This window comes from Ipomoea nil, unplaced genomic scaffold (genome assembly GCF_001879475.1).
Source record: "Ipomoea nil cultivar Tokyo-kokei standard unplaced genomic scaffold, Asagao_1.1 scaffold1102, whole genome shotgun sequence".
In the NCBI taxonomy this organism is placed as follows: Eukaryota; Viridiplantae; Streptophyta; class Magnoliopsida; order Solanales; family Convolvulaceae; genus Ipomoea; species Ipomoea nil.
Window position 1 is genome coordinate 192,096 of NW_017617530.1, and position 72,089 is coordinate 264,184.

Below are 72,089 nucleotides of genomic sequence, written 5' to 3' on the forward strand. Positions count from 1 at the left end.
AAGATCACGTCCGTTCATTGGTATGCTCTTGTCCTTTTCCACACATACTCCAATAAAAGAGATCACATGCATCTTTGAATCAGCTTTTATCTGAAATGTTTTGAACCGTTAGATTAGATCGCGAAGATCACATCCGTTCATTGGTATGCTCTTGTCCTTTTCCACACATACTCCAATAAAAGAGATCACATGCATCTTCGAATCAGCTTTTATCTGAAATGTTTTGAACCGTTAGATTAGATCGCGAAGATCACATCCGTTCATTGGTATGCTCTTGTCCGTTTCCACACATACTCCAATAAAAGAGATCACATGCATCTTTGAATCAGCTTTTATCTGAAATGTTTTGAACCGTTAGATTAGATCGTGAAGATCACATCCGTTCATTGGTATGCTCTTGTCCTTTTCCACACATACTCCAATAAAAGAGATCACATGCATCTTTGAATCAGCTTTTATCTGAAATGTTTTGAACCGTTAGATTAGATCGCGAAGATCACATCCGTTCATTGGTATGCTCTTGTCCTTTTCCACACATACTCCATAAAAGAGATCACATGCATCTTTGAATCAGCTTTTATCTGAAATGTTTTGAACCGTTAGATTAGATCGTGAAGATCACATCCGTTCATTGGTATGCTTATATCTCTATAAATACTACAATTTGATTTTAGAAGTAATACCATCTATCTTTTGAATATCAATATCTCTTACATTTCTTTCTAGTTTAACAGTCATTGAAACATGTCAAAACCCTCACGTTCAATCCGAACTTCTTCATACTCAAATGATGAAGATAAACTCCTTTGTACTATATTTATGGATATTGCCCAAGATCCTGAAATGGGCAATGATCGCTCTGCATTAGATTTATGGGAACACATTGCACAAGAATATAAACAAATGCTACCGGCACACATTTGTACGGATCGAACTTCAAGATCGTTGAATAGTCGTTGGGCAAATATATCAACAACGATTAGCAAACTAAGAGGGTGCATTCAACAAATAGAGAACATGAACCCAAGTGGTGCATCAGAAACAGATATTGTGAGTATCTTGTAAATTTGTGTTATTTAGTTTTCTCTTATTTTTGTTATAATTGCGTTGTTTAATTGGAATTATATTTTATTTATAACAGCTTAATAGAGCAAAAGAGTTAGTAAAGCAAGATCCCGAATTCAAAGGCGGATTTAAGTTTGATCATGTATGGCCGATTGTCAAAGACATGCAGAAATTTTGCAGAACTGGAAGCTTGCTAAATGCTGGGGGTCGAAAAAGAACTTCCGAAGGATCACAATCACAATCTTTTGGAACCGAGAAGTCAATAGGCTCTTCCTCATTTGCTGTTGATTTGAATGATGATTTTGAAACTGATGAACATTGTAATGAAATGAACAATGTAGGTGAACGTCCTACGGGAAGGAAGAAGGAAAAGATGAAGCATAAACTCTCGAATGAGCGCAATCAATTTATTTCCGTAATGGAACAACAAACTGCACAATTCAAAGGAATGTTCGAAAACAATCATGAGCTACTCCAAAAACAATATGATCTTGATTTGCTTAAAGCTCAAAATGCAGCGAACAAAATAACATTGGGAAAAGAAAAAATGGCATTGGCAAAATGAAAAGAAGATACCAAAATCTTAAGAATGAATTTAAATTTGATAGAAGATCCAGCTGTGCGTGAGTCGATTAGACGCCAACAACTACAAATTGTTGCAGAGAGAAATCAAGAGCATGGAGGAGGAGTTGAATCAAATCATGAATTTGATAAATACTTTGAAAATTTGGGAGGAAGTGGGAGTGGATTAGGAAATTATTAATTTTAAGAAACTTTTTCAAAATTGTGTTGTATTTTCTAATATTATTATTGTGTCGTATGTATTTTAATTTTTATTATGTTCTAGTCATGTTTGATGTATGTCGTATGTATTTTAATTTTTATTATGCTCTAGTCATGTTTGATGTATGTCGTATGTATTTTATCATTTATTATGTTCTAGTTATGTTTAATGTATTTGAAATTTTAATTAATATATAATTATATATTCAATATTAGTCTTGTTTCGATCGTCTCAATGAGATTTTTCAAATGGTATAATTTATATTTAATAATACCAACTTTAAATATAAGTATTTAACAAAACAAAAAATTACATATAAAACAAATAAAGGATACATATGGAATTATAAAAAAAAGTAAGGGCAAAAGGGTAAAATTATTTCTTATTTCTCAATTGCCGGGGATGAACAGTGCCGCGCCATATAAAGCCAATTAATTTGGCATTATGGCGGAATGGCGACTCACCTTGGAGTGAGAAATTTTAAATTTTTGCCGTTTTGCAGTTGAGTTTTGCAGGGATAGCGCTACCTTGGAGATGCTCTGATAGTTTTATGCAAATAGAGATAGTTTCATACTAATTTAGCCTTTATTCATTGATTTTACACAATTTAGGAGAATTTGTTCATGAGGACACATTTGCAATGCACTCTGGACAAGTTATAATCATTTATGGTGTACTCAATTTTATTTGCAATGTTTTGTAATCACATTTCGTCACGAAATAACTTATTTTAAATTATTACAATAAATTATTATTTTGTAATCACATTTTGTCACGAAATAACTTATAAATATATGTATATAGTACATATTTAATTTAGTAAGTGGAGAATGAATTTCGAAAATAACTACTGGTAAACAAGTTTTCAATTTCAGTTTTCGAAAACAGGGAATGGAAAATAGAGAATTGAAAACAGAGAATAGAAAACAGAGAACGAAAGTAAACAGACCCTTAGCTACTCATAATATAACAATAGATACACAATATTAACGAAGTAATTGAAATCATAAATGGAAATCAAATGAAAGAGATGAATAAGAAGAAGTTCTCTATTGAGATTTGAAATCCAAGATTTGTAATGTTCTTGAGCTTGGAAATGGAAAGGAACAAGAAATCTACACTACTCTAAGCTATTCTAGAGCTAAACCTACATAGGGAATGAAAGAGAAATGAAAGATGTGTTTATGGGTAGAAGAAATCCCCTTAAAAGTTAAAACAAAGCAAAAAGGTCTTAAAAAGTGTTACAGAGGCTGGGCACGGGTACGGGCACGCCCACGGCTGAACCCGTGCCCAAGAAACAAGTGCCTACTGTATTGTAGCCACGGGTAGAGGCACGGGCGTGCCTATACCCGTGTCCACTAGATAGATCAGAGTAGTCATGCTTCCTGCACATATTGTCTGACTTCTCGACTATTTTTCACTATCGAAACCTTTGAATTAGCCTTTATGGTCTGTCTGAAAGTTGTAGAAATTTGAGTTAGCTTTTCAATGGTGCAAGAATAACTTGATTGGGACATTCCTACATTGAGATATGGTAAAAATACTAAGACAGTGCGAATTTGGGCGAGAAATGCCACCTTACTATCTTTTGCTTTGCCTTTGCATTGAATTGCCTATATCATCAAGACCACTAAAGCACAAATATTTGGCACATGAAAGAGTATTGTTCAATCTTCTTCTCTTCATTTTGCCTCATAAAAATATCCGCATACTATGATGACTTGAAATCTTGATCAAATAGCTCAATCTTTGGCTCAAAACATCATTTTCTTGTCAAGTCACCTAAGCACAAATAATCATTCCATAAGTGACCAAATTGACTCCATAATATAATGATTAACATGTAAAAGTACCAAAATGTGAATGGAAAAAGCATGAGTCTAAGACATTCATCAGTATCATTTACTTGTCATACTAACGTTCGTCCAATCTCCTAAAGCAAATAAGGAACCGTTTAGACTCCAAGAAGATAATGAGGATATTTTGGGACCAAACGTCCATTACTTCATTGTCGTTGGAGCATTAATTTAGGACCAGAAGTTCCATAATCGCATCAGGCCTGATATTGCATTTGCGATGAAATTGCTAGCAGCATCTAGTGCTCCTCAGCTCCTACAATCAAATATTCGAACAATGTTTAACATATCTTTCGGTATCTTCGAGGTACAAAGAGTTGACATTTATGTGAGAAAGCAAGATATGGTTTTTAATGAGCTACTTGGGCACTGTTATTTTGTTTGATCCTCATGATGTCAAGTTCCATACTGGTTATGCTCTGAATTACCCCCAATGTTCTAAATGAGAACAATAAAGGTTGTTTAAATTTGCACAAATGAGAAATGTGTATGCAAAGAAATATTTGACAAAGCATATATAGAGTCAATATTCAACACACATGAGCTCTAGAAGATTCACAAGATTATTATACAGAATATTTGCTCTAATGACAATCTAGCAGATTTCACAAAGTCCATTGCTAAACTTATTTTTGGAAAGATGTCTTTATCTGTAGGATTTGAAGATTGTTAATTATCTTCATGAGGAGTGACATTTACATGAATCAATCCAGAAAATTGAGTGGTCTTGAAGACCAACAACTATACTCTTTTTCCTTTGATTGAGTTTTGATATAATTTTTCTTAATTAAAGGTTTTTTTAACAAGACATCTAGTGCAACATATGAATGCGTACTTATAATGTACTATTTTCCTCAATGGATTTTTCCCATTGGGGTTTTCTAGTGACGTTTTTGACAAGGCATGCGTATGATATAGTAATGTCCAAGGAGAATTGTTTTGAATTAATACATGTGGACATTACAAAAGGTATTATACTATGATAATACATCTTCATCATTTATACTATTGTAGTCATACTAGAACTCTTTATATCTTGTATATCTTATACTGAAGATGATTAATAAAAGATTGATGATTCTCTCTGTATTTCTTGACTTCTCCATACTTTACCAGATCTATTACTTTCCTGCAATCTGAATGATATAGCTGTTCACGCGAGGATACATCTAATTTCACAACAATTGTATCTTTTATTTGAATTTGTGTGTAAACAATTTTTTGCGAGACAATATTATTTATCCAAAATAGTGCTTTATTTTCACAAAACGATATTGTTTTTCTCTTAGTGATGCAATGAAAGTTTTACATCATCATCATTATTTTAAAATTTAAGTATAGATTTTATACGTTCACTATTTTGAAATGGAGGATCGATATTTGTGTTCATTTCTCACTGGAGTAACTATTCTCACATGACCATTTTCCTACACACCAAATGCTATAGATTTTAGCTTAGCATTTATTTACTCTAATATTCCAACAACAAATTTTTAATTGATTTGTTCAATGAACGGATTTTCTTTGTAATTTCACAAGTTCATCGTGATAAAGTAATAAATCACAATTATAAAATTTTATCTATCATCTAATATTACATGTAATTATTAACATATTCTATAACTCCAAATAATTACATAAACATATCTATAAATTTTAATCAAAGACAAAACGATCGGCGGCTTCAACCACCAACGTGTGCCAGTGTCGTTAGGCAAAAGGAAGAAGTACACACGTTGCTAAAGGATAAAACAAACGACAAATTTTACTTTTAGTTTCTAATGTTATTTTTAATATTGCCACTTGTAATCTGTATTTTTCAGATGATTTATAACTACGTCAAAAATTATTAATTAGTAATATATTATATGTATTAATTTTCAGATTAAATGCTTATTATTATATTAAAAGTTGCGAATAATAATTATATTTTTCTATACATATGTGTTGTAACTATTATCACTTTTTGATGACGGGATGCTAGATTTGACCCCCCAAGTAGCCTCTGATCCATACACATTTAATCTTTTGTTACAATTTTCATTGAATTAATGTTTTTTTCGAAGCAAAACAACAATTAATTTTATTAAGCACTTTAATTTTAATTAATTAACTTCTTAGTTATTAGCTTTTCAGCTAAGTATGTCAAACAGATCCTAAGTAACAACATTATATTAATCTTTTAAAATTAATAATTGTGGAAAGTTCCAACAAGATTTCAGTATGGTAGACAAGTCAAATTCTTTAACAAGCAAACGACGAAGATGATTGATAATGACCAGAAAGAAATGATGAAATGGGTGGAGCATGACTTTTATACTTAAAGATTTTGAATTTAACTTTAATTTTATCAATATTGTTTCGTTCATAATTTTATTATTATTATTATTATTATTATTATTATTATTATTATTATTATTATTATTATTATTATAGTTTGCCTCTCATATAAGTTTAACATAGCCTAGCTATTACACGAGTATAATGTATTTTAGATATATTTTTTAATAATGACTACAAAATTCCCTTTTCGTTCATTCAAATAGTGACTACAAATTTCCCCTTTCAAACATGTCACAATATGCCCCAAGTGAACCCGTGACGGCAAGAATTCACATTCCGTAATTAATTTGAGTAGATCGGAAAACAACGGAACCAGTTTTCAAATTCGTACAAGAATTATCAAACCGCCCATTGTACCAATTAATAGACTTCCCTTCCCTTCCCTCCCCCACACACCCTTTTTATTTTTCTTTTTTCTTTTTTAAAAATCCAGATTTTCTGATTTATCATATTATATTGGGAATGTTTGTAAATAGATGTTAGTTGATTGAGTTAGTGAGTTTGACTACTTGATAACACTAGCTGATTGTAGAAAGATGTTTGATAAATTAGTTATTGGTTGATAGCTTATTACATGCAAGATGACTTTCTCAAAAAAGATCAATAAAGCTGCTTTGAGCACCCTTTTGAATTTTAGTGTTTTAGAGAAATAAGTTGTTACAAAATGCTATTAATCAAACACTCGTATTGGCTGTTAAACCAAATCAAACACTAAGGGGTTGTTTACTAACTGAAAATTTCTAGAAATTTTCGGAAACTGAAAAATAGAAAACATAAAACATGTTTACTAACACAGTTTTCCATTTTGAAAATTGAAAATAATTTCTGAAAATTTCTGGAAAACTGAAACACACATAAAAGTTGTTTTCAAAATGAAAAACAGAATCATCTATCATCTATTTAGTTATATATCACTATAACCACATTACTATGATTACATTCATTATCATCTTATTTTACATATCACTATCTTCTATCTTTTCTACTTACTTATTTAAACTTAATTTATTTGCTTACACTTTAAAGCTAGATATTATTTACATGATCAAAATTAAGAATTAAACTATATATAATGTTTTAGATTTTGATCGAACTCAATTGATTATTAATTTGAATATTTTTAATTATGTTACATCATAATACAAGTTCAGTCCAGATATCGGATATTGAAATCTCACATATATTAGAATTCAAAGTAATATTTATATATTCATATACATGTCATTCAAATGAATATATCCAAAAAAATATTTTAAATATTAGCTCAAAAAATATTAATATTATCTAAATTAAATTTTAGGTGAAAAATTAGAAAATAAAGAACAATTTTCTAAACAGAAAACAGAGAATAGAAAACAGGGTGAAAACTGAAAAATTAAAAAATAAAAAATAGAGAACAATTTTTTTATTAGTAAACGGACCCTAATAGTTGTTAAACAAGTCAAAATTGACTGATAAACTAATAACTATATATGTTACTAAACAGGGCCAATAATATTATCTCATCAATCCGTCCCTAAGTTCTACACACAAGGAGCCTAATTAATTCAAATCTGAATCTAAACATTCAATGTTCGACCCAAACAGTACTAGTAATCAAACTTCTAACCTGTTAATCAAAGCAAAATTTAAGTGAGAATTTTCATCCACTATACCATCGCTCATGGGTGGGGCATTAATAGACTTTTCTCCAGAGTCTTAACGATTGAGAAGCAAATAAACAGTGCACGAAGCATTAATTAGATTTTTGTTTGGTGATGCAGAGGAAAGAGTAGTACAACACATTCATTTAGGGTTGGAGTGTGAAACAGGCAATTTACAGTGTCTGTACGTTAGCTGCCATTACTACTACATTGACTGAGGTTTCATGTTATGTGTCTCTAAATCTAATGTTCTTATCATCATTATATCTTTTGGCCGGTAAGATCCATTTTCGATCGTGCAGCTATATTAATCTATTTTCTTTCAATTCGCTCGTTTTTTTTTTCTTAGTTATTAATGCAAATTATTTAGTGAGAATTAATGGATAATTAAGATTGATATATGTTCAAAACATTTTGGGGTGTTTCGTAAATAACTGTTAACTTATTGGATTAGTGAGTTTGACTAATTGATAACATTAGCTGGTTGTAGAAAGATGTTTGGTAAATTAGTTGTTAGCTGATAGCTGATTACATGCCAAATGCCTTTCTCAAAAAGTTGATCGAAAAAACTGTTTTGAGCAGATTTTTGAATTTTAACTTTTTGGAACAATAAGCTGTTACAAAAAACTAATTAATCAAACACTCCCTGTTTGGTAAATGGATGTTAGTTGTTAGTTGTTAACTAATTGGGTTAATTACAGGGTATAACTAGTTGATAACATTACTGATTGTAGGAAGGTGTTTGGTGAATTAGCTGTTAGTATTAGGAAGTTAGTATCTGTTGCTAGTTAGTGCTATTCTTTAGGCTCTATTCCTAATAATGTGTAACTCTCTGTGTATATAAACCATCATGTACGCTATTCCAATATCAATGCAAAATCTCTCTTGAAAGTTGATCACTCAATTGTTAGCTGTTAGCTTTTTGGTATAATTTTTTTTCTCAAAAAGCTAATTGAAAAAGCTGCTTTGATCAGCTTTTTGAATTTTAACATTTTGGAGTTGATTTTTTAACCAAGTTAAACAATTGTAGTGGTCAAATAAGCCAAAATTGGCTGATAGGCTAATATTTTACCAAACATGACCATTAACTGTTTAACCAAGTCAAACAACTAATAATGGTCAAACAAACCAAATTGACCGATAAGCTAACTATGTTACCAAACAGGGTCAATTATTGTTTTCTACACTTGTAATATTCTATCATAAAAATAAAATTGATTATTTTTTTCATATATTTATATCTGTTTATTATTGCAACAGCAACTTTATTAAACAGTACTTAGACTTACACATTATTAAGTGATTTTTCACAATTTTTGAAAAAAATAATAATAATAACTGATGATTTGTAAGAGAGGAGAGAGAATTTTTTTTTTTTTTTTTTTGGGGTGGGGTGGGGTGGGGGGGGGGGTGGTGGTGAGGGGGCTAGATACTCAATTTCGCATAGTTTTTCTGAGAAAAAAAAAAAAGACGATCGTGGTGTTTATTAGCCAATGTACGCGCCTAGTGGGCACATCAGGATCCTAACTTTTTTTTTTTTTTTTTTTTTTTTTTTTTTTTTGCTATAACTTGACAAATGCCGGACAAAAAACTCTTAAAAAAACACAAACTTTTGTGGATGCTCTTAGGAGCAATAAAACACCTAACTTTTAACAACAAATAAAAAAAGTACAAGAAGTTAATAAAAAGATTGAGTATATTTAACTAGGTTATATCTATAAATGAGTTTGCCTTATGGATTAGTATATGATTTAACAATTGCAGAAATTTTACTTTATCAATAACCGTATATTGTATTTATGAAATCACAATGTTTGAATGAAAAATACTCAAAATTATCAAGTTTAATTCAACATCCTAGCTAGGAAAATTGAAAGTTAATTAGTTGAACACTAAAGTCCAAAAAAAAGTCTTAAATTAGAACTAAATATCAAGACGAGTTAGTTGCCTCTTGCCATTTTAAAAGCACTTTTCTAAAAAAGTTAAAGCTATTTTGGTCAAAATATTTTTATTGCAACAAAATTTGTACGTATATCTATATGACATACACATATAGATATCATAAGTAAACACATGTACATTTGAAGGTCCACCTAAGCTAGTACTAATTTGCTTGTATTGACTTAGCTAGCTGGTATTAATTGATCGAGATTCATGTAATTTATTTTTATTTTTTAAATTCTTATAGCAAAAAAACAAGGAATAAAAAAATGAAGTTTATATAGTACTATAGTAGTAGTAGTAAATTAGGTTACATTATTGTAGATGGCCGACATGGCCATATATGGGATCCATCGTAATATGCAAATATACTAACGAACCCATACTCTGTCCGTTGTATAACTTGTATTTACTATAAATTTGATTTAACCTAAAGGGTAGCTCAAGTGGCAAAGGAGCTTCTTTGTGGGGAGATCCTAGCTAGGGTTAGTTCGAATTTGATTCCCACAAGTGACAGTTCCTATTGGGCCAGCTCTCATTCCTCCCAGAGCGAACATGGATTAGTAGGGTGGATCCTCGGGAGAAAAACTCATTCCTTATGGAAAGTAATAGGGATACCATCAAAAACAATCTTTTCACACCCCAGATTAATGACAATGCTAAGAAAATAACTGACGAAGAACTTTGACTATTAGTCTATTACAATTTTAGTTCGAAACCAATGTCTATGCAAAAATGTCATTGGAAGAGCTGCTATAAATACAATTCGATTGAAATTCGACTAAATCAGTCTTATTATGATAGATAAATTGAAATTTATTGGTTTTTGGTTGCAATGAAATAAAATCGTTAGCAAACCCTAAAACCCAAGGTAAATATAATATAATATATATATATATATATATATATATATATATATATATATATATATATATATAGCTTTTGAATTGGTTACTGGTGGATAGATATATCTATATAGCTAGCTACTTTAATTTATATATATTTAGAACAAGAGTTGTTGAGTTGTAAAAGAAGAGCTCTCTTCTACCCATTGGTCTGCAAGAATCTTCTCGAGCTCACATGGCCTACAAGGAACCATGACTGCGCCTTGATGGTGGAACCCATACTCCTCCGCAGCTTGTTCCAACAGCTTTAAGAAAGAAGGGTTCGTTAAACAACTGAGCGGTACGATGAATCTCTTGAGCTTGTCGTCATCGTCCACCGCCATTACCGCGAAATGCCCTTCTTTAACGTCATTCGGGACATCATCGGACTCCTCGAAACGATTCGCCGCCGATGATGACCTCTTGCTGCCCATTAGGAAACTGATCTTCTGAAGCTTTTCCACCATTATCTTCAGCCTCGTCGCATTCTTCTTTTGGCCATTTTCCCTAGACGACGACTTTGCCATGGCTTTTGGTTTTGTGATATATGAATTGAAGTGAAGTTGTATATGATGAGGATGCTAAGGTGGGATATGTATATATAGAGTGTTTGTAATAGTGAAGGGGGATGGGGTCAAGTGTAAGATTAGAGTGAAATGGGTGTTAATACAAGAGGAGACCATTGCATGTGGGTGAGGTTTCATTCTATCCTTGAAACGTCCCTTTTGATTATTATTAGCAAATAAACCATTAGAAATTAAAACCTCTTAATGATTGACTAATTAAGTGATAATTTCTCAACAATAATTTTTTTAGGTTATGTTGAAATCTTAAGTAAATACTCAAAAAAAAAAAAAACATTTTATTTAGAGATTTTGTGCGATGGAAAAGTGGATAATTATAAATGTAAAAATCTTTTTAAGCAAGAATGAAACTAAGTATGCAAATAAAGCTAAGTGCAATATGATAAAGTGAGAAAAATTTATAGTGGTTTAAGGATTGTGTAATTTCTCTATTCTGTTGTGAGGATGCCTTACCACTTTTTGAGAAAGTTTTATTGTAAGAAAGATCTCATTTGATAACATAGTTAGCTTATCAGTCAATTTTGACTTGATTGACCACATTAGCTATTTAACTTGGTTAACCGTTAATATAAGTGTTTGGTTAATAAGGTTTTTGTAACATATTATTATTTCAAAATGCTAACTTTTTCAATCAACTTTTTGAGAAAATAAACTATACCGTTAAATTAAAAGATATTTTGCATGTAATCAGGTATCAGTTAACATCTAATTTACCAAATATTTTGCTACAACCAGCTAATACTCTAACCTAGTCAGACCCGCTAACCCAATTCGCTAACAACTATTTTCCATACACCCCCAAAAACTTACTGCTCCTTTTAGACTTGTCTTATGGCCATCACTTGCGAACTGTTAGAGTCTTAATATATTTATGTGGCTATACTTAGTCATGCTTTTAGATAGCCTATAGTGTAGGAGTCATTTAGGTGTTCTCTTGTATTAAGACTCTCAATTGTAACAGTTTCAATCAATCAATCAATTACCGTTACTTCATCTGATATCAGCTTAGCGTTAGGTTCTCTCCGTATCCTACCGTAATCAACCGCCCATGTCGACTCACTCGTCGGAACGTACTGTCACTGCCGCCACCCTCTCCCCACCGACCACCACAAACTCACTCACCTCCGCTCTCTTTCATTGCCTAACATTTACTATTTTTGATCCTTTGTTGTGTATGGACGGTTTGATAATATTTTTACAAAGAAAACTTCGGGTCTTAATTTACTAACTTAAATTACGCATCATCAAAATCTAATTTGAAGTTTAATTTATTCCTAACACATATTCCATCTTTAATTTCTTTCTTTAACTTTTATTGCAAGTATTTGTCCCAAGGCAAACAATGATTGGTTAATTAATTAACTGATTTTTTTCCTCTCATTTTGTTGGGTAGAAGATTGGATAGTCAAGTTCAATATTTTATTATTGAAATGTGATACTATTTACTATGCAAGTATAATAATTATAAAAAAAAAAAAAAATCAACAACGACAATGAGGGTGTAATGAATTGTAATAAATTAATTGATAAATAAAGACAATATTAGATGTCATTGAAATATCATGTCACTCTATATGACATCAATCATTTAATAATACGTCAATTTAGTTTCCAGTCACTTGGTGAGTTGGTGATACTTTAATTAATAAAAAGAATAGAAAAAATAAATGTGATAATTTCAAAAAAAAAAAAAAAAACTACATATTTTCACTTGTGATAGTGGCTTTCATCTATTACAGACACACTACATTACATATATACAAAATGGAGTTAATTCACGAGCACGGGCTTAGCTCAATAGTTTAGTGGATAGTATTTAGAAAAGTGACCAAGGTTTGAATTTTAGTGGTGACAGTATGGGAATTATGTCCAACCCTGTTTGCTTACTCATTGAGTCACTGTGATTTACATGCTCTGTCTGGTTGGGGATTCAACCTTTTTGGGAGAAGAAAATGGAGTTAATTCCACCAAAAGGATCCTTGTTTTTTTTTTTCTTTTTTTTTTTTTTTGTAATAATTTCAAATTTAGTTCCAGACTATCGCTTTTGTCATTTAACATCCTAGACTATTATTTTTTGAACTATTATTTTTTGAACACTTTTAGTTATTCTCATGACTTTTCCTAATTTTAGTAAAGAGTATTTTTGTCTTTTCATATTGATGGTTTTATTGGGACCGGGTCCACCATAAACCGGGTATAGGAACATAGGACGGGGGGTAGGGCGCTAGGCCCAGAACAATGCTTACAAAAGCCCGAGGTACAGGCCCAGAATGGCAGCCCAATTACAAAGAACAAGGCCCACAGGATGGGCTATAGCGAACTATGCTACTGGTAGGAATCGAACCCAGGTGACTGGATTGAGAGTACAAGACCAAAACCACTAGACTGTAGTGCTTACCGTGTCTGAGTTGCCCCTTAGCCAAAGATCCAGGGCCCTTATTTATAGCAAGCCCCCCTCCTCCTCTGGCGTCCGCGTGTCCCACGTTGCTCCTCCCCCACTCCGCTTGTTTATCGCCATGCATGTCACGTCGCCACTATCCCCGCGACTCCCGCATCCTCCACCATGCACGCCGCACCTACCTCCCCACCTCAGTCGTACCTACCTACCCCCTCACGCCGTACCTACCCCCCTCATGCCGTACCTACCTCCCCCCTCACGCCGTACCTACCTCCCCCCTCACGTCGTACCTACCTCCCCCCCTCATATCGTACCTACCTACCCCCTCACGCCATACCTACCCCTCTCATGCCGTACCTACCTCCCCCCTCACGCCGTACCTACCTCCCCCCCCTCACGCCGTACCTACCTCCCCCCTCATATCGTACCTACCTACCCCCTCACGCCGTACCTACCCCCCTCATGCCGTACCTACCTCCCCCCTCACGTCGTACCTACCTCTCCCCCTCACGCCGTACCTACCTCCCCCCCTCATATCGTACTTACCTCCCCCTACCTCCCCCCTCACGTCGTACCTACCTCCCGCACCTACTTCCTCCCGCATTCCGGTCCATGTTCTTCACCCTGGCCCACCATGCGTGCTTGTCTTCCAAGCCCAACAAGACTTGGTCCAACCTCCTTCTTTCACCACCCCCACTTGGGTCAATACTTTCCCAATAAAATGGACCCCTAGGGTCCCATATCCCCATCACAAGTCCCCCACTTCTTTTAGGCATCTTGATGCCTAAAGGAAGTAGAATTCGGTACAACTACCTCCTTTCTTTCCCAAACTCAACCTCTAGTTCCCAAGCTTTCATGATATCCCCATCACAAGTCCCCCACTTCTTTTAGGTATCTTGATGCCTAAAAGAAGTAGAATTCGGTATCACCACCTCCCTTCTTTCCCTTTCTCAACCTCTCGCCGCCACCTTCCATTATCACCATTGTTGTGCGTCACGCCATTACTCCGTACCTCTGCCACACACACCGCATGTTGCCCTGGCCTTCGCTTCATCACCTAGTGTCGAGAGGTCAAGGTGACTCCTCTATTGTCACTTCTTGGATGCTTCTTGCACTATACATCTCTTTTGTTGCATTTATTTAGTATGCTTTGTCAATTTCTCCATGATGCACCTGCATGCTTCTTTTAAATATTCAATGGATGTCTTTGCTCCTTCTCCATGCTACAAATATTCAATGGATGTCTTTGCTCCTTCTCCATGCTACACCTGCATGCAACCTTCCTTTTTTTTTTTTTTTTTTTTTTTTTTTTTTTTTTTTTTCTTTTTTTTTAAGGATGAAGGTAACTGAAGATTGTAGGACGGGGTAGTGTGGGTTGCGATAACCCACACGCCCCCTCCGCCAACGCCATGCGGCTTGCCGGGGGCAAGTCCGCGCATGTGGGTTGCGATAACCCACACGCCCCATCCGCCAACGCCATGCGGCTTGCCGGTGGCAAGTCCGCGCATGTGGGTTGCGATAACCCACACGCCCCATTCGCCAAAAACCATGCGGCTTGCCGAGGGCAAGTCCGCGCATGTGGGTTGCGATAACCCACATGCCCCATCCGCCAAAACCATGCGGCTTGCCGGGGGCAAGTTCGCGCATGTGGGTTGCGATAACCCACACGCCCCATCCGCCAAAAACCATGCGGCTTACCGGGGGCAAGTCCGCGCATGTGGGTTGCGATAACCCACATGCCCCATCCGCCAAAACCATGCGGCTTGCCGGGGGCAAGTCCGCGCATGTGGGTTGCGGTAACCCACATGCCCCATCCGCCAAAACCATGCGGCTTGCCAGGGGCAAGTCCGCGCATGTGGGTTGCGATAACCCACATGCCCCATCCGCCATGGCCGTAGAGCCAGCATGCATAGCACGTAAGAGCACATAGGAGCACATAGTTGAGGTGGCCGTAGGCCAAGCATGCAGAGCACATAGGAGCACATGGTTGAGGTGGCCGTGGGCTAAGCATGCAGAGCGCATAGTTGAGGTGGCCGCGGGCCAAGCATGCAGACACATATGAGCATATAGTTGAGGTGGCCGCGAGCCAAGCATGCAGAACACATATGAGCATATAGTTGAGGTGGCCGTGGCCAAGCATGCAGAGCACATAGGAGCACATAGGGGCACATAGTTCGGGAAAATAAACACAATCTTTACCTAACTAAGTGTTCAAGTGTACTCACCAGAGTAGCGTCTCGATGTGCTAAGTGTGTTACCTTATAGGGTAGCTCCTCTTGCGAATCAACCATTTGGGCGTACCTCGGAACCTTGCTAGGATGGTAGAGACTACAAACACGGGCTAGCGATCCCCACAGACGGTGCCAATGATGGTTTTATTGGGACCGAGTCCACCATAAACCGGGTATAGGAACATAGGACGGGGGGTAGGGCGCTACGCCCAGAACAATGCGTACAAAAGCCCGAGGTACAGGCCCAGAATGGCAGCCCAATTACAAAGAACAAGGCCCACAGGATGGGCTATAGCGAACTATGCTACTGGTAGGAATCGAACCCAGGTGACTAGATTGAGAGTACAAGACCAAAACCACTAGACTGTAGTGCTTATCGTGTCTGAGTTGCCCCTTAGCCAAAGATCCAGGGCCCTTATTTATAGCAAGCCCCCCTCCTCCTCTGGCGTCCGCGTGTCCCACGTTGCTCCTCCCCCACTCCGCTTGTTTGTCGCCATGCATGTCACGTCGCCACTATCCCCGCGACTCCCGCATCCTCCACCATGCACGCCGCACCTACCTCCCCCCCTCAGTCGTACCTACCTACCCCCTCACGCCGTACCTACCCCTCATGCCGTACCTACCTCCCCCCTCACGCCGTACCTACCTCCCCCCTCACGTCGTACCTACCTCCCCCCCCTCATATCGTACCTACCTACCCCCTCACGCCATACCTACCCCCTCATGCCGTACCTACCTCCCCCCTCACGCCGTACCTACCTCCCCCCCCTCACGCCGTACCTACCTCCCCCCTCATATCGTACCTACCTACCCCCTCACGCCGTACCTACCCCCCTCATGCCGTACCTACCTCCCCCCTCACGTCGTACCTACCTCTCCCCCTCACGCCGTACCTACCTCCCCCCCTCATATCATACTGACCTCCCCCTACCTCCCCCCTCACGTCGTACCTACCTCCCGCACCTACTTCCTCCCGCATTCTGGTCCATGTTCTTCACCCTGGCCCACCATGCGTGCTTGTCTTCCTAGCCCAACAAGACTTGGTCCAACCTCCTTCTTTCACCACCCCCACTTGGGTCAATACTTTCCCAATAAAATGGATCCCTAGGGTCCCATATCCCCATCACATATTTTTCTTTTGTTATTTTTTAGTTTCAACCAGTTTAATTGGTTTTGAACTTAGGTAACCTTTGATTTTTAGTAATCGTATTTTTTCAACCGATTTTTAGTAAAGTCCTAAACCAATTAAACTGATTGAAACTGGAAAAAATAACAAAAGAAAAATATGAAGAGACAAAAATTGTTAGTATAGTTATTACTTTCTACATTATTATTGTATATTATATGATTGTATTTATGTGGTGTTAGAATAGTCTTGAGTAGTTATAGTGTGATGCTATTAGTCAGGTGTAGGTTAGAGTTTGATATCTGATATACCTCGGTAATTCCCTATTGTTGAGTGAACGATTGAATCGACTTCTCTAATCTGGTATCAGTCAGGTTTCGATTCTATCTCCACCTCCACCGCACAATCTTTCCCCCTCTCACCGTCCAATCTCTCCGGCCATGTCGATCAACTCATCGGAGCACACCGTGTCTGCCGCTGGGTCTCCCTCGCCGGCCGGTGGAAGCTCACTCGCCGGAGCACACCACTACGTATCAATGAAGCTTACGTCCAGGAACTTTCTCTTCTGGCGTACGCAGTTGATACCTTTCCTACGCGGTCAAGAGCTTCTAGGCGTTGTCGATGGTAGTTTTCTATGCCCACCGGAAACCATCACCGCCACCCCATCCTTCGGGGACTCCTCCAGTGCAGCGGCGGCGACACTCACCCCTAATCCGGCGTATAGCACATGGGTGAAGCAGGATCAGTCGATCCTATCGCTTCTTGTTTCTTCCATGTTGGATGAAGTGCTGCACTTGGCGCTCAACCGGAACACCGCTGTCGAGGTTTGGACCTCCGTTACAAACGCTCTCGGCTCCTCCAGTCAAGCTAGATGCCTGAACCTGTTGGGGCAGATTCAGACGCTCCGCTAAGGGAACTCGACCACCGCCGACTACCTAGGGCGGGCAGGGGTTCTTGTAGAATCACTGGTTCAGGCCGGCCGGCCATTGTCACTCATGGAGCAGAATTTCTACGTTTTTCATGGACTCCGGCCGGAACTCAAGGCGATTGCTACTTCTCTCACTGCCTCAGGGAATCCGGTCACCCTCTCTCATTTATCGAATTTTTTGCAGGCTCACGAGTTCATCCTCGTTGACGACTACCCGGCGGTTGACGAAACTGTGTTGCATACGGCCTTGTACGCTGGTCCCGGTCGTGGACAGAACCATGGTGGCGTCCGACAGTCGCAGTCCAATCCAGGCCGTGGCGGCCAGAACAGGGGTGGCCGTGGCGGCCGAGGGGCACCGCAGTGTCAGATATGCCGGTGTCACGGCCACACCGCGGTTTACTGCTACAAAAGGTACACCACGCAACCACTGGCGCAAGCCCATGTGGCGTTGTCCGGCGAACCTCCGGTAGCGGCAGCAACCCCTCCGACGGACGGCTGGTATCCGGACACCGGTGTTAGTATAGTTATTATTTTCTACATTATTATTGTATATTATATGATTGTATTTATGTGGTGTTAGAATAGTCTTGAGTTGTTATAGTGTGATGCTATTAGTCAGGTGTAGGTTAGAGTTTGATATCTGATATACCTCTGTAATTCCCTATTGTTGAGTGAAGGATTGAATCGACTTCTCTAATCAAAATGTCCTTACTAAAAATAGAAAAAGTCGAGAGAAGGACTAAAAATTTCCAAAAATAATATGTTGTGATGTTAAATGACAAAATGATAGTATGAGACTAAATTTAAAATTGCAACCAAAGACAATGGACCTTTGGTGGAATTAATATTAGGACTCTACTAGTAGTATTAGATTAGATCTCTATTATATTAGTAGTATTAGACTAGATCTCTATTTCGTGTCTTTATATACTTTGTATCCGCTGCTCTTGATTAATACACAGAAAATATATTCTCATCTGGTATCAGCTAGGTTTTCTCTAATGGAAAATGTCGGTGTTAATGACGGCTCTGTTCTTGGTTCTTCTGAACGGACCATTACCGAGATTCCTACGATGCCTACGAGTGGTAGCCTGTCATCGGCTCATCACTTCATTTCTTTAAAGTTGACCTCCCGAAATTATCTATTCTGGCGAACTCAGATGCTTCTGTTTCTTGAAGGCCAAGGGCTTCTAGGGTTTGCTGATGGTACAACACCCTTTCCGACGGTATCGTCGGCCCTAACGTCGACCGCGGACAGCGCCCCGGCGGCGGTTTCCGATCTCCCCGCCCGGCAGCTCGCTTGGCGTCGGCAAGACAAGGTAATCCTCTCCATGCTCATCTCCTTTTTGTCCGAGGAGACTCTTCGTTTCGCCTTCTGCAAGGCCACCTCTCGGCAGCTTTGGCAGGTAATCGAACAAACCCTAGGTTCGTCTACCAGCTCTCGTGCACTCCGACTACTCGGCGAACTTCAGGGGCTCTGTCAAGGTGATTCCTCAATATCTGATTACCTTGGTCGTGCCCAGATGTTGATTGATGAATTGGCCCTCGCCGGTTGTCATGTTGAGTTGGATGATCAGGATTTATATGTGTTTCGCGGTTTACGCCTGGAGTTCCGACCGTTGGTGGAAACCCTAGCTCGTGGTGCGCTTGTTCCCCTCCCGGAGGTTGCGGATTTTCTTGTTTCGCAGGAGTTGATCTGTTCGGACGACGGTGCGGCTCTTGGTGCACCGGCGGCCTTGGCCGTAAGCCTTGGTGGTCACGGGGGTCGCGGTGGCAGTCCGCAAAATTGAGGTGGTGGCGGCCGCAGCAGGGGGCGCGGCGGTCGTGGCCGGGGGCGGTCCAACTCGGGCCCTCGGTGTAAGATTTGCAACAAGCAAGGGCATATAGCTACGACGTGTTGGTGTCGTTTCACTCCTGATCCGGACCCTCAGGCGAATGTTGTCGTTTCTGGTGTTGATGGTTCTATGGACGACTCTCATTAGTGGTTCCCTGACACTGGTGCCACAAATCATGTTATCCCTGATCCCACATTATTGACGTCCTCTACTACTTTTGATGGTCCGGAGACACTTCGGGTTGATAATGGTACAGGTTTGCCTATTGTTACTGTTGGTTCTACTTCGTTAGCCACAAATTCTAGGTCGTTTCGTATGTCTGATGTTTTGCATGTTCCTAGTTTATCTTCTTCGTTATTATCTGTTCAGCATTTTGCTAAAGAAAATAATGTCTTTTTTGAGTTTCACCCTTCGTGTTTCTTTGTGAAGGACATTCAAACCAGGAACACTCTTTTTAAGGGGCATGCATTCGGGGGTTTATATGCCTGGCCTGCCTCACGTTTGGCTCCCGCTGCTTTCATTGCTGCACGGTCCTCTTTCGTTTGGCATATGCGGCTTGGGCATCCACACTCTCAGGCCCTGAGTCAAGTTTTAGCCTCTTCTAGTCTTAGTTCGTTTAGTTCCAGTGATCTGCCCAATATTTGTTCCTCATGTCAATTAGGCAAGTCGTCTCGTTTTCCTTTATCGCGTGTTGAATGTACTAGCTCGAATCCTTTAGAATTAATATATTCAGATATTTGGGGCCCTGCGCCGATACTTTCTGCAAATGACTTTAAATATTTTGTATTATTTGTGGATGATTACACTTGTTACGTGTGGTATTATCCTATGCGAGCTAAGTTTGATTTATATGCGATATATGATAAGTTTCGGTCACTTGTTGAACGTTCTTTCTCTCGTAAAATTCTGTCTTTTCAGTCTGATTTAGGGGGAGAATACAAAAAGCTTGGTTCGACTCTCGCGTCATTGAGTATTCGTCACAGGCAGTCCTGTGCGTATACTCATGAACAAAATGGCAGAGTAGAATGCAAGCATCGCCATGTTGTCGAAATGGGACTGGCGCTAATGGCCCAATCCTCTGTTCCGTCTCGTTTCTGGGATTATGCCTTCGAAACTGCTGTGTATCTTATCAATAAAATTCCCACTCGTGCCTTGTCTGATAAGTCTCCTCACTACCTCTTGCATCGGTCTCCACCCTCTTACTCATACTTACCGGTTTTTGGGTGTCCGTGTTTTCCTAATCTGCGGCCCTATAACGCGACAAACTACAGTTTTGGTCATCTCCTTGTGTCTTTCTAGGATATCCTTCGTCTTTTCGTGGCTATCGTTGTTTAGACACTAACACTAACAAGGTTTTTATCTGTCGCCATGTGCGATTTGATGAGACTATCTTTCCTTTTGTTGCTTCTGTTGATTCACAGGTACCCGCACCTCGCCCGGAGCCATGGGGTGTTGCGCCGGTTGTGCCTCCTGGTGAGCCGAGTGCTGTCTCGGCCTTTGATCCTCCTGCCGTGCCCATAACCAGACCCGAGCCACACCGCTAGCAGCCCGTTTCTGCCGAGCCGTCCGTGACCGAGTCCGAGCGGACAGTCACGGACCAGCCACCTGCTCGGCCGAGGGGTCGACCCCGTGGTCGGTCCCGTCCCACGCCCTCGCCCGTTCGGTCTCATACGATGAATACACGGAGCTCGGGACCGGATGACCATGTTGCTCTATCTACTGACGTCACTACTGAGACTACATGTTTTACTCAAGCGGTCAAATTTCCAGAATGGCGGGATGCAATGGATTTGGAATTTAATGCCTTGGTGCAAAACAATACATGGAGGCTTGTTCCTTTTAAATCAGGTATGAATGTGGTTGGATGTAAGTGTGTGTTTAGAACCAAGAGGAAAGCTGATGGTTCGATTGAGCGTTACAAGGCTCGTTTGGTTGCCAAGGGATTCAATCAGGTTGCTGGTGAGGATTTCTTTGAGACCTTTAGTCCCGTGGTTAAACCGACTACGGTACGTCTTCTTTTATCCTTAGCTATTTCTCGTGGATGGACTATTCGACAGTTGGACATACACAATGCTTTCCTAAATGGCAATCTTGCTGAGACGGTTTATATGCGCCAGCCCCCTGGCTATGAAGACAAAACGATGCCCGGACATGTTTGTCTCCTTCAACGATCTTTATATAGGCTTAAGCAAGCTCCCCGTGCTTAGTTCACTCGTTTGCATGATTTTCTGGTTTCTGTTGGTTTCTCACCTTCCAAGACAGATGTCTCTTTATTTATATATTCACATGGCAATACTCGTCTATATTTTCAAGTTTATGTGGATGATATTTTGGTTATGGGATCTGATCCGGCTCATGTGACTGCTCTTATTGACATGTTGGCTCTTGAGTTTAAAGTTCGTGATATGTGTGTGCCCTCATTTTTTTTTTTGGGTATTCAGACCGTTCCATTGTCTGATGGCATGTTTTTGTCTCAACAACGGTACATGAAGGATATTCTAAAACGAGCAGGTATAGTTGATTGCAAGCCCGTGGCCCTCCGGTGTCAACCACGAAGGCCGAGACTGATGCCGTGGTACCATACGCTGATCCCACTTAGTATCGCAGCTTTGTAGGTGCTCTGCAGTATCTTACGGTAACTTGGCCTGATCTTTCCTATGTAGTCAATCGTTTGTGTCATCACATGCACTCTCCCTCTACTGCGGATTGGGCGGCTCTCAAGAGGGTGTTACTGTATGTAAATGGGACACTACATCTTGGCCTTAAGATTGCTTCTTCTCCTTCTCTGGATATTCATGCATATTCTGATTCGGATTGGGCTGGCAATCCTGATGATCGCAAATCTACTAGTGGTTTTGCTGTGTTTTTGGGGACCAATCTTGTCTCATGGGTTTGTCGAAAACAGCGTACTGTGGCTCGTTCATCAACTGAGGCTGAATACAAAGGACTGGCTGATGTCTCTGCAGAGGTTACTTGGCTCGTCTCTTGATGAAGGAAATCGGGTTTGCGCCACCTTCTGTGCCCAAACTCTGGTGTGACAATCTGGGAGCTACTTATCTGTGTGCTAATCCGGTGTTTCATGCTCGCACCAAGCACATTGAGATCGACTACCACTTTGTTCATGATAAAGTCGCAAAAAAAGAATTACAAGTCAATTTTATTTCTACCAAAGATCAGATAGCCAATATTTTTACTAAGTCTCTTTCGTCCGTGCCTTTTAATTTACTCCATTGCAAACTCAATGTTTTGGCTGACCAACCTTGTGCTTGAGGGGGAGTATTAAGACTCTACTAGTAGTATTAGACTAGATCTCTATTGTATTAGTAGTATTAGACTAGATCTTTATTTCGTATCTTTATATACTTTATATCTGCTGCTCTTGATTAATACACAGAAAATATATTCTCATCATTAACTCTACAAAATGTGTATCAAAAGAATTAAAATGATGGCATGGCCGGGCCGTGGATATTTTATTTTTGTGTTTCATTTATTATAAATAAATAAAAAATTATATATTTACCGTACATGTTGTAATAACATTCGTACTGATGAAGATTCGAGAAGAGTTGATGAACGATGACGAAGGGTTCCCATATACACCACAGAAATAATATCACACACACATAAAGTAGCTAAGGGGAATCTGTATAGGGGTCTGATGGGATGGCATCAGCCTCTAATTTTCAGGATAATAATAAATTCCTTTGAAAATCAAAGTATTGTTAGAGTTATTCAGCGGGGGAACCGCTATCTTTATTTTATTTTATCTGCCGTAGTTAAAAAAAGTATAGAATAGATATTATCTTGTAATAGAGTAAATAATTTTTAGAATTGTTGAAAAATAAGAATTAATGGAACAATGTGTTGGAAGTTTTAACATAAAATGACATTTAACTAAGGGACTATTTTGTGGTACAAATGTATGTGTGTCCACTTTTGATTTGGATCGGGTCAAAGTGGATTATACTTCTTGGTAAATGAGAAATTGATTCTCAAAGTAATTATATTATACGCTCAAAACGTTTAATGTGCAAACGAGAAATTGATTCTCAAAGTAAATCATTTGAGGTGAAAACACTACTAGAAATTATAAAATTTTCGACCACCGGAAAGTGATCTTAAATCAAGTTGAAAGCAAAAAGTGGTCGGAAATAGCAACAAAGGACTTTCCTGATACCAAAAGTGGTCAGAACAACGCTTTCGACTTGATTTAAGATCACTTTCAAGTGGTCAGAAATTCCATAATTTCCAGCAGTGAAAATAGAGGTGGAAAAGATTTGAAAAAGCACAAGTCCCACGTTGGTTTGGGAAGTGGATTTTCACCATTATATATAGAAGACCTCTTTAGAAGGAGTTTGAATTATATAGCTTAGATGTTCTTTCTCAACTCGCACATGGGGGGAGGGGGGCGGGGGGATTTGATTTCGACAGTTATGCCATGGACCCGGGTAAAAATAAACAATTTATATACTGAATGTTCACAATTTATATATAAAAATTTTACAAACTTGAAAGTTTTTAATAAATATAAAATTGGTTTTGTATCTTTTTTGTTAAAATTCTTAACTATTCATGAACTCAAAAGGAAGAATGAGATCATTCTTTACTTTTTACTGTGAGCATTGTTCTAAAATGAGTGTAATCAGAGTTACATTATTTTGATAGCGCGCGCAAGAATAAGATCATTCCTTACTTTTTACTGTGATTGTTGTTCTAAAATGAGTGTAATCAGATTTACATTATTTTGTGCACACACACGCAAATTGGTTCTGTATCTTGTTTGTTAAAATTCTTAACTATTCATGAACTCAAAAGGAAACATGAGATCCTATCATTCCTTACTTTTTACTCTGTGTGTTGTTCTAATGAGTAATCAAATACATTATTTTGATACTGCGCACACACAGAGAGCACCGCGAAAACTTTTTATTTATTTTTTTTATTAAATTGAATTTATCAATATTAAATTTAACTCACTTGACTCATAAAACATCAATGGGTTAGAAGGACCATGCTAACGATTGAAAGGTTAAAAGTGGCTATAGAAAAAATTCAAAGATTTAAAAAGTTATTTTTTCCAAGTTTTATAAGACTTATGTTTTGTTATAATGATTCTATTCAGTTATGAATGAAAAGAGCTACCGATTAGGGATGGTAATTTTATCTACACTTATGGGTTTCCCGCATCTTCACTTTTTCGGGTTTTAAAATACCAATTTGGATAATGGGTGCGAGTATGGGGGAAAATTTGTATACCCGCGCGGGTATGGGGGCGGGTGCGGGAGGAGGTATCCTCGCCCCGCACCCGCACTTATAAAAAATCCATGTGATAATTACAATTGTAGTATAAGATTTTTATTAGATTTAAGTGTAATATTAATAATTAGAGTTGCGGGTTGGGTATTACCCGCACCCGCAAAATTTTCATAGGGACGGATATGAGATAGAATTTTCATTACCCGCGCGGATGCGGAGAGTGGGTAAGAAATGTGGGTGCGGGAGCGGGGGATATATCCCCTGCATCAACCCCGCCCCATTGCCATTCCTACTGCCGATATAATAATTTCTATGTGAATAATTCAAGAACTAAGTCACCATTGTGAAACAATTAAAGGACAAAAACTTATTGTTTCCAAAAATAAATTATAAGAAATTTGAGATAATCCAAGAAGTTACCATAGTATCTACTGATTTGTTTTTACATGCATTTAAGAAAAAAAAAAAAAAAAAGGAGATTACCATAATACATGCATATATGCTGGACGAGCAGCTGACAACATATAGTAAAATTTATCAACTTGAAACGTCAAACTTGTCGTCTATACTCTATACAAAATCTTGTGCAAAATTTTCATAGATTTTATACATACCACACAATTTATCACGAAAATTTTCCAAATCTTTGACATTAAACCCATTTTGATTTATTACTTTTGGCACGTGCTGTACTATATATAAAACCAATTTTCTAAAAAAATGATAATTTTCCATCTGATCCAACGTAACTCGTGTAGTCATCATGCATGTATATATGTACTCTTTTGCATATCACATATTTATATGTTAATGTTAGGATCAAACTCATATATACCATTACGGCAAAATTCAAACTTGTAATTAGTAGTGAAGATGTATGCAATTTTATTTGTTTATACTCGCGTATCAGTTAACGTTACGTTTCGATGATATGATACTAAATTTGCATCTCTAAATAGCCGCATGTCCAATTGTTAGGCGTCGGTCGAGTTCTGTCCTGCTCGATTAGAGACGTGGCGATGTGACTTACCATAGATGGATGCAGTTAAATAGTTAATGCCCACCTACTTTTCACCAATTAGCTTTAAGTAGGATATGACAACCAGATAACTAAAGAATTCTGTGGTTAAGTGTGTGTGACTTATCGCAGTCACGAGATGGGTGACCCCTGAGAAGTAAGCAGAGTGCAACGCTGAGATCCAACAATTGGTATCAGAGTCGAGGTCACGGGTTCGAATCGATGGCGAGGCGAAAGCTAAACCAAGTCTAGTCGCAATAAGGGTAATAGTGGGACACGAAGCCTAATGACCGAGTCATGCATGCTGTGCAACTGGGCTTGGTGTTCAAAGGTTGCAGTAGGTGCTGGGAGGGGAATGTTGGGCATCGGTCGAGTTGGCCGAATTCAGCCCCTGCTCGATTCGAGATGTGGCACTCTGACTTTACAATAGTTACAAGATGAGTGACCCCTAGGAAGTAAGTATAGTGTAGCGCTGAGATCTATCACAAACAATTCATACATGCAATGGCCATGTACACCTCACATGCATGGTGATTGGTGAAGGTTTTGTCCACATGCAGAATCAACAGTCTTCTAACGTAACGTTACATCAATGTACGTAAATATAGTTTCACTTACCCATCCCAAAACATGTAAAAATGGACCAATAAAGGATATAATTTTCTCAAGATCTATATAATTTATAAAATTTGAAAAAGAAAAAGTGATAATGATCAAATGATTGATCAATCTGAAGAGACGTACACATTTTCTGTTGGGATTACGAATATTTTTTAAAGTTAAAATAGAGACTTATCAATATCGTCCTTTTTTGTGTGTTTATATTATGAGTAACATTCAAAAAATATTATGAGTATGATATATATAAGGCATACTAGATATTTTGTGAGCAAACAATATTAAGAAATGTGACCCACCACTGTTTAAGCTCACGAGTGAGGAACACTGAATAGTCTAATCAGTGGGTAGCAGGCTAACATGGTGCAATAATTCACAAATTATATTCAATTGTCATACCCCTATCTAAGCACGAATGTTTTAGACAAATGTTGTCATGTTTAAGAATAATGTTTACTAACATATAAGTATAATAATGCTCCGTACGCTTAAGATTTAAGTTGTACTCTTGTACGTCTAAGTATTACTCCCACCGTCCTATTTGATGTGTCTGGTTCGATTAACGAGACTTGACTGAAGTTATTTTTAAATCTAATTTTTTATAATATTAAGTTTAGTATCAATATACAGAATTTATTTAGAAACTACACTAAATAAAAATACTATCAAACACAAAAAATTAAATTTAAAAATAAGTAAAAAATACTAAAGAAAATAAACAAAGAAGAAAAAGTTGGTTTGACCACTGAATAGTAAGTAGGACAGACAAAATGGGACAGATGGAGTATATATAAAAACCGCCCAAGTTATAGAATAGTCCGTAAGAATATAATGGTAAAATTAGAATCTATAAGATTTTGGGAAGAAAAAATTTCACTTTTGGTCCTAGGACTATTGTACATATATCAAATTTGGTCATTGACTATTAATATATATATATATATATATATATATATATATATATATATATATATATATATATATCTTCAAATTAGCTGCATGACTATGTAAATTGTATCACATTTTATCTTTAATTTTTAATATTTTCAAATTAGGTACATGACTATGTAATTTGTATCACATTTGATCCTCCTCAAATAAGCACATTAGTGAGTGCCTCGGATTAGCCTTAGAATCTAACAGTAAATACTCTAAAAAATTAATATTGTCAAGATCAAACGTTTACCACTAGAGCAAAAGTATGCACGTATAAGTATACAACTTTATATTTTTATACTAGTGTAACAGTCAATAATTTTGATTACAAGACGCTAGCTTGTTTTTTAGCCACCGTCCAACAAATGTAATTGTGTGAGTAAGGTGGATATATATGTATAACGTGTACATTGCAATAATGAGGAGATGAGAGGGCAATCGTTATGCGATGGACCCGTGTCCAGCATGGGGTAACAGTGCCCGGCACTGTTATCTTTTTTTTTTTTTTTTTTTTTTTTTTTTTTTCCAGACCGCTTCGTTATAGGAGTATATGTTCATAATTTTATTACTATATTTTAATAACTGTACATTCATAACTCCATAATTGTACGTTCATAACTCTATAACTGTACATTCATAACTCCATAACTGTACATTCATAACTCCATAATTGTACATTCATAATTTTCGAAGCTCTATGTTCACAATTTTAGAGCTCTATGTTCACAATTTTAGAGCTCTATGTTCATAATTTTATCACTATATGTTCATAATTGTAAGTTCATAATGTCAGAGCTCTTTGTTCATAATTCGATCAATAACTGTACATTCATAATTCCATAACTGTAGATTCATAATCTCATAAGTGTAGATTCATAACTCCATAACTGTAGATTCATAACTCTATAACTGTACATTCATAACTCCATAACTGTACATTCATAATCTTCGAAGCTCTATATTCACAATTTTAAAGCTCCATGGTCATAATTTTATCACTATATGTTCATAATTGTAAGTTTATAATATTAGAGCTCTGTGTTCATAATTTCATAATTGCATAACTGTACATTCATAACGGCATAACTGTACATTCATAATCCAAAAAAAAAAAAATAACTCTGTTAACGCCATTAACGGCAAAACGCGCGCGATATTTTTTTTTTTTTTTTTTTTTTTTACTAAATGACGCGTTTTTTTTAAAAACGACGTCGTTTTGGGCCCGTGTCCACAATTCATTGTGGACACGGGTCCAGGGCATAATTTGCCATGAGAGGGTCTCACCTTATATGGTTTGGTCTTTTCAAGTGTGGAAGGCATGGAGTTATTCAATTCCCAGCTGGATTTTGCCTAGTTATGGCAATACTTTTTATCTGAACATATTTTTATTAGTAATTTGTGTACCTTTTTTGGACATTGCAACCTGGGAAAGATACGAGGCTTTGTGCTGTAAACGTCCGAGATATTTGAGTGCTGTTCGAGCTTTTAATTCGTTGTTTCGGTTGGTTACGTATTATCCCTATCCTGTCTGTCTTCGTTGCAATATATCCATTAAAAGGCAATTTTGGTGGCCCTAATTATGAGCTCTTTTTCATGAAAAAAGTGCAGAGGGAAGAGCCCTACTTACCATATTGGGAAACAATGTTGCAGAAGGAATTATGAGCTAGGTGGTGCTAGTTAGGTGTCCGGAGGTGCTTAGCGACTAGAGTGCCTAGGTGACCTAGTAATCTAAGTATATCGTCTCTACTTTTCCCACTCAGAGCTAGGAATTGCTAGACTGTCATAATTTCCCAAACTAGTCAACGGCATATGTTAGATGGTTAGTTGAGTACATGACCGGAGAAATATAGAAGAGGAGTAGTCGAGTAGGTTAAAAAACCACTTGTGCTCAACTCAGTCGAGTTAGGCACTTACTCGGTCGAGTTAGATGCTCGACTCGGCTGAGTTAGGAGTAGCTCAACTCGCCTGAATCGACGCCTAGGGTGCCTAGTAAGCCGGTTAGTCGGTCAACCGATTAAAAGCCGCCTAGGGCTGAAATTGCATCAACTTAGGGGCGCCTAGGTCCATCTTACAGCATTGGGAAACAAATTAAATATTTCTTGGACGCATTTGGAAAATATCTACATAATCTGATCCATTAAACGAACTATGAAGGTTCATAAAGCCATGGCTGATATGGACTTAATTTGGTGGGCATAACCATGTTGCTTGCATAATTAATTTGCTACAAAGGTCAATTCCACTTTGGAAGCTTATATGAAAGTTGATGAGTTGAACACTGAGTTAAGTAAACTTGCCCTACCTAGTTGCATTTGGATTATACTAATTGTCTAATTAATTGAACCTTATTTTGAAAGTTTCTTAGTTGAAATTCACCGTCATATTATGATCTAACAGTTTGTGGCAACTAGTATTAAAAAAATTTGTCCACTTCAACCTTATTTTGAAAGTTTCTTAGTTAAAATTCACCGTCATATTATGATCTAACGGTTTGTGATAGTTAGTAAGCGAATTGTTAATGCAACAGTAAGATCAAATGTTTAGTCTTGCAACAGTAAAAGAGACAAATTATGTCATGCATCTTGCAAGATGGACTCTGATACAAGTTTATTTTTAGTATATACTGCACATTCATTTTTTTAACGTATTACATATTCATTTTTGATAAATTAATTATATTTTCATACAAATTCATATATTGTGTATTGTATGTCAAAATAAATCTATAGTGTATACTAAAAATCAACTTACAATTTTACTATAAATAAACTTACAATTGTATGTCATTCCATTATTAGAGTTAGCAATATTCACTAATAATAATGCGCGCGCGCGCGCGCGCGCACACACACACACACACATATATATATATATATATATATATATATAGTTGAGTTCAAATGAGGACCACTATATTATAGAAGACTGTGTGGACTAGTGTAGTCGTGTGCCATTAGGTTGTATGTTGTGTGCAAGGCCTAATGTAGTCGTGTGCCACAGTTTGTATGTTGCGTGTCACAGTTTATATGTCGTGTGCATATGTTTGTTAATTAATTGAGCCTGGGTTCGAAACATGATGTTTACATGTATTCTTGTGTGTCATTGTGTATTAAAATTGTGTGCATGATACTAATTTGTTGTGTGCCCGTAATCAGTCTGCACAATCCTCTATATATTGTGGTCCTCATGTGAGTGGATCAGGTGAAAATATATCTTCCCGTGCGGTTAACACAAAAAGATGCACCTTAAGCATTCAAATGATGCACCTTAAGTACACAAACCACGCACCTTAAGCACACAAACAAAGCACCTTAAGAACACAAACCACACACCTAAAGTTTTAAAATTGCGCACCTTAAGTACACGAACCACACACCTTTTTTTTAAAGTAATGTTCAATACAAAGAGGAAAAGAAGATAACCAACATAAAGGACCAGTTTGAGAACGGGTAGCCCTAGCCAAAGCATGGGTGATGTGAGCCTAATTGTGCATATTTCTAGTATTCATTTAATTACATTTGATAGGCTTAAGTTCATAATTTTGGTATTTTAATTGCATAATCCCTTATTTTATTATTTAGTTATGGTTCACACTTATTTTGAATGTCTTACAATGTTTGTTAGTGTTTTTGAACCATTATAGGTCAAAGTTATGAGCAAGGGAAGTTCGAGGACAAACTTGGAGTCAAAATGGACCGAAAAGTGCATACACAGCAAACTCGACGCGTCAAGCCAAGGCTCGACGCATCCAAATTTTCCAGAGAGCTAAACGTGATAGAGATCTTCAGGTCCCGATGCGTCGAGCCTGAACTCGACGCAAACTCGACGCGTCGAGCCTGAACTCGACGCGTCGAGCCAGACGCGGCGGATATAAACGACGCCCGGCTCGACGTGTCGAGCCATGCCTCAACGTGTCGAGGCCGGGCAGTAGCTGCTGAGATAATTGAAGACTTTGGCTTGACGCGTCGAGAGAGGCGCGGCCCAGATGCGTTTCAGCTAGTTTTTCGCGCAGAAAAGCCCTATTTCCTCCAGGGTTGGTCCCAGCTATAAAATCTCACCTTCCTCAACCCTAATATTCATTCAGAGATCTTTGGAGATAAGAAGGAGAGAAATCAAGAGCCACAAGTTATCTTGGGAAACAAGAAGAAGACTAGGGAAATTTGAGAGAATCGTCTGGTTTATTCTTGTACTCTTTTAGATAATTTGTAATTTCTTTATTGCACTTTTCTATATATAATTTAGCCATGTTGGGCTAAATTCTGTTAGAAATTCTTGGGTAAAAGTGTTTATGAACCTATGTTCATGAGCTCTCAGATTCTTTAATATATTATTATTTGGGTTTAATACTTGTGTTGCAATTGTGATTTTATTGTTTGATGCTTGTAATTAGTGGTCATAGTTACTTGCTTCGTTTGCTTTCTTTGTGTCACAACGAGAGTTGAGCATAATTTAGGGCACACATTATTGCACCTAATTGTTGCACCTTGAGAAAGGGTAATTTATTTAGGGAGTTTAATTCTTGATTATTGGACATCGAGAGATGGTAGTAGTTAGGAATTTATGATGCTTGATCTTGTTTTATTGGGTGTTTAAGCCACGAGAGTGGAAATTCACCAGTGTTAGTGACTGCGAGAGTAGCTTTATACCACCTTGCATTCTCACACTCGTATGAACCCAGATTTAATATTACATTAGGTTAGGCACTAGGGGATTAAATACTTGAATCCCAGGAATCTCAATCTCTCTATTTTGTTTTCAAAACCCTGAATCACTGCTTTATTTTATTTATTTAATGCAACCATCCAAGTCTATCGTTTGGATTAACTTCAAAGAATAATTTAGTAGCTAGTGCTTAATACAACCACTTCCCTGTGGATCGATTACCCGATACTCGGGGTATTTATTTGGTTCGAAATAAACTACAATCAAATTGGCGCCGTTGCCGGGGAGGTGGCGTTCAATATTAACATTTGTGAAATCTTTATTCTAGGAGTCTAGTCCATTTTTATTTTATTCTATTTTATTTTATCTAACTGTTAACGAATTGTTCTTGTTGAGTGTGATTTTTACTTAGAAAACAGAGAAGGATGACACATGTACAAGGAAACCAAGCTGCAGAAAGATCAATGTCTGACTACCTTGCTCCAGATGTTGAGGAGCATGGTAGCATCAATATTCAAAATATGGAGGCCAACAACTTTGCGATCAATTCGGCCATACTCAATATGGCTGCGTCGGATCGATTTGGGGGGACACCCACGGAAGATCCCAATGCTCACATCACCAACTTCCTACGACTTTGTGGCACCTTCAAGATGAATGGAGTCACTCAAGATGCTATCAGACTTAGGCTTTTCCCCTTCACACTGAAGGACAGGGCTGATGATTGGTTATCCTCACATCCAGATAACCATTTTGACACTTTTGGAAAAAATTGCATGGAGAATTTTGAAGAAGTTCTATCCTATCTCCAAGACTCAAAGGATGAGAAGGGCAATTCAAAACTTTAAGCAACTGGCAACTAAGCCCCTAACTGAGTCTTGGGAGAGGTTTAAGGAGTTGAAGAGGCAATGTCCACACCATGGGTTTCAAAGTTGGGATTTATTGATGGCTTTTTATGAAGGATTGCTTGATAATTCTAGGATTTGGGTGGATGCTTCTTCGGATGGTTCGTTCACAGTTTTGGAGCCAACACAAGCCGAGGAACTGCCGGAGAAGATTGCTATGAATGGGTCTACTTGGTACACGGAGAGGTCTTCACAAAATCTTGTAGGAGGAATTCATGAGGCGGAGCAATTAATCGCTTTGTCAACAAAGATGGATAATGTGGTTTCCATGGTTCAAAAGCTTGCCCAGATCACCGTCGAAAAACACAATGTGAGTCACGTTTCTACCCCTTCAACTCTTGGTCAAATGTTGATGTGTGTTCTTTGTGGTGGTGGACATAATTCGGGGGATTGTCTCAACGATTTAAATTCTCAAACTCCTATGGAGAAAATTAATATGGTGGGATATAATAGGCCTCATCAACAGTCTTTCCAACCTCAAGGGGCCTATAATCCTCATAATTCATAGAATCACCCCGGTTTTTTATGGAGTAACCCAATGGGGGCAGCCAATCCTCAACACTTTGCCAATAGAGGACTACCGGGCTTTCAATCTCAATCAACTACATTGGAGGCTCCTTCACAATCAAACTTGGAGGTCATGATCAGCTTGTTATTGAAATCCCAAGTTCAAAGTGATGAAAGGATGAAACAAATGTCTGAGAGGTTGGAACAATTGAGTGCCCATAATAAGATGCTTGAAAATCAACTTGCAAATCAAGTTCTACATCTAGCACCAGAGTCACAGAGAAGTTGCCAGCCAGTACTGAAAATCCCAGGGAGATGTGAATGCAATTGTTACAAGGAGTGTCAAGGTACTTGAAGAGCCGTCTCCTCCAATCAAAGCATCAATTCCAAATAGAACTGTGGAAGAGGAGATAGAAAAGAGACTTGAGAATGATGAGGTTGAGCCAACTGTTGTGAAAAGTAATCCACAAGTAATTGATGAAGGAAAGAAGCCCGTAAGAAGGTATGAAAATCCATTGCCTATTCCTCTACAAACTCAGAAGCAAAGTAGATGGAAGAAATTTTTAGAAATAGTTGAGAGTTTGAAAGTTTCAGTTCCCTTACTTGATTTGCTTTCACAAGTCCCCTCCTATGGAAAATTCTTGAAAGATATACTTGCTAAAAAGAGAAAATATGGGGAACATGAGATGATTGCAATGTCACAAGAGTATAGGGCCTTGACACCCGGAGTTGGAAGGAGAGTGACTAAATATAAAGATCCAGGGAAGTTCACAATTCCTTGTATTGTTGGGGGTCGTCTTAAAAAAGGATCCCTTTGTGATCTTGGAGCCAGTGTCAGTGTCATGCCTCTTTCACTTTGTAAGAAGATGAATTTGGGTGATCCGAAACCAATCAAGCTCACATTGTTCATGGCGGATCAGTCTACTTCAACCGTTGTTGGTATACTTGAAGATGTTCCAGTTCGTGCGGACAAATATTTTGTCCCTGTTGATTTCATTGTAATATATGCTCAGGAAAATCCAGACATTCCTCTCATCTTGGGGAGACCTTTCTTGGCCACAACCGAAGCATTAATTGATGCAAGGAAGGGAACGATAATTTTTTACCTTGGAGAAGAAAAAGTGGAATTTAATGCTTTTGAGGAGAAAAGTTCATGCAACATGGTGCATCTAATGAAATGGGATGAGGACAACCTCGCGAAATAACCGGGATGAGTACTCCATAACCAGGTTGAATCGAGCTAGCGACATTAAACTTAGCGCTTAATGGGAGGCACCCCATGTTATCTTTTATTGTTTTCTAGTTTAGTTTTATTGCTTTCTAGTTTCGTATTATTTTAGTTTTGTTGCTTTTTAGTTCGCCTTATTTTTGCTTTTTCTTTTCTCTTGTTCTCCTCTCTTTGGTTTTGCATCAGGGACGATGCAAATTTTAAAATTACTTGTCTCAGCATGCAATTGCAATTACTCTCTCTTGTTGGTTTGTGGTTTGTTTTAGTGGTGCTTGTTGCATCTCAATTTGTGATTGATGATTTGACGTGTAACACATAATTGATCTATTCCTTTGCCAATAGCTTTGTTAACCACTTAATAATTGGATTAATTTTTTATCTTGTGTGTTATACATTGCTAGTGAAGGCTTATGTGAGATTTCGGTCATGGGTGTTTTGCTATAACTTGCCTCATTACTCCCTAAGTGAAGTCTAAGTTTTGCATGTTTTGAAGTGATTTAGGCCATTTTTGTTTAGCCATAGCCTTTAAACCTATCCCTATATATATTTTTATTCTTTGTGTCCCCATTGTGTCTTTCGTTTGTTTAAATAAGTGCTAAGCACGTAGCCCTCATTGTGATTTTTTTTCTTTGATTTACCCTGTGACACCCCAAAAATCCACATTCAATCCATGGATTAATTGAGTAATTAGTCCTATTTCATTTGAGGAATTAATTCCTAAAATCCTGATTTTTAATACTCAAGGACTAGTATTTGACTAGTCAATCTTTAAGTTGTGTTGTACCTTGAGCTTTGAGGGGAGTTCCCTTGTTCCTTACACTTTCTAAAGCTGAGTAAGGGTATTCTTGACTTTTCCCCAAGAGTTAGTATTGTAACCTAACCTAGAAGACTTCTTCATTTCATTCGTTACAATGCTTAGAAATTAGCTCTACCTTCTCTCTAGAAAAGAAGTGTAGCTTATTCTCCAAGCTAAGTTGAGACCCTTGTCAAGATTCCAAGATTTGCTTCCAAGATTCAATCTTTCACCTATTTGGGCATCTAGGAGGGTAAGATCTAAGTCAATCTTGTGTTTTTGGTTCCATCTTAGTTGTCTTTTTCTTAAATGTAGGATCTTTATGATCTTTTGGTTTGATCTTGAAGTGGGTTTGGATAGTAAGCCTTGTAAGGAGCTTGTTGAGGTGTAAAGTGAAGTCTTTTGGTCTACAAGAGGTAACCCATGCTCTACTAAAACCTATTTTGCTTACCTATATGTGATTTCTTGGATTCTACTTGTGCTTTGCTATGAAATGTGAGAGTTTATGCATTTGTCTTGTGATATTGCATATCTAGAGCTTGTGTTTAGGGTTCCTTTGTGCCATTGCTTGGCATTTTCCATGATTCAAGTCATTTTGTTTTGTTGGGTGATATTTGGCATGTTTTGGACTTGAATTTGTGTTTGGAGAAAAAATCCCCGAAGGGATTTGTTGTGGTACAAGAGTGTACCCGCGGGCGGCACGGCGGCGGGGCACCACCCGCCGGCCTACCCGCAGGTACACGGCCTTGTGGGATGATGTTCCCGTGGGCGGAACCACGGGTGGGGCACTACCCGTGAGTCCACCCGCGGGTACATGGTTGGTGTTGTGATGGGATTTGTTCCCCGTGATTCGTTTGACTCGGTATTTGGTCTTTTGACTTCCCGATGTTCTTTTGTGGAACTATTTGAGCATCTTCTTGATGTTTCGTATGTCTCGAACTATATGGTAGGTATCCGTGTAGGACTTTGTTGTCTTGAGTCGTGCTAAGTGTTCAACATTGTGTTTCGTTGAACCGTGAAGTTTCTTGTGTGTTCCTCAGAACTCTCTTGAGTTTCCCCGTTGATAAGCATGCTAGTTTGTTGTCTAAATGCTAGCGTGTGTGTTGTTTGTACCTTCCGTGTGGTTGATGATAACTTGCGTTATTCATCGTTGATATTGTTGGGCTGTGACCCGTTCCTTCATTGAGTATGTTTCATACCTTCGTTGTGATCCGTTGTTTGACTCTTGTTGAGTTGTGGTGCGTGTGTGGTTTTACCTGGATTGCACGATTAGTGGTATGGGACACTAGTCACCAAGGTATTGCAGCGGTCCTCGTGGTGGCCGTGGTGTGATTATGGTGCTGTGGCCTTCGTGTAAGGTTCACGTTTTTGGGGGATAACATGTGTTATCCGGGCATGTGTGCCATGTGCGTGTACGGTACCTCGTGTAATATGAATAAGTGGTTTTTGTTGGAGAACTGTCGTAGGGGGAATAAGGTTGGACTGTATGTACAGGGGTCCTGGAGGTAAAGGTTGGAACTAGATATAAGGTTGGGGGTAGCCATAAGGTTGGAACAGGGCATATGGAAGGCATATCAACTCGTGGCGGGTGATGTCACGTGGGCTTGTGCAGCCGTGATTGTGTATTCTCTCTTGTGACGTGTGTAGTCACAAAGGCATGTGATGCCTAGGCATGTGTTGCCGTTTGTCGTGTCTTTATTCTTATGGTGTCGTTATCCGTTGTGGTCTTGGGATGTGTTCCCGTGGTGTTTATTGATGAGTGTTGAGTCTTGAGTTGGTGTTTACTCTTGGTTTTACACTTATATATATGTATTTCGTTTCGAAATGATTTTTGTATATATATCCTACCTATGTATGATACTTAATAGGTATTGGTGGGTTACCAGCATTATCGCTGACCGGGCGTCGTCCCAATGTTTATCTTTGTATCTTTCAGGTGATATCTAGACGAGCGCGATGTTAGTGGCCGGCAGTCTAGTATCTTTACCTTTGTTTTGTGGCCTGTGTGCCGTTGTACTGTTAGACTGTTACCTTTGGGATAGATGTATGCACTTGCAGATTAATCGCCGTAGCGTTTACCGTGTTTGGTAGACGTGGCATAACACCCCGTTTGGATTTCTTTTATCCAGTTTTCGTTTTATCTTCTTCCGCTGTGCTAGTTTTGTTGTATGATCTGCAGGTGTTAAGGCCTTTTATATAGGTCGTGTTTGGGAGGTGTTACAGTTGGTATCAGAGCCTAGGTTTTGAGCCTAGGAAGAGTTAAGTCTAGACTTTCTAAGTGGTTAAGTGTGTTTTGAGACCTTTAAGCGACCTTAAGAAGCTAAGTGTTAGGCTTCGGACTCTAGGTTGCGCGGTGAGCTGTGTGTTGTTTTCTGTTCCTTGTTTGTTGCTTCTCTTACCGTGTTGTTGTTGTAGACGTGCGATGCCTCCTTGTCCTCGCGCGCGCACCCCAGAGACCCCGACCAACGAGCAGCTTGCTCAGAACCTTCATCAGCTGACTCAGACCATGCAGACGCTCAGTGAAGCTTTGTTGAACAACAATCACGCTGTGCCGCCTCCTCCCCCTGCTGGGCACCATGATGTAGGACGTTTAGTGTCAGGTCATCGGCCGCCAACCTTCGTTGGCGAGGAAGACCCTGTAGTCTTAGAAGAGTGGCTACGGTTGTTTGATATGATCTTCACCGTGGTGGGCTGCCCCGAAGAAAAAAGAGTAGAACTGGCAACGTTCTACTTTTGCCAAGAAGCGGACTTGTGGTGGGTCCACGAAGGCCCGACTCTCCTTGAAGAACCAGAGTTCGACTGGACAGCGCTCAAGGACCGGATGCGTGAAAGGTTCTACCCTGCACATGTGCGCGCGGCCATGTACGAAGAGTTCCTTCACCTGCAGCAAGGGTCCATGTCTGTGGTTGGGTACCACAAGAGGTTCCTGGAGCTGACACGTTTTGCGAGGATGCTTGTGCCTACAGAACTCGCTAAAGTCGAGAAATTTGTGGCCGGTCTGAATTATGAGGCGCGAAAAGCATTGACTGTGAGTAGGCCGAGTTCTCTTAAGGACGCTTACGTGTGGGCCGCTGATCTGTATCGCATGCAACAGCTTCAGAGGGGTTCGTTTGAGCAAGCTAGGAAGAGATCTGAGGGCAGAAGTTCTTCTACCTTCAAGAAGTCAAGACCGAGTTTCCCGGCCAAGTTTGTGCCATCTTCTTCTCGAGGACCTATCAGGACGGAGCCCGGGAACCAAGCTAAGGCATCTCTTTGTCAGCGTTGTGGGAAGATGCATGTGGGTCAAAGTTGCAACGGCTTTGCGTTCAGGTGTTTTCGTTGCGGAGATCGTGGTCACAGAGTCACGGAGTGTCCCCAGCTAGCCGGCCAGAGAGCGTTGCCGCCACCCCTGGGAGCCGGAGGAGCATCAGGAGCTGGTTCGGGCCGTGGAGCAGTTGGAGCAAGGCCACCGGGAAGAGTCTTCGTGATGGCGCGTTCGCAGGCGGAGCCGGAGGGTTTGGTGGAAGAAGAGTTGGCAGGTAACCCTTGTCTTCGAGTCTATCCTTGTTTTCCCGAGAGTGTTGTGTCCTTTGTTGCCTTGAGTGTTATCTTGTGTTTCGTAGTTGTCTTTTGCTTGGTAATTCTTGGCATGCTTTTCTTGCTAGTGATTCTTTGAAGTTTAGTGTAAATTCTCTTCTTGCGAAGTGACTTCTTCATTTGACATCTAAGTCTTGTTGTGAAATAGCCATCTATCTTTGGAATGTCTTGTGCTTAGACCAATTCTACAATCCCTACGCTTGGTTGTTCTTACAACAATTCCTTGTGAACTTCCTAATTTTTCCAAGTATTCTTTGAATTTGGAAATAGCAAAATTCTTGCCAAAATTCTTTCTTGTGCATTCTAAAAATCAAGCCTAAAGTTTAATTGTAACCTTTGAGTGTCAAACCCAAGCTTATTTTTTTTCAACCTAACTTTTAGACCACTTAAGCTAATTGTCTTTCTTGGAACCTATCCAATTTTAATTTCTTCTAAACCATGAATTCCCACTTTATTCAAAATCTTTAAATTTAATCATCTTTTTCCCAATTTCTCCCAAATCCCTAAATCCCAAATTTTCTCTCCTTCTTCTTTTCTTTCTTCTCTACCCGTGAACACCCTAAGCCTCATCCCCAACCCGTAGCTCCACCACCACCAACCCGTCGCCCCACCACCGCCGGATCATCGCCACACCGCCGTCGCTATAGTCGGAGCTGCCGCCGCCGTCGCCGGTCTGCTGTCGCCGCGTCGCCAAGAGCGCGAGAGAGAGAGAGCGAGCGAGAGAGAGAGAGAGAGCTCGAGAGAGAGAGCAGCATGTGTGAAGAGGTAGAAGTTGTGGGCTTTGTTTGTTGAGCTTTGGATCATCTCATACCATGCCTAGAAGATCCAGCTTGGCTAGAAAAGCGGAATGGGTGGATACCCACTACCTTGTTCTTGAAGGTAAAGCTTTTGATCCGGAATCTTTTTCTAGTTCCTTGTTGGATATGCTTAGGTATCAAGGTTTGTTAGATGGGTTTCTCGCCATAAGGGCCGAGACATACCCGAGTTTGGTGAAAGAGTTTTACCGTCACATGGTTGTGGCGAAGGAGGGTGAAAGGCTTGAAATCACCTCTAAGGTGAGAGGTGTAAAGGTTGTGCTTTCTGAGAAGAGGTTGGCTCAGTTGTTGAGTTTGTCTGCTACCGGAATGGCTCAGTACAGTGGTCTTTCTTGGATTAGTACGGATACCATGGGGTACCGTGACTACTTGAGCTACTTGTTAGGCCGTACGAGTGATTTCACTCAAGCCTCTAGGCCAGAAAAAAAGTGGTTATCTGCGGAGCAAAGGATCTTGGTGATGTTGGTGACGGACTGTTTGTTGCCAAACAATAACAAAAGCAAGTTGTTGGGTAAGCTGGAGTGCACTTTTTCTTTCTGTCTGAAGAATATGGTTAAGTTCAACTTGCCTGCTTTGATGTTGCAACACATGGTGTTTTACCGGGATCACAATCGGAAGAGTTTGCCTTATGGGATGGTGTTGAGTTGGATCTTGGTTAGGAAGGGCGTCAGTGTGGATGGTTGTCTTCCTAAGGCTGTGAGAAAGCTAGTGTTGGATGCCGCCAACCTTCAGAGTTGTCACCTGTTTCAGTTGGATGATGGTGAGTACATCACGCTAGAAGAAGTGGCAAGGAAGGCACCTGATGAACGAGCAGAGTTGGCAGCTGAGCTTGGAATCCATGCCGGGAAGTTGAGCCTCGCTGTTCAGAGCTTGGGAGGTGACGAAGAAGTCGATGATGAAGCCGTTGATGAAGCCGATCATGAAGAAGAGGTGGGAGCGCCAGAAGCCGTTGAAGCTGAGGAAAGTGACTCGTAGAGTGAAGAGAACCAACGAAGAAGGGAAGCTCGCACCAAGAGGGAGCACGAACCCGCGTCGCACAAAGAGCATGTTGTTGCGTTGCTTCGGCAGCAGAACCACATGTTAGAGGAGGGCTTTGCCTTCATGAAGACGCAGTTCGTTGCTGTGCACCATCGGCTAGATCAGATCGAAGCCAGCTCGAGTCATCAAGGAGAAGCCGAGGAAGAGTCCGAGGAGTCGGAGAGTGAGTCTTTCTAGTTGTTGTGGTTACCTTGTTCGCCTTCTTCCTTGAAGTTGCTTTTCTTTAGGCGTTGACACCGTTGTTGGTTGCTTGTTGTTGCTTTGTGCTTGCTTTGTTTGGAGCCTTGTGGCTTAGTTAGCTTTATAGTGGTAGTGGTGTCTCGTGTTGGTTGTCTTGCTCTTAGTGTTTGGGTTGAAATAGATGTTGGTGTTAAGCATAGAGTTTGTGGTGCTCAATCTTTTCCTTGTTATGTTCTTGACAATTCTTGAATTGCTATGCATTTCTTCTTGTTTGAAATCCTTGTGGAACCATTGAGTTTGACCAAAAGGATTCGTTTTTGAACCTCTTGTCACAATGTTGTTTCTTACCACCGTTTGTTTCTAATTCGTCGGACCCAAGCTTCGGGGACGAAGCTTCTTTGAAGGGGGAGAGGATGTGACACCCCAAAAATCCACATTCAATCCATGGATTAATTGAGTAATTAGTCCTATTTCATTTGAGGAATTAATTCCTAAAATCCTGATTTTTAATACTCAAGGACTAGTATTTGACTAGTCAATCTTTAAGTTGTGTTGTACCTTGAGCTTTGAGGGAAGTTCCCTTGTTCCTTACACTTTCTAAAGCTGAGTAAGGGTATTCTTGACTTTTTCCCAAGAGTTAGTATTGTAACCTAACCTAGAAGGCTTCTTCATTTCATTCCTTACAATGCTTAGAAATTAGCTCTACATTCTCTCTAGAAAAGAAGTGTAGCTTATTCTCCAAGCTAAGTTGAGACACTTGTCAAGATTCCAAGATTTGCTTCCAAGATTCAATCTTTCACCTATTTGGGCATCTAGGAGGGTAAGATCTAAGTCCATCTTGTGTTTTTGGTTCCTTCTTAGTTGTCTTTTTCTTAAAGGTAGGATCTTTATGATCTTTTGGTTTGATCTTGAAGTGGGTTTGGATAGTAAGCCTTGTAAGGAGCTTGTTGAGGTGTAAAGTGAAGTCTTTTGGTCTACAAGAGGTAACCCATGCTCTACTAAAACCTATTTTGCTTACCTATATGTGATTTCTTGGATTCTACTTGTGCTTTGTTATGAAATGTGAGAGTTTATGCATTTGTCTTGTGATATTGCATATCTAGAGCTTGTGTTTAGGGTTCCTTTGTGCCATTGCTTGGCATTTTCCATGATTCAAGTCATTTTGTTTTGTTGGGTGATATTTGGCATGTTTTGGACTTGAATTTGTGTTTGGAGAAAAAAATCCCCGAAGGGATTTGTTGTGGTACAAGAGTGTACCCGCGGGCGGAACGGCGGGCGGGGCACCACCCGCCGGGCCTACCCGCAGGTACACAGCCTTGTGGAATGATGTTCCCGCGGGCGGAACCACGGGTGGGGCACTACCCGTGGGTCCACCTGCGGGTACATGGTTGGTGTTGTGATGGGATTTGTTCCCCGTGATCCGTTTGACTCGGTATTTGGTCTTTTTACTTCCCGATGTTCTTTTGAGGAACTATTTGAGCGTCTTCTTGATGTTTCGTATGTCTAGAACTATATGGTAGGTATCCATGTAGGACTTTGGTGACTTGAATCGCTAAGTGTTCAACGTTGTGTTTCGTTGAACCGTGAAGTGTCTTGTGTGTTCCTCGGAACTCTCTTGAGTTTCCCCGTTGATAAGCATGCTAGTTTGTTGTTTAAATGCTAGCGTGTGTGTTGTTTGTACCTTCCATGTGGTTGATGATAACTTGCGTTATTCATCGTTGATATTGTTGGGCTGTGACCCGTTCCTTCATTGAGTATGTTTCATACCTTCGTTGTGATCCGTTGTTTGACTCTTGTTGAGTTGTGGTGCATGTGTGGCTTTACCTGGATTGCACGATTAGTGGTATGGGACACTAGTCACCAAGGTATTGCAGCGGTCCTCGCGGTGGCCGTGGCGTGATTATGGAGCTGTGGCCTTTGTGTAAGGTTCACGTTTTTTGGGGATAACATGTGTTATCCGGGCATGTGTGCCATGTGCGTGTACGGTACCTCGTGTACTATGAATAAGTGGTTTTTGTTGGAGAACTGTCGTAGGGGGAATAAGGTTGGACTGTATGTACAGGGGTCCTGGAGGTAAAGGTTGGAACTAGATATAAGGTTGGGGGTAGCCATAAGGTTGGAACAGGGCATATGGAAGGCATATCAACTCGTGGCGGGTGATGTCACGAGGGCTTGTGCAGCCGTGGTTGTGTATTCTCTCTTGTGACGTGTGTAGTCACAAAGGCATGTGATGCCTAGGCATGTTTTGCCGTTTGTCGTGTCTTTATTCTTTTGGTGTCGTTATCCGTTGTGGTCTTGGGATGTGTTCCCGTGGTGTTTATTGATGAGTGTTGAGTCTTGAGTTGGTGTTTACTCTTGGTTTTACACTTATATATATGTATTTCGTTTCGAAATGATTTTTGTATATATATCCTACCTATGTATGATACTTAACAGTTATTGGTGGGTTACCAACATTATCGCTGACCGGGCGTCGTCCCAATGTTTATCTTTGTATCTTTCAGGTGATATCTAGACGAGCGCGATGTTAGTGGCCAGCAGTCTAGTATCTTTGCCTTTGTTTTGTGGCCTGTGTGCCGTTGTAGTGTTAAACTGTTACCTTTGGGATAGATGTATACACTTGCAGATTGATCGCCGTAGTGTTTACCGTGTTTGGTAGACGTGACATAACACCCCGTTTGGATTTCTTTTATCCAGTTTTCGTTTTATCTTCTTCCGCTGTGCTAGTTTTGTTGTATGATCTGTAGGTGTTAAGGCCCTTTTATATAGGTCGTGTTTGGGGGGTGTTACATACCCCTATTATTAAACCCTTAGCCCTTGGCCAAATATTTCTCTTCCACCCTTTGAGAGAATGAAACTTTTATCTTTATTATTTATGTAAGTAAAGTTTTATGGAGTTGTGCCAAAAAGCAGCTTATATTACAAATGTTCAAGTGTGGGGGTCATGAATGATTAGATTAAAATTATCTTGCTGAATCCAAAAGTAATCCAAAGAAAAGAATCAAAGAAAAGAAGAGAAAAATAAAGAAAGGAATGAAAGAAAGAAAGATTGGAAATTTTGAGTTTTGACCCCCACTTCACCAAAGAGTTGTTGTGTTCTTAAAAGAAATTTTGCTCCTTGAATTGTGATCGTCTCATCTCTTCCAAATTTTGAAAAGTTTAGATAATTGTGACATTCTCTCTTTTTGATTAATTTTTCCATACCACTTCTTTGTTAGCGATCACCTACAACCCCATTACAAGCTAAATAAAGTCTTAGTTGATCTTAGCATGCATTCTTAGATTTGAGCTAGGGGAGTATGAAGGGCAAGCCTATGGGGTTTCATTCATGAGCCGTGTTTTTCATAACCTCAACTGAGTATTTTTGCACAGTTGATCCTCACATACTTTAATTCTTGGTGCTTGGTTATTGGCTTAAGAATGGGTCTTATGTGCCAAGATAATTTGATTCTTGAAGCTTGTTGTTTTGTAGCAAGTTGGTTGGTGGTTTGAAAGGTTGTGCAAGAGAGAGAAGGAGTAATTTGTATGTTTTGATTTGTGATTTATTCTTGGTTTTGCTTGAGGACAAGCAAAGGCATAAGTGTGGGGGAATTGATGTGATCCTAATTGTGCATATTTCTAGTATTGATTTAATTACATTTGATAGGCTTGGGTTCATAATTTTGGTATTTTAATTGCATAATCCCTTGTTTTACTATTTAGTTATGGTTCACACTTGTTTTGAATGTTTTACGGTGTTTGTTAGTGTTTTTAAACCATTATAGGTCAAAGTTATGAGCAAGGGAAGTTCGAGGACAAACTTGGAGTCAAAATGGACCGAAAAGTGCATACACAGCAAACTCGACGCGGCGGAAATAAACGACGCCCGGCTCGACGCGTCGAGGCCGGGCAGTGACTTTGGCTCAATGCGTCGAGAGAGGCGCGACCCTGATGCGTTTAAGCCCGTTTTTCGCGCAGAAAAGCCCTATTTCCTCCAGGGTTGGTCCTAGCTATAAAATCCCACCTTCCACAACCCTAATATTCATTCAGAGATCTTTGGAGACAAGAAGGAGATAAATCAAGAGCCACAAGTTATATTGGGAAGCAAGAAGAAGACTAGGGAGATTTGAGAGAGTCGTCTGGTTTATTCTTGTACTCTTTCGATAATTTATATTTATTATTATTTGATATGTATAATTTAGCCATGTATAGCTAAATTCCATTAGAGATTCTTGGGTAAAAGTGTTTATGAGCCTATGTGCTTGAGCTCTCAGATTCTTTGATATATTATTATTTGGGTTTAATACTTGTGTTGCAATTGTGATTTTATTGTTTGATGCTTGTAATTAGTGGTCATAGTTACTTGCTTCGTTTGCTTTCTTTGTGTCACAATGAGAGTTGGGCATAATTTAGGGCACACATAATTGCACCTTGAGAAAGGGTAATTTATTTAGGGAGTTTAATTCTTGATTATTGCACATCGAGAGATGGTGGTAGTTAGGAATTTATGATGCTTGATCTTGTTTTATTGGGTGTTTAAACCACGAGAGTGGAAATTCACCAGTTTAGTGACTACGAGAGTAGCCCTATACCACCTTGCATTCTCACACTCGTATGAACCCATATTTAATATTACATTAGGTTAGGCACTAGGGGATTAAACACTTGAATCCCAGGAATCTTAATCTCTCTATTTTGTTTTCAAAACCCTGAATCACTGCTTTATTTTATTTATTTAATGCAACCATCCAAGTCTATCGTTAGGATTAACTTCAAATAATAATTTAGTAGCTAGTGATTAATACAACCACTTCTCTGTGGATCGATTACCCGATACTCCGGGTATTTATTTGGTTCGAAATATACTACAATCAATGGGCAAGCTTGTTCGCTGATCTAGGAAGAAACTTAATAGACACCACTTCAAAGTGTCGTTTAAATTCTCAGCACTCGCTAATCACACATCCTGCATAAGAGTAGTCCGGTAAGGTACCATTAAAAAGATTGCAAACAAACTGACAATCCGAATAGAATAAAATCTTCGTTAAACCACGTTCCTTAGCCCAAGAGAGGGCTTCCTTGAGTTCTAGTGCCCCCGCCAAATGGCGATCATCAACACAACATCGCAAAGGGCCATTCTTTGCCTCCACGAAAAACCCCATTCCCATCTTTGATCAGTGCGCCATATAAAGCTTGATCGAACTCTAAGAAGACTGTTGCATCAACGAATACCACATCCGTGTCTTCTTCCTGGGGAACCAAATTGATATGAGACGCAACACCAGACACATTCCCACAGCCATTATGAAGACCATCATACCATTCCTGGAAAATTCGAATAACTGCATACCTTATGTTAGAGATCAACCATGTTTGATTATTCCATACTACTTCATTTATTTCCTTCCAAATGCTCTAGCAAAGCGCCAACCACTTCAGGATAGTCTCACTGTTTTCACGGGTAAGGCAACCAAACATCCAAGTTTCGAAATTAACATCAATTGAAGGAAGGAAATCAATTGCAAAGTCATGCCATAACTGAGTAACCTGATGGCATTCAGAAAACAGATGTTTAATCGTCTCAGTGTGCTATCTACATAGAGGGCATAAAATGTCAACCTCAATATGTTTACTATCAAGAGCCGCCAACGTAGGGAGGACAATACACACACACCGCCACAGGAAGTTTTTGACATTAGGAGGTATCTTCAGTTTCCAGAGCGCCTTCCAGCCTTGAAAGTAAATCAGATCATGAGCATTTAGATTCCCGGTAATCCTATAAACATGTTTCACAGTATAAATACCATGAACCTCTCCCCTCCAACACCATTGATCAGCAGATTGCACCACAACTAGGATTTTCTTGATCTGGTCCACATCACAAGCTACGAACATGGACTCTAGTTTTTCCAAATCCCAACCCTGCAATATTGGATCAATAAGGGTACTAACTTTCATCTCCTCATCAGAGTTCAACCTTAGAGTACTCACATAAGGGTTCTGTGACACCCCGTAATCCAAATTCAATTAAGGGATTAATTAAGTAAATAATCCAAAACCAATTGATAATTTAATTCCTTAAATTCCTGAAAATTCAATAGTCGGGTACTAGTAATTGACTAGTCAACCCAAAGTCAAGTGTTGTACCTAAAGCTTTGTGAATAGTTCCCTTGTTCCCTTACACCTCTTCATTTTAGTAAGGGTAAATTGGACATTTCCTTTATGATTGCATTCCAAGCTAACCTAGAAGATATCTTTCATTTCTATCCTTACACTTTCAAAGCAAAGAGCTCTTCCTTCTCTCTAAAAACCTAGCTAGCTTTCTCTCCAGGCTAAGTTTAGACTTTCCAAGATCTTCAAAGTTTATCTCCAAGATTCCACCTTTCCTACCTTTGAGCATCTAGGAGGGTATGATCTATGTTCCTTTTGTGTTTTTAGTATTTTCTAAGGTGTCTTTTCTTAAAGGTGAAATCTTTATGATCTTTTGGTGTGTTCTTGAAGTGGATGTGGAAGGTGAACCTTGTTAGGGGCTTTGAGAAGTGTTAAGTGAAGGTTTTTGTCTACAAGAGGTAACCCATGCTCTACAAAATCTAGTTTGCTTACCTATATGAAGATTTATTGGATTCTACATGTGATTTTGCTATGAAATGTGAGCGTTGATGCATTGTCTTGTGAAAATGCATATCTAGAGCTTGTTATTAGGGTTCATGTATGCCATTGCTTGGCTATTCCTTTGATTCAACTCATTTTGTTGTATTTGGTGAGATTTGGCATGTTTTGGACTTGAATTTGAGCTTGGAGTTCAAAATCCCCGAAGGGATATTTTTGGTACAGAGTTGGTACCTGCGGGCGGAACGGCGAGTAGTGCACCACCCGCCGCCCCACCTGCGGGGAACGTTGATGGTGGGTGTGGTACCTGTGGGCGGTACCACATTGGGGGTCCACCCGTGGCCCCACCCGCGGGGAACATATGTTGGCTTGGCGATGATTTGTTCCCCGTGATTCTTTTGACTCGGTATTTGGTCTTTTGACTTCCCGATGTTCTTTTGTGGAACTATTTGAGTGTCTTCTTGATGTTTCGTATGTCTAGAACTATATGGTAGGATTCCATGTAGGTTTTGTTGTCTTGAATCGTGCTAAGTGTTCAACCTTGTGATTCGTTGAACCTTGATGAGTCTTGTGTGTTCTTCGGAACTGTGTTTGGTTTACCCGTTTGATAAGCATGCTAGTTCGGCGTTTAAATGCTAGCGTGTGCGTTGTTTGTCCTTTCCTATTGTGGATGATGACTTGTGTTAATCATCGTTGGAGTCGGATTGTGATCCTTTCCTTGTTGAGTATGGTTTCATATCTTCGTTGTGATCCGTTGATTGATTCCTATGATGGTGTTGTGTGTGTGGCTGTACCTGGATTGCACGATTAATGGTATGGGACATTAGTCACCAAGGTACGACAGTTGTCCTCGTGGTGGCCATGACGCGATTATGGAGTTTGTGACCTTTGTGTAAGGTTCACGTATTTGTTTATGGTAACATGTGTTACCAAGGCATGTGTTTCCATGTGTGATCGGTACCTTGTGTACTATGAAATTGGTGGTTTTGTTAGAGGGTTATCGGAGGCGGGACCACTGTCCCCCGGGGAATAAGGTTGGACTTGCTGTACATGGGTCCTGGAGGTAAAGGTTGGAACTAGATATACGGTTGGGGGTAGCCATAAGGTTGGAACCGGGCATAAGGAAGGCATCTCAATTGTGACATGTGTTGTCACAAAGGCATGTGTTGCCATTGTTGTGTGATTCTCTATTTGTGACATGTGTTGTCACAAAGGCAGGTGTTGCCAATGGTTGTGTCCTTATTCTCTTGTGTTATGCATGTCGGTTGTTATTCTACTAAGTGATGGTAGAATACACCTTGAGCTGTTCTTATGAGTCGTTATTGCTTCTTGTTGTCTTGGGATGTGTTCCCTTGTCTTTGTTGTGAGTGCATAGAGTCTTGTGTTTGACTTCTACTCTTGGATTTGAACTTATATATACTGTATCCCGTTTCGCAAATGATTTTGTATATATATATATATATATATATATATATATATATATATAAACTATCTACATATGATATTTCACATGTATTGGTGGGTTACCATCATCATTCGCTGACCGGGCGTCGTCCCATTTATTTATGTGTTTCTTTCAGGTGCCGTGTGACACCCCAAAATCTGAATTCGATTAAGGGATTAATTAAGTAAATAATCCTATTTCAATTTGTAATTTAATTCCTTAAATTCCTGAAATTCTATAGTCGGGGACTAGTAATTGACTAGTCAACCCCAAAGTCAAAGTTGCACCTTGAGCTTTGTAAGGAGTTCCCTTGTTCCTTACACCTTTTCATGTTAGTAAGGGTATTCTTGACCTTTCACCTTGTGTTAGTATTGTAACCTAACCTAGTAAGAACAACCTCATTTCTTTCCATACACTTTCCAAATTCTAGCTCTACCTTCTCTCTAAAAAGGTGGATAGCTTTTCTTCTAAGCCAAGTTGAAGCTTTGTCAAATCTTCAAGGGTTGTCTCCAAGATTCTACCTTTCATACATTTGGGCATCTAGGAGGGTAAGATCCATGCTCATCTTGTGTTTTTAGTGTCTTCTTAGGTGTCTTTTCTTAAAGATAAAATCTTTATGATCTTTTGGTGTGTTCTTGAAGTGGGTTTGGAAGGTGAGCTATGATAGGAGCTTGGTGAGGTGTTAAGTGAAGGTTTTTGTTCTACAAGAGGTAACCCATGCTCTACAAAATCTATTTTGCTTACATATATTAATATTTCTTGGATTCTACATGTGTTTTGCTATTAAATGTGAGTGTTTATGCATTGTCTTGTGAAAATGCATATCTAGAGCTTGTGTTTAGGATTCTTGTATGCCATTGCTTGGCTATTCCTTTGATTCAAGCCATTTTGTTGTATTTGGTTAGATTTGGCATGTTTTGGACTTGAATTTGAGTTTGGAGATGAAAATCCCCGAAGGGATTTATTTTGGTACAGGTGTGTACCCGCGGGCGGAACGGCGGGTAGGAGGTCCACCCGTCGCCCACCCGCGGGGTACAGGCTGCTTGTGGGTTAAGTATCCATGGGCAAAACCATGGGTAGGGGTCTACCCGTGGGTCCACCCGCGGGGTACAGTGTAGTGATGTTGTTTGGGGATTTGTTCCCCGTGATTCTTTTGACTCGGTATTTGGTCTTTTGACTCCCCGTTGTTCTTTTGTGGAACTATTTGAGTGTCTTCTTGATGTTTCGTATGTCTAGAACTATATGGTAGGAATCCATGTAGGTTTTGGTGTCGTGAATCGTGCTAAGTGTTCAACATTGTGTTTCGTTGAACCATGATGAGTTTTGTGTGTTCTTTGGAACTACGTTTGGTTTACCCATTTGATAAGCATGCTAGTTCGGTATTTAAATGCTAGCGTGTGTGTTGTTTGTACCTTCTTATTGGTTGATGATAACTTGTGTTATTCATCGTTGTTGTTGTTGGACTGTGATCCATTCCTTGATTGAGTATGGTTTCATATCTTCGTTGTGATCCATTGATTGATTCCTGTTGAGGTGTGGTGTGTGTGACTTTACCTGGATTGCACGATTAGTGGTATGGGACACTAGTCACCAAGGTCCACCCGCGGGGTACAGTGTAGTGATGTTGTGTGTCAGGTTCATGTATTCTGGGGGAGGCATGTGTTGCCGTGTGTGTGAACGGTACCCTCGTGTACTATGAAATTTGTGGTTTTGTTGGCGGATGGGGACGACGGTCCTCGGAGGGAAAAGGTTGGACTTGGTGTACAGGGGTCCTGGAGGTAATGGTTGGAAGAAGATATAAGGTTGGGGGTAGCCATAAGGTTAGAACCGGGCCTAAGGAAGGCATATCAACTCGTGATGGGTGATGTCACAAGGGCTTGTGTAGCCGTTGTTGTGAGTCTCTTCTTGTGACGTGTGTAGTCACAAAGGCATGTGTTGCCTTGGCATATGTTGCCGTTTGTTGTGTCTTTATTCCTTGAGTTATGCATGTCGGGTATTAATCTATTGTGTGATGATAGATTATACCTTGAGACCTCTTGTGAGTCGTTGTTGTTCTTTGTAGTCTTGGGATGTGTTCCCGTGTTCTTGTTGAGAGTGTTTGACTCTTGTGTTGACTATTACTCTTGGTTTTGGACTTATATATATATGTATTCCGTTTCAAAAATGGTTTTACAACTTATATCTTATCTATGTATGATATTTCACATGTGTTGGTGGGTTACCAGCATTATTCGCTGACCGGGCGTCGTCCCATGTTTTATGTGCTTCTTTCAGGTGATGCTTAGACGAGTGCGCGGTCTAGTGCCAGCTAGTATAGCTCCCCTTTTATGTTTCGTGGCCTGTGAGCCAATCTAGACGTAGTACTCTGTTGGATGGTTGTAGATTTTAAACAATGCAGATTAAGCCTGTGCGTTCACCCTTGGTGAGCGTGGCATAGCACCCCGTTTCCTTTGTTTTATATATTTCCTCTTTCAGTCTTCCGCTGTGTTTGGTGTTTTGGTTTAAGATATCTGCATGTTTTAAGGCTTTAAATAACATGGTTTTAGGGGGTGTTACAGTTGGTATCAGAGCCTAGGTTTTGAGCCTAGGAGGGTTAAGTCTAGACTTCTAAGTGGTTAAGTATGGTTTGAGACCTTAAAGTGACCTTAAGAATCTAAGTGTTAAGCTTAGGACTCTAGGTTGCGCCGTGAGCTGAGTGTTGCTTTCAGTTATTTGCTTGTTTGTTGTCTTTTTGGTAACCCTGTTGTTGTTGTTGTAGAAGTCTGCAATGCCTCCTCGTCCCCAAGCGCGTACCCCGGAGACCCCGACGAATGAGCATCTCCCTCAGAACCTCCAGCAGCTGATGCAGACGATGCAGGCGCTTAGCGAGGCTTTGCTGAACAACAACCACCCCGTGCCACCTCCTCAACCTGCTGGGCACAGGGATATGGGCCGTTTGGTGTCAGGTCACAGGCCTCTGACCTTCGCGGGTGAAGAAGACCCGGTGGATTTGGAAGAATGGATGAGAGTGTTCGATAAGATCTTCGCGGTTGTGGGTTGTCGAAGGAGAGAAGGGTAGAACTGGCAACGTTCTACTTCTGCCATGAAGCTGATCTGTGGTGGGTCCATGAGGGTCCGACCTTCCTTGAAGAGCCTGAGTTCGGTTGGTCTGCGCTTAAGGATAGGATGCGCGAGAGGTTTTACCCAGCACATGTGCGAGCCGCCTTGTTCGAGGAGTTTCTCCACTTGCAACAAGGATCTCTGTCCGTGGTCGAGTACCACAAGAAGTTTTTGGAGTTGGCGCGCTTTGCTCGGATGCTCGTGCCTACGGAGCTCGCTAAGGTCGAGAGATTCGTTGCCAGCTTGAATTATGAGGCACGAAAAAGTTTGACTGTGAGTAGGCCGAGTTCTCTTAAGGATGCTTATCTGAGTGCCGCGGATCTGTACCGTGTCCAACAGCTCCAGCGAGGATCTTTTGAACAGGCGAGGAAAAGGACCGAGAGTGGAGGCTCTTCCACCTTCAAGAAGCCACAACCGAGTTTTCAAGCCAAGAGTGGGTCATCTTCGACTCAAGTACCCAACCGGATGGAGCAAGGGAACCAAGTCAAGACGTTTGCATGTCGTAGATGTGGGAAGGTGCACGCGGGCCAAGATTGCAATGGCCAAGCGTTCCGGTGTTACCGATGCGGAGATAGGGGCCACAAAGTTGCTGAGTGCCCTCATCCGGCCAATCAAAGAGCGATGCCGCCACCCCCTGGAGTCGGAGGAGCAGCGGGAGGTAGCTCGAGCCGCGGAGCAGCTGGGGCCAGGCCAGCAGGGAGAGTCTTTGTGATGGGGCGTTCGCAAGCGGAGACCGAGGGTTTAGTGGAGGAGGAGCTAGTAGGTAATCCTTTCCTACCCTTATTCTTTGTGTGCATCTTGTTCCTTGATACCTTGAGTGTTGCCCTGTGTCCTTTGTTGCATACTTGAGTTACTTGGATATCCTTGTCATATTTCGTTGATAGTAATTCTTTGGAGTTAAGTGTAAGCCCTTCTTGGTAGATTATTTCCCTAGTTTTTGCGGGTAAGTTTCGTTGTGAAATTAGTTATTTATCTTCTAAGTGAATCATGCTGGAACGATTCTACAATCCTTGCACTTGGAAATTTTTGCAACCTTTCCTTTGAGAACCCTCTAAATTTTCCAAGTATTCTTTGAATGTGAGAATAGAAAACCCATACAGAAATCCTATCTTGTGTAGCCTAAAATCCAAGCAAAATGTTTAATTATAACTCTTGAGTTTCAAACCCAGGCCTATTCTTTGCCAACTAACCTCTAAACCACTTGAGCTAATTATCTTTCTAAGAACTTATTCATTTTTAATTCCATTTAAACCTTAAATTCTCACTTTACCCAAATCCCCAAATTAAATCATCTTTTCCCCAATTCTTCCCCAAAATCCCTAAACTCCCAAATACTTCTCTTCTTCTTTTCTCCCTTTCCCTACCCGTGAACCACCGAAAGCCCTCCCCACCCGTCGCCCCACCAGCAACCCGCCGCACCACCGCCAACGTAGCAGCCTGCCGACGTACCGCCGCCGCTGTTCGCCGTCTGCCGGAGTCTCGCCGCCGATCCGAGCGTGCCGCGACGCCGAGAGAGAAGCGAGAGAGAGAGAGAGAGAGAGAGAGAGTCGCCGGGAGTGAGTGGAGAAGAAGGAAGAGTCGTGGGCTTCTTTTGTTGAGCTTTGGGTCATCTCCTATCATGCCTAGAAGGTCAAGTTTGGCTAGGAAAGCGGAATGGGTGGATGCCCATTACCTTGTTCTTGAAGGTAAAGCCTTTGACCCGGAATCTTTTTCAAATTCTTTGTTGGATATGCTTAGATTCCAAGGTTTGTTGGAGAGGTTTCTCGCCATAAGGGCCGAAACTTACCCGAGTTTGGTTAAGGAATTTTATCATCACATGGTTGTGACAAAGGATGGTGATAAGCTTGAGATCACTTCAAAAGTGAGAGGTGTGAAGGTAGTTCTGTCTGAAAAGAGGCTGGCTCAGCTTTTGAGTTTATCTGCTTCGAGAGTTGCTCAGTATAGCGGTAACTCATGTATTAGTACGGATACCATGGGGTACCAGGACTATTTGAGTTATTTGTTGGGTCGCACTGTAACACCCCGAAATTTTGAAACTTTTTAAAGCTTATATAATTAAAGCGAATTCTAATTAAATCCCAAAATTAACATAAGAGTAAGGGGTGCTATGCCACACCTGAGTTGGAAAGCTTAGATGCACAGGCTAAACTAACTAAACAACCTCAAAGCAATGTCAGTACATAATCGTGGCACACAGGCCGAAAGGGAAACTAACTAGTCTACGCTCCGGATCTCTAGCGCGCTCCGGTATCTACTCATCTGTGCCTGAAAGCCAAATATATCTGTTCAGCGAATGATGCTGGTAACCCACTCCAACGCGTTGAAATACAATATAGGTAGATATATATAGATATACGAAAATCATTTTGAAGCAGGAAGAGATATACTTAGGGAACTCTAGCTTTAAAATCAGGGATAGACTCAGGAAATTGGGGTGAGCACATTCAATCAAGATAAACAGTGATATAAAGACAACATCATAAAGAACATGTATCTAAGGTCACAGTTTACTTTCAAGTCATCCACATCATCATTCAATCATCATTTACTCGTCATTCAAGTCATCATTCAAATCACATAAGCACACTTTGGTGCCGCCACGGGACTAATCACATGCCCCGAACATGCGGGTTAGTGCGTATAGTACTAACATGGCCCCACAGCACCCTACCTCATAGCGCAGCATGAAGGGGTTGATCGCAACCCACCGTACGGACCGCCAATAGCTTGACGGCGGATCACAGCCCTACACACCGCTGACGTGCTCAGTCGGTGGACTGTAATCCTCTTACTGGGACTACGACCCTACACACCGCTAAAGAGCACAATCGGTGGATCGTAGTGAATCAAGCCCTACACACCGCTGAGAACCTTAGTCGGTTGGTGAAAGCCCTACACACCGCTGAGGATCTTAGTCGGTGGGCGATGATCCTCGGAGACTACAACCCTACGCACCGCTGGTCCTCAGTCGGTGGGTCGCAGCCGACCATAGCCTTACACACCGCCGATCACTCGGTCGATGGGCTATGGCCTTCCTCAGGCTGGTGGCCCTACACACCGCTGGCGCGTCCAGTCGGTGGACCATCCGCACACGAGGCCCATGGGCTGTAGCCCAAGAAGTGAATCACTGACCGCAGCCAGGAGAATGAACCGCAGCTCATGTACAACCAAACAGTGGACCGTAGCCCTATATAATATTTATATACCTGACCGATCGCAACCGGCCTGGTTAACAGTTGGGATGGTTCTCAATCCATCCAACTGCCCGTATAGCCAATTTGATCGCAATCAAATTGGGGAATCATGCATCACATAACACATAATAGCACATTGGGAAGGGGGAGACACATAAATAAGCTTACGTGTGATCATTCACATACTAAGAATAGTCCTAAGGGGTTCATACGACTTCCACCTAGGCCAACGGGTTACCGATTCAACTAGCATGAATTCCTAGACTCTTTTATCCTACGCACGGTACCCGAAACATCAAACTAGACTCAAGCACGACAAACGGGGTCCGTTGGGATACCACGGGGAATGGGGAACATCAAACGGGGAAGCCGAAGACCCGGGATGGGTACGGACCAGCGGGTAGCCGGTGGGTGGGGGTCACCTGCCGGAGATCATCGCCGGGCATCGGGTTGCCGGCGGGCGAACGCCTGCCTGGCGCCTGCCCGCTGCATGGCGGTGATTTTCGGGCAGCGGGTAGGTGGCGGGTACCCCTACCCCCCACTGACTCTTTTATCAAATATGCGTCCCGGGATCCCTCGTGGAACCCGAAACCATGCTTAGACACTTTTAAATGCAATTAACGACACCACATAGGCAATTAATAGATCAAAAGCAAGAATCACATTGAACACATCCTAACACGACTTCTAGACACGAACAACACCCGAACATGCAAATTCCTACCCAAATATAAATCAAGAACATCACAATACCAATTCCCAATCCAACCTAGGGCTCTAATCCCAACCAAATCATCAAAATCATATTTTATTTTCATTATCAAGAACCATCAAGATTTATCAAGAATCATCTCATAAATTTCAAGAACCTCTTTTTAATCATCAAGATCATCAAGATCACTCATAAAATCATCACATCAATCAATCAAGATTATATCACAAATATCATAAAGAAATTCATCAAGACACAAGTATATAGAGGGAGCCAAAGAAAGAGATTATAGGAAGGAAAATAGGCTTTGTTGAGACATGGGTTGCCTCTTAGCCTTAATTAAATACCTTGGCTATGAAGGATCTTTCTTTAAGATTTCCTCTTTCTTGATTTCTCCTATGGTAATTCTTGGGAATTCTTGTGTGGTGAAAGTTATTGTGGTGTGAGTTCTAGGTGCCTCCTATGTCCCTATTTATATATTTAAGAGTCCCAATTAGGGTCTAAGTGGCATGGATTAGCTAATTCTATTTCTTATAGGACTAATGGTTGGCTTTAGGGATAAGGGCCCATGGACTATGGTAGACCCTTTTTTAGTTAATTAATGTATTTTAATTCCCTTTTTAGGGTGAGCAATTAATTAATTAATTTGGTTTAGGGGTCGTAACACGGGGTGTTACACGCATGAGTAGTTTCACTCAAGCTTCAAGGCCGGAGAAAAAGTTGTTGTCTGCGGAACAGAGGATCTTGGTTATGTTGGTCTCAGATTGTTTGTTACCCAATAACAACAAGAGTAAGTTGTTGGGAAAGTTGGAATGCACCTTTGCCTTTTGCCTCAAGAATATGGTCAAGTTCAACCTGCCAGCTTTGATGTTGCAACATATGGTTTTCTGCCGTGATAATAACCGGAAAAGCCTACCTTATGGGATGGTGTTGAGCTGGATTCTGGTTAGGAAAGGTGTGAGTGTTGATGGATGTCTACCGAAGGCCGTGGGAAAGTTGGTGTTGGATGCCACCAATCTTCGAAGTTGCAATCTGTTTCAGTTGGATGATGGTAATTACATCACTCTTGAAGAAGTTGCAAGAAAAGCCCCAGCGGAAAGAGCCGAGTTGGCAGCCGAGCTTGGGATTCACGCCGGGAAGTTGAGCCTTGCAGTCCAGAGTTTGGGTGGTGATGAAGAATATGTGGGTGAAGCAGACCGAGAGGAAGAAGTGGAAGCACCGGAAGCCGCCGAGGCCGAAGAAAGTAATTCTGAAAGTGAAGAGAATCAAAGAAGAAGGGAAGCCTGCACCAAAAGGGAGCATGATGCCATGTCACATGAGGAGCGCGTTGTCACCTTGCTTCGTCAACAGAACCGTATGATCGAAGAAGGCTTCGCATACATGAAGACGCAGTTTGTCGCAGTGAACCAGAGGCTAGACCAGATCGAAGCCAGTTTAAGCCGCAGAGGAGAGGATAATGAAGAATCTGAGGAGTCCCAGGAGTCGGAGAGCGAGTCCTTCTAGAGTGGAGTTGTGGCCGTCTTGTTTGCTCTTCTTTAGTTGTTGTTATCTTCTTAGCCGTTGTTACCGTTTAGTTGTTGTTTGCTTTTATTGTAACACCCCAGATTTTCGAAACTTTTAAAACTTATATAATAAAGGTAATTTCTCATTAAATCCCAAACAGAGCTGTACTAAATATTAGAATACGGGGTGTTATGCCACATCTGAGCTAGAGAACTCAGATGCATAGGCTAAACTATCTAATTAACAACATCACTACATCATTATGGCACGCAAGCCGAATATGAAGCTATCTATCAAAGCCTTGGGTCCTCTAGCGCGCTCCGGAGCTTAATCGTCTGTGCCTAAAAGCCAAATATATCTGTTCAGCGAATAATGCTGGTAACCCACTCTAACGCGCTGAAATACCGTATAAGTATATATATATATATATATATATATATATATATATATATATATATGTATATATATATATATATATGTATATATATATATATATATATATATATATAGGTATAAGAAAAGCCATTTTGAAGCAAGAAGATATATCCTAGGAAACTCTAGTTTCAAAACCGGAATAGACTCGACAGATAGGGATAAGCTCATTCAACAGTTATAACCAAGCATATAAAGATACTAGCATATATCCTACGGTCACAGATTCACTTTATCTCATTTATATCATCGTTCATCTCATCACACAAGCACACTTTGGTGGCGCCACAGGACCAATCGCATGCCCATACATGAGGGTCAACGCATATAGCTCTGACACGGCCCCGCAGCACCCTGCCTCGTATCGCAACACGAAGGGGTCGATCGCAACCGACCGGTGAACCGCAGCTCATCATAATGTTTGAACGCAACCAAACAGTGGACCGCAGCCCAAGAGTGATCATCTGACCGCAGCCAGGAATATGAACCGCAGCTCATGTAAAACGTTTGATCGCAACCAAACGGTGGACCGCAACCCGAGAGTGTAATTCTGACCGCAGCCAGCTTCTGAACCGCAGCTCAGGAATAACCAATTTGATCGCAACCAAATTGGGGTATCATACACACATAACACACCGCAAGCACATGCAACACACATTAACACATTGGGAAGGGGGAGAAAACGTATAACGAAACCTATGCGCTGTCATCCACATACTAGGAATAATCCTAAGGGGTTCATACTTCTTTTACCTAGGCCAACGGGATACCAATTCAACTAGCATGCGATATATAAGACTCATTTGACCTACGAATGGTACCCGAAACATCAAACTAGACTTAGGCACGATAAACGGAGTCCGTTGGGAAACCACGAGGGTCGGGGAAACATCAAACGGGGAAGCCGAAGACCCAAGTTGGGCAAGTTCCAGCGGGTAGCCGGTGGGTGGAGGATCACCCGCCGGCTGCCCGTCGGTGATTCCTGAGCTGCGGTTCAGAAGCTGGCTGTGGTCAGATTTTCACTCTTGGGCTACGGTCCACCGTTTAGTTGCGATCAAACGTTTCTACATGAGCTGCGGTTCATACTTTCCTGGCTGCGGTCAGATGACATACTCTTGGGCTGCGGTCCACTGTTTGGTTGCGATCAAACATTATGATGAGCTGCGGTTCATCGGTCGGTTGCGATCGACCCCTCCGTGTTGCGATACGGGCAGGGTGCTGCGGGGCCGTGTCAGAGCTATATGCGCTGACCCTCATGTATGGGCATGCGATTGGTCCTGTGGCGCCAACAAAGTGTGCTATGTGTTGAGATATGGATGAGTTGTGACTATGAGTATCTTGGGGGATGTGACTATGGGATTTATGCTGGGGATTGTTTATATTGGGTTATGATTATTAATTGTGCTCAGCTTTACCTGTCTTGCCTGTTGTGGATTGTATACGCTTGTTATAACTGTTGCTTGTGTCTAGCCTTATCTGTCGAGTCATTCCCGGTTTTAAAAAGCTAAAGTTCGTAGGATATATCTTCATGCTCAAAATGGTTTTCGTATATCCATATATATCTATATGTATTGTATTTCAACGCGTTAGAGTGGGTTACCAGCATCTCTCGCTGAACAGATATATTTGGCTTTCAGGCACAGAGGAATAAGTCACTGGAGCGCGCTAGAAATTGGAGCGTAGAAGTAGATAGTTTCCCTTTCGGCCTGCGTGCCATGCTTATGCATTTACATTATCAAGGATATTAGTTAGTTAGCCTGTGCAACTGAGTTCTCTGGCTTAGGTGTGGCATAGCACCCCGTACTCTTGTATTACGTTTTGGGATTTAATGAGATTCCGCCTTTATTTTATAAGTTTTAAATATCTTGAAATTTCGGGGTTTTACAGTTGGTATCAGAGCCTAAGTTTGACCCTAGGATAAGACTCTTAAGACCAAACTTTAGGACACTAGGCTCGAACTCTAAGTATTTAGGAGCATAGGATTCAGGAATCTTAGGACACGCGGTGAGACTGAGAAACCTACACATAACCCCACACCCGATTCCCCTCCGAATCAAAGAAATTCCCCCCCCCCCCCCCCTTTTCACTTATTGCACCCAAAATAACATCGACTCATGAACACCAGGATGGCACCAAAGAGGAGACAGACAGGAACACCGAAACTCCCCACTTAGGAATTCTTGACACAGAATCTACAACGCCTGGCCCAAATCGCCCAGGCACTGAGTACCACCATTCCTCAACCCTTACCAACAGACGAGAACCTGGAAGTCCACCACCAAGTCTCGGCACATCAACCACCCACCCTCTCCGGGGACGAAGACCCCACAACCCTCGAGGAATGGATCAGGACTTTTGACAGGATCTTCAGGGCAACCAAATGCCCGAGGACCATCAAGTAAGAATAGCCTCCTTCTATTTCAAACACGAGGCCGATACATGGTGGGCCCACGAGGGACCCACATGTGAACATGACCATGGGTTCAACTGGGAATCCCTGAAGACACGACTACGGGAACGATTCCATCCCCACCACCTAAGAGCCACCATATACGAAGAATTCCTCCACCTAAAACAAGGTGCAACCTCGATCACGGAATACTACCAACAATTCCACCGACTGGCTCGCCTCACCCCCGAGCTAGTACCCACCGAGAAGATCAGGATCGAAAGATTCATAACAGGCCTGGACCCCGAATATCAAAAAGCCCTGGCCACACAAGAACCAGGAACCCTCGGGGAGGCCTATGCCAAGGCGTCCCAACTACAACAAGTGCCAAACCAACCCCGGGAAACACACCTGGGGTACAAAAGGAAATCGGAAGGAAATCATGTAAATCCCACCCGCGGCCCTAAAAACCCCAGTGCCGCCTCAACCCGCCAAGTCACCGCGCCAACCACTCAAGGAAGAATCCTTACTCTAAGCAAAGCCAAAATTGGAGATAGCAGCATAGTCGCCGGAACCTTCCTAGTACACGCCACCCCTGCCACGGTGTTATTTGACTCAGGGGCTACCAAATCGTTTATAGCAACCGAGTTTGCCACTCAACTCGGCCTCAACACTAGCACCAAGGTCCGATTTCAGGTCAAAGTGGCCTCCGGCGAAATCCTAGAATGCGACCGCATGTACGAAAATATAACGATCACCATACAAGGGGTGGGATTTCCCAGCAACTTAATCCGATTCAAACTGGATGGGGTACAGGTAATTTTGGGCATGGATTGGCTAGGGAAATACCAAGTACAAATCCTATGCGGAGAACAAAAAGTGGTCCTACGGGGACCAAACGGTAAGAGGGTGTCATATCATGGGACCCACCGGGAAGCCGGGATCAAGGTGGTGAACATGATAAAAATGAAGAAATACCTAAACAAGGGAAGCGAGGCCTTCCTATGTTCGGTCGAGGACCTCAGCACCAAAACCCCCTAACTACAAACCATTCCAGTGGTAAACGAATCCACCGACGTCTTCCCGGACGAAATCCCCGGGGCACCCCCAGCCAAAGAAGTCAAGTTCACCATAGATCTCGTACCGGGCGCTGCCCCGATTTCAAAACCTCCCTACCGGTTGGCACCAAAAGAAATGAAGGAACTGAAGACGCAACTGCAGGAATTGCTAGACAAGGGCTACATCCGTCCTAGCACCTCCCCATGGGGGGCGCCAGTGTTGTTTGTTAAAAAGAAGGATGGGAGCATGCGCCTATGCATCGACTATAGGGAGCTTAACCAAGTCACGATAAAGAATAGATACCTCCTTCCCCGAATTGACGATTTGTTCGACCAACTTAAAGGGGCAGGGGTATTTTCGAAGATTGATCTAAGATCCAGATATCACCAAATACAGGTGGCCAAACCGGACATTCAGAAAACAGCTTTCCGGACACGTTACGGTCACTATGAATTCACCGTAATGCCCTTCGGACTCACCAACGCGCCTGCCATATTCATGGACCTCATGAACCGAGTATTCCGACCCCACTTGGATGACTTCGTCATTGTATTCATTGACGACATCCTAGTCTACTCCTGAAACAAGGAAGAACATGAAAGACACCTCCGCATAACCCTGCAAACTCTAAGAGAGCACCAACTATACGCCAAGTTCTCTAAATGCGAATTCTGGAAAGACAGTGTGGCCTTCCTGGGTCACGTGATAGCCAAGGAAGGGATTAAGGTGGACCCCGCCAAAATCCGTGCCATTAAAGAATGGACCACACCGAGCTCACTCACCGAAGTCCGAAGCTTCCTAGGTTTGGCGGGCTACTACAGGAGGTTTGTACCCGACTTCACCAGGATAGCCCAACCCCTCAACAAACTCATGAAGAAGGAAACCCCCTTCCGATGGGACAACGACTGCACCTCGGCCTTTCAAGAATTGAAGGATAAGTTAACCACGGCACCCGTACTCGCCATCCCCTCCGGGGAGGAAGGATTCGAGGTTTTCAGTGACACATCCAAGAAAGGGTTGGGGTGCGTGCTAATGCAAAAGGGCCGAGTAATAGCCTACGCATCCAGACAACTCAAAACCCACGAAGAAAACTACCCCACCCACGACCTCGAGCTAGCCGCCATCGTGTTCGCAATAAAAATTTGGAGGCATTACTTATATGGGGTGCAATGCAAGATTTACACGGACCATAAGAGCCTAAAATACATCTTCACCCAGAAAGACCTAAACATGAGGCAACGGAGGTGGTTAGAACTCATAAAGGACTACGACCTGGACATCCAATACCATGAGGGAAAAGCTAACGTGGTGGCGGATGCCTTAAGCAGGAAGGCTAACCACTCCCTCAACACCACTTTGATCCTACCGGACCAACTGTACAGGGACTTCCAAAGACTGAATTTGGAAATAATAAAGCAAGATCAAAACCACCCCGACATCCACGTGTTCAGCACACGAGTCATACCTACGCTCTTCGAGGAAATCAAAATAGGGCAACAGCAGGATCCGGAACTAGATAAAATCCGCCTCGACCTAACCTAGGGGAAGGAAGGACCCTTCAAAATACACGAAGACGGCAGTCTCCGTTACCAAGGTAGGTGGTGCGTGCCCTCAACGCACCCCCACTTGAAACAACAAATCTTGGAGGAAGGGCACAACTCCCCATACTCAGTTCACCCAGGGGGTGACAAGCTATACCAAGATGTAAAAAGGTTGTTTTGGTGGCCCAACATGAAAAAGGAAATCGCGGATTTCGTGGCCAAGTGTCTGAATTGCCAAAGGGTGAAGGCCGAACGGTGCAAACCCAAGGGACTCGTACAACCCCTTGAGGTACCACAAGGAAAGTGGGATTCCATATCCATGGATTTCGTCGGAGGACTACCCCCAACGAAGACCGGCAAAGATAAGATTTGGGTCATAATGGACCGACTAACCAAAACGGCGCGATTCATCGCCATGAAGGAAACATGGACGATGACACAACTAGCCCAAGCCTACTTAAGCCAAGTAGTGAAGTATCACGGAGTTCCCCGAAACATCGTATCCGATAGAGACTCCAGGTTCCTCTCACAATTCTGGAAATCACTGCAATTAGCCTTGGGGACACAACTAAAACTAAGCACTGCTTTCCAACCCACCACGGACAGCCAAACCGAAAGGACCATTCAGACTCTCGAAGACATGCTAAGAGCCTGCGTGTTAGACTTTCGAGGGACATGGGAGGAACACCTAGACCTGATTGAATTCTCATACAACAACAGCTACCACGCGAGCATTCGTATCGCACCCTACGAAGCTCTATACGGACAAGAATGCAGAACCCCCTTATGTTGGGAAGACATGGTCGACCCAATAACACTAGGGCCCCAACACCTACAAGATACAATCACTAAGGTTAAGTACATCCGGGAAAGGATGAAGGCTGCCCAGGACCGCCAGAAGTCCTATGCCGACCTAAAGAGGAAACAAGCCGAGTTCAGCACCGGGGACAAGGTCTGGTTGAGAATCTCGCCCACACGAGGGGTGATGAGATTCGGAAGGAAAGGAAAGCTCAGCCCTCGATTTATCGGCCCCTATGAAATCATAGAAAAAGTTGGGAACCTAGCCTATCGCCTCGCCCTACCCGTTGAACTAGAACGAGTACACAACGTATTCCACATATCCCAGCTAAAGAAATACATACACGACCCAAACCACGTGCTTCAACCCGAGGTCGTAAACCTCGATGAGTCACTAGTATACGAAGAAAGACCCGTGAGGATCCTGGACACCAAGACAAGAAACACCCGTCGCCGAGCCATAGAAATGGTGAAAGTCCTCTGGACCAACCATGGGACCGAGGAAGCAACGTGGGAGCTCAAAGACACAATGAGGGAACGCTAACCCGAACTTTTCACACCAGGTAACTAAGAAAAAGTCACTCAGCAAGGACCAAGCTTCGGGGACGAAGCTTCCCGTTAAGGGGGGAGAGTGTAACACCCCGTGTTACGGCCCCTAAAACCAATTAATTAATTAACCCATAGCCCAAGAGAAAGAATAAATTATAATAATTAATTAGGGAAAAAAGCCCACCATAGTCCATGGGCCCTCATCCCTAAACCCAACCCCTAGTCCTAAAAGAATTAGACACTAAATAAGACCCTTAGGTATATAAATAGGGAACCTAGAAGGCACCTAGAACCCCCACAAGAATAACGCCCCACCACCCCAAAAGAGCTCCAAGAATCCCCTTAGAAGAAATCAAGAAAGCAAGAAAGCTTAAAGAAAGACCCTTCATAGCCAAGGAATTAATTAAGGCTAAGAGGTAACCCATGTCTCAACAAAACCTATTTTCATAGCTATGATTTCCCCCGTAGGATTTCCCCATATTATTGTGTATTGATGATTTGTGATGTTATTATTGATGATTGATGGGATAATTCCATGGGTGATCTTGATATCGGGAGATTCTTGATAACTATGGTGTTCTTAACGATTATGTGGAGTTCTTGATGATTATATGGTGTTCTTGATAATTGTATGGCGTTCTTGATGCTTATGTGTTATTTGTACCGAATCTTGTAATTAGAAGACGAATCGTATTCTTGTTGGTATAAAAGTGATTAGAACCCTAGGTTGTATCGTATGAGATTATTCTTGGTGTATCGGGTGGGGAAATCGCATGATTGGGTGTCAATTATGTTTAGAAAAGCATGATAGGTTATGTGCCGTACGTTTCTCGTATTTGACCCGTTAATTGTCTACATGTTGATCGTTAATTGCGTTGTAAAGTGTCTAAGCATGGTTTCGGGTTCCACAATGGTTCCCGGGGCGTTTTGTGTATAAAGAGTCAGTGGGGGGTAGGTGAGGGGGTAGGGGCCCGCCACCTACCCGCGGCCAGAAGAGGCGTCTCCGGCAGCGGGCAGCCGGCGGGCGGGCAGCTGCCCGCCGGCGACCCGCTGCCCGGAACAGTGTTTACCGGCGGGCGGCCGGCGGGTGGCCCCCCACCCACCGGCTACCCGCTGGAAGACTCCCCCATTCGGGACCCCGGCTTCCCGGTTTGATGTTCCCCGATCCCCGTGGTGTCCCAACGGACTCCGTTCATCGTGCCGTGTCTAGTTTGATGTTTCGGGTACCGTTCGTAGGTTAATGAGTCTTATATATTGCATGCTAGTTGAATTGACCTAGGAGGAAGAAGTATGAACCCCTTAGGACCATTCTTAGTATGTGAAGGATCACGCATAGGTTTCGTTATACGCTTTCTTCCCCTTCCCAGTGTGTTAATGTGGGTTGCATGTGCTTGCTATGTGTTATGTGTGCATGATACCCCAATTCGGTTGCGATCGGATTGGTTATTCCTGAGCTGCGGTTCAGAAGCTGGCTGCGGTCAGATTTACACTCTTGGGCTGCGGTCCACCGTTTGGTTGCGATCAAACGTTTCTACATGAGCTGCGGTTCATACTTTCCTGGCTGCGGTCAGATGACATACTCTTGGGCTGCGGTCCACTGTTTGGTTGCGATCAAACATTATGATGAGCTGTGGTTCATCGGTCGGTTGCGATCGACCCCTCCGTGTTGCGATACGGGGCAGGGTGCTGCGGGGCCGTGTCAGAGCTATATGCGCTGACCCTCATGTATGGGCATGCGATTGGTCCTGTGGCGCCAACAAAGTGTGCTATGTGTTGAGATATGGATGAGTTGTGACTATGAGTATCTTGGGGGATGTGACTATGGGATTTATGCTGGGGATTGTTTATATTGGGTTACGATTATTCATTGTGCTCAGCTTTACCTGTCTTGCCTGTTGTGGATTGTATACGCTTGTTATAACTGTTGCTTGTGTCTAGCCTTATCTGTCGAGTCATTCCCGGTTTTAAAAAGCTAAAGTTCGTAGGATATATCTTCATGCTCAAAATGGTTTTCGTATATCCATATATATCTATATGTATTGTATTTCAACGCGTTGGAGTGGGTTACCAGCATCTCTCGCTGAACAGATATATTTGGCTTTCAGGCACAGAGGAATAAGTCACTGGAGCGCGCTAGAAATTGGAGCGTAGAAGTAGATAGTTTCCCTTTCGGCCTGCATGCCATGCTTATGCATTTACATTATCAAGGATATTAGTTAGTTAGCCTGTGCAACTGAGTTCTCTGGCTCAGGTGTGGCATAGCACCCCGTACTCTTGTATTACGTTTTGGGATTTAATGAGATTCCGCCTTTATTTTATAAGTTTTAAATATCTTGAAATTTCAGGGTGTTACAGTCACGCCTTTTTGCGTCTACGACGACCACGGTTAGTTGTAGTTCCATCTATTGCATTTCAATCTATATTTTGTGGGTTGTTTGGTTTACTATCGACAGGTTTTCTGTTGTGCTTGGTTGGTTGTTTGTGTTAGCTCATTACTGTTGTTGATACTTCTCGTCTATGGGATCGGAGGGTCGTGTGGTTTCGTGAGAGGTTGATCATGGATCTTCGGTTATCACCGTCTGATAATATTACGGAGGTTGATATGGTATGATTGGTGTTGTTGAGTTTGGTGGTTTTTTTATGTTTTCATCTTCTCATATTTTGCGGGGATTCTTTTTTCATGCACAGTAACTTCTCTTTATATTTAATGCCATTGTTCTGTGCAGATTTTTTTCCCGATTCTACGCCGTGGTCACTATTTCCTGTTGTGCTTTGATTTTGTCCGTGGTCGATATGAGATTATTGATAATGACTCTCATCCCGGTGCGAAGGCTGACAAGTATGGTGCTTGTGTTGATGTGTTGGTTAGTGCTCTGTGCATTGCTTCCAACTATTTTTGTTTATCTTGTATATATTTTTTGTATCCTTTTGGTCTTGTATCCATGGCTCTAGTTTCCATATTTTTCTGATTTCTGCTTTGTTTCTCCCAATTCTAGAAGGCGATCCTATTTGAGTTTTTTGAAGAGATTTCTCCTTCAAGGGCAACAATGTGTGCTGGTGTTGAATCCAAGCGTTTGCAGATGGGATGGCGTGATTCGAAGAATAAGATTGATTCTGGTATTTTTTTTAATGCGGCACATGGAGACTTTTGTTGGGCAGCGGGTTCGGGAGTGGGATTGTGGCCTAGTTAAGGGAGAAAGTAAGGTTTTTTTGCTACTTTTGCTGGCCGCATTCTTTTTGTTTTTAGTTTTACTTCGTGAATTGCGTAGCTGTATTATCCGTCCAGCGATTTTCTATTGCCAAGGTTATTTTTTGGTATGTGTAGGTATTGTTGTGTTGCGCTTAACTCGTGGTTTACTTTCGATGTTTTTTAATTTATGACGTGGTGTGTATATTTATTAGATTAATTTTCCGCCCCGGTGTGCGCCTTTCACAGTTGTGTGTGCTTGGTCACTGTTCTATGTATTTTTTACTTTGCTCTGTGTGCTCATCCTTAAGTCGCATTAATTAATTCAATTTTGTTATTGTGCACGTCGTGCTTTGTTAGTGTGTTGTTTTTTTTTCCCAACCCCGTGCGTCCAAAGGGGCTGTGTTCGCTTATGGATCTGTGTGCGTGCTTATATTTTCCTCTGTGCGCGGAGTCTACTCGTGTATTTGTTAAATCACTTTTGTTCGTGTGCGTGTCCTTCTGCGTTGTGTGGCTTGGGGTTTTTTTGTTTTTTTTTTTTTGTTTTTTTTGTTTTTTTTTAAATTCTATAGTGTACACACTCTCATGCGGCCATGCGGTGTTTGTGGCTGATGGTTCGTTGTGCCCGTATATGTTTTGCTCTGTGCGTGCTCCTAATCCCGCTTACGTTAGCTCAATTTTGTAATGTGGACGTTCTAATTCAACTTGTTTGTCCGTTGATTAATTTATTTAGTCCTTTCCAGTAAGACTCGCGTGCCCTCGTCATTAAGCAATTCATCTTTGTTACTGTGCGCGTCATAGTTCTGAAGTGTGCTCGTCCGTTCGGTGTCTGGTGGCTTATGGATGTTTATGCGCATATATATTTCCTCTGTGCACGCATTCGTTATTCAATTTTGTTAGTGTGCGCGTCCTGCTTCCTTTCTGTGCCGTTTTTATTTTTTATTTTAAAAAAAAATATTCATGTGCCTCCATGCGTTGTTTGTGGGCTGATGGTTCGTTGTGCCCTATAAGTTTTGGTCTGTGCTTGCTCCTAATCCCGCTTACGTTAGCTCAGTTTGTTTACTGGTGGGCGTTCTAATTCGCTTGTTTGTCCGGTGATTAATTTATTTAGTCCTTTCAGTAGGACGCGTGCACTCGTGCGGCCTCGTGGGTGTTGGCTGTTGGATCTTTGTGCGCATATATATTTTCCTATGTGGCGCGTTGCCAACTCTCGCATTAGTCAATTCATCGTTGTTACTGTGCGCGTCATTAGTTCTGAACTGTGCGCGTCCGTTCGGTGTTTGGTGGGCTTATGGATATTTTGTGCGCATATATTTTCCGCTCTGTGCGCGCATTCGGTAATTCAATATTCTTAGTGTGCGCGTCCTGCTACCTTTCTGTGCGCTTTTTTTTTTCTTTTTTAAATAGTCATGTGTCTCCATGCGTTGTTTGTTGGCTTATGGGTATTTGTGTGCGTATATAGGGCATAAAAAAGATTGCTTCATAGAAGTAAGTAATATGGTCCATAAATGTAAACATAATTATATTATTTCATCCGTTGTTGTATTCAACTGTTGCAATCTTGTCTTATGCAAGTTTAGCTGGACAGGTGCGGTTGTTGTGTCCCTGGGAGATCGCATATTTTTGCATGTTCTTTCCTTTTCCTTTTGGTTATTCGTGGCTGCTTTTTCTCCGTGTTGTTTGAGTCTCTTCCCACTCCCTTTGTTCTTTGCAACTTGGGGTGGTTTTATTTGTATGTCGTTCGGCTTGCTTGATCGACTAGTCTTTCAAACACGTATTATTGTTGAGACCCTCCTTGTGTTTGTTGCCTTTCGTTTTCTAGGTCCTTCTTTTGAGTTGTTGCAATGTGCTCAAACATTTGGTCCATCTTTTCTGGCCACACATTCACTAATCCCATGCAGTTGTAGAATTCATTCCATAGTTGATTTGCAACTTTTGTTGTTTCATTTGCCTGGGTTTTTTGTTCTTTTGCCCATGGGACATCGTATATTGGTTGTGCACATGCGTCTCGTGTCCATCGTGGGACGATATACTGTTGTGGGATTTTTCATCCCCTTTTGTCTTCATCACTTGTAGCACATGCTTGCATAGTATACTGACACGGTTGAATTTCTTGCATCAGCAACTCAATTTGCTTCGTGCTTGGATTTCTGTTACTGTCAAACATTCTTCCCACAGTTTCTTCAACTTGATAAGTCCATATGTCACCTACGTTATTTTTGTCGGTGATGTGGCAGTTGAAACTGGCATCCCATACCTCTTGTTGGAATTCGTAGAATATATTTACGGTGTAAACTCTAGCACCGGTGCTTTTCAATACTCAAAGGGTTTTTAGTTTCAGGGTACGAACCTTCATTTTATGCGTTGAGTTTTGATTGTCTATGCCTCTGTTCTCAATGCACTATTGTATTGTGCCATAAAATTCTACCAAGGCTGCAGTGGTGGTTTGTAAATTTACCAAAGTAGTTGTTTTCTGATTCTGACCGTGATGTGGTCCTTAGCAGACCTCCCATTGGTATGTCCGTTGAAGTAATGCAGGTATCCACGATGCACGTGCCTCGTACAGTTGGGCAAACCACCGTGTTCTTTCAAGATTGTAGTCCTTCATTAGTGTTGTCCATCTCCTCTCAAATTCGTCTACTGTTAATGTGTCATCCATACGGTGTTATTTAGTTCCTTTTTGAAGTCTGCGTTGTGCAACAATGCAACCCCTACCTTCTCCCCAACTTTTGTCATGATGTGCCTGTACACGCCCCAGATTTTCGAAACTTTTGAAACTTATATAAAGAAGGTAAAATCTCATTAAATCACAAAACATAATATAAAGAGTACGGGGTGCTATGCCACACCTGAGCTAGAGAACTCAGGTGCACAGGCTAACTAACTAATATCCTCAATCAAAGTAAATGCATAAACGTGGCGCGCAAGCCGAAAGGGAAACTATATACTTCTATGCTCCATGATTCTAGCGCGCTCCAGTGTCTACTCTTCTGTGCCTGAAAGCCAAATATATCTGTTCAGCGAGAGATGCTGGTAACCCACTCCAACGCGTTGAAATACAATACATATAGATATATACGTAGTTATACGAAAAAACATTTCCAAGCATGAAGATATATCCTAAGAGACTCTAGCTTTCAAAACAGGGAATAGACTCAACAGATAGAGCTTAGCACAGACAACGGTCGCAATCAAGCATATACACTTCATAAGCATAGGGAAACAGGCAAGGCAGATAAAGATAAGCACAGTTAATATCCATAACCCAACATATACGATTCCCGGCATAAATCCCAAAGTCACCCCCCCAAGACACTCATAACAACAACTCATCCATTTCTCATCACATAGCACACTTTGTTGGCGCCACAGGACCAATCGCATGCCCATACATGAGGGTCAGCGCATATAGCTCTGACACGGCCCCGCAGCACCCTGCCCCGTATCGCAACACGGAGGGGTCGATTGCAACCGACCGATGAACCGCAGCTCATCATAGTTTGATCGCAACCAAACAGTGGACCGCAGCCCAAGAGTATGTCATCTGACCGCAGCCAGGAAATATGAACCGCAGCTCATGTAGAAACGTTTGATCGCAACCAAACGGTGGACCGCAGCCCTATATAATATTTATATACCTGACCGATCGCAACCGGCCTGGTTAACAGTCAGTATGGTTCTCAACCCATCCGACTGCCCATATAACCAATTTGATCGCAACCAAATTGGGGTATCATGCACACATAACACATAGCAAGCACATGCAACCCACATTAACACATTGGGAAGGGGGAGAAATCGTATAACAAAACCTATGCGTGATCCTTCACATACTAAGAATAATCCTAAGGGGTTCATACTTCTTTCACCTAGGTCAACGGGATACCAATTCAACTAGCATGCAATATAAAAGACTCATACAACCTACGAACGGTACCCGAAATATCAAACTAGACATAGGCACGATAGACGGAGCCCGTTGGGACACCACGGGGGTCGGGGGAACATTAAACAGGGAAGCCAAAATCCCAAATTGGGTATTTTTCCAGCGGGTAGCCGGTGGGTGAGAGTTCACCCGCCGGCTGCCCGCTGGCAGCGATGATTCCGGGCAACGGGTGCCCGGCGGGCAGCTGCCCGCCCGCCGGCTGCCCGCTGCCGGCGACGCCAACAATGGCCGCGGGTAGGTGGCGGGTCCCCTACCGCCACTACCCCCCACTGACTCTTTTATCACAGAAAAACGCCCTGGGAACCATTGTGGAACCCGAGACCATGCTTAGACACTTTCAAACGCAATTAGCAAAAACACGTAGACAGTTAACGGACTCAAAAGCAAGAACATACGGCACATAACCTATCATGCTTTTCTAAACATAATCAACACCCAAACATGCGAATTCCCACCCAATATACCAAGAATAATACCATACGAATTCCACGATAT

At 41.4% G+C, this 72,089-nt stretch overlaps 1 protein-coding gene across 1 annotated transcript; it reads right to left on the reverse strand.

The window, feature by feature from the left end:
* Window positions 1–10,581: 10,581 nt before the first annotated feature.
* On the reverse strand, window positions 10,582–11,141 carry LOC109183305 (auxin-induced protein 6B-like). Its single transcript, XM_019333396.1, has one exon. It carries the CDS (start codon window positions 11,041–11,043, stop codon window positions 10,636–10,638), a length of 408 nt encoding a protein of 135 aa, XP_019188941.1. The 5' UTR covers window positions 11,044–11,141; the 3' UTR covers window positions 10,582–10,635.
* Between the last annotated feature and the right edge of the window lie 60,948 nt (window positions 11,142–72,089).

Bases quoted from the DNA above. Each gene is read 5' to 3' on its own strand.
- LOC109183305 (XM_019333396.1), bottom strand. From the start codon at position 11,043: ATGGCAAAGTCGTCGTCTAGGGAAAATGGCCAAAAGAAGAATGCGACG.